Source organism: Lolium perenne, chromosome 5 (assembly GCF_019359855.2).
Source record: "Lolium perenne isolate Kyuss_39 chromosome 5, Kyuss_2.0, whole genome shotgun sequence".
Lineage (NCBI taxonomy): Eukaryota > Viridiplantae > Streptophyta > Magnoliopsida > Poales > Poaceae > Lolium > Lolium perenne.
The window spans coordinates 236,249,666-236,321,754 of record NC_067248.2 but is presented as its reverse complement, the minus strand read 5'-3'; the positions used below and the strand labels follow the sequence as shown (position 1 = coordinate 236,321,754).

At 47.3% G+C, this 72,089-nt stretch overlaps 1 pseudogene; it reads right to left on the bottom strand.

Annotated features, from left to right (window-relative positions):
• Positions 1–54,556: 54,556 nt before the first annotated feature.
• On the bottom strand, positions 54,557–56,660 carry LOC139831382 (protein ALP1-like; annotated as a pseudogene).
• Positions 56,661–72,089: the final 15,429 nt, after the last annotated feature.

The window sequence follows — 72,089 nt, the reverse complement described above, 5'->3', positions numbered from 1 at the left end:
AGTAGAGGGTAAGTAGATCTCGAAGGTTTCAGCCGAAAAGTACTCGACGATTGTGAAAACTAGGATTTGCAGACAATGATTCGATCGACTCCTTGTCCCTCGACTCCCCCTTATATATGAGGTGGAGCCGAGGGATCCGTGCTATACAAGTTTACATAGTCCGGGACGGTTTCTAACTCATCCCGCCAGATCACAAACAACACTTCCTATTACAACTCTATCTTTCCTTAGTAAATCTTGGGCTCCCGAATCTTCTTATTCTTCGGGTATTGGGCTTCCAGTAAACCCCGGGTACCATCTTCGGCAGGCCCATTTGGGATGCCTATGTCAGTAGCCCCCGAGATTTTGCTTGAATCGTAGAGTCAGGGAAAATCTCCATTGTTTATTTTTACTCGAAAGCTTTAACCTTTTATATTTCTTCACATAAAATTCTATATTGTACAGGGATACTGGTAATTGGGGCTAGTTCATCTGACGGATCAGGTACTAGTTAACTGCTCTAGTGGCAATCCGCAAAAACCTACTTCAAAATCACGTCCCCGGACATGATCTCGGGATACTGGTGTAAACGTCGACAGGTGCCGCTTAAGGTCTTACCATTCTGTCGAGTCCCAGTCAAATTTATCGGGTACCTAACGCGTCCGTTAGGATTTTTCTTCGTATCTGTTGATACGGATAAAAGTAGCAGAGCGCAGTCTTTGGCGATGCCACGCCCAGCAGAACGGATCTGGGGTCTTACCTTCGCAAATTTGCGGCATTCAGAAATTGATCGCAACTTCGGCGTTCTGAGAATATATTGTCGAGTGCTTTTCCGGCTGTTGGAATGGCACATTTTATCGAGTCATATATGACTTATATTGTTCTCCCGATGGGAGTATATGTAGAGTTAATTATAACTCGAAATATACTCTCTTGTTTTTCTATTTTTGTTAATTTCATCGGGCACGCGAGCAGCGTTCCCGATGGGAGTAGCCCCCGAGGCTACAACCAAGAACTTGTGCTTGGTTGTAGGCTCAACATTTTAGTCCATCTTGTCGCTATATTTTCATTACTTCCCAATATGATCTCTTTCTTCTTCTCTCTTTTTTTTTATCTCTCGGGTGCGCGAACAGCGTTCTTGATGGGAGTAGCCCCCGAGGCTACAGCCAAGGACTTGTGCTTGGTTGTAGGCTCCCGCAATTTCTATATTTATCATACTCGAAAATTTACTTTTTTCTGAAGTAGCCCCCGAGCATTTGGGCAAAAACTTGTATTTGACCAAAGGTTCCCGAGGTATTGAATAATTCTTTCTGTCGCCGTTTTTCTTGTCGACATACTTCCCTTAATCAAATTTACTTCATCCTCCTCGAATAGTCGTGATTTTTCTGCCCTGTGGGTCCATTGCTTCGACTACGTTGACACGTCGTGCAAGTAGTGGACACACGTCCTCCGCTTTTCCTGGCGCACGTACGGTAACGCCTATTTCAGTTAAAATACTCTTTTGCCCTTGTGTCTAGAAGATCCATCCTCACCACACGATTTCTTCATCCAACGGCACACTGCTTCACCCGAATCTTATATAAACCCTTCTTCAACCTTCGTTCATCCCCTCACTTGCGCCGCTCACCTGTTCCTCTTCGCAAAACTTCCCCTGCGCCCAACTCTCTCCAATCTTCCGTACGCACATACATTGCTCTGCCCACTGCCGTTGATGCCACCACGCACGCGTCTGACTCGCCACAGCACGCCGGAATCCAAGATGGCCGCCGAGGATCTTGAGTGGGAGAGATCCAAAATCTCCAATCAAGACATCAACACGCTGAAGAGGCTCGGCCTCATGACGAAGGAGGACGCCATCCGCTTTCCTAGCGAAGAAAGCTACCCCAAGCCTCCAATGGAGTATCGGGTTAGTTTTGTTGATCACCTGATCCGCGGCCTTTCAACCCCAATCCACGATTTCCTCCGCGGCCTTCTTTTGTTTATGGGATTCAACTGCACCGCTTGACTCCCAATTCCATCCTTCACATTTCTATTTTTATCACACTTTGCGAATGCTTCCTCGGAATCACTCCCAATTGGGCTCTGTGGAAGCGCATTTTCTGCCTCCGCCGTAATGGCTCCCACAACGTCACTTATAACATAGGTGGCGTTGTTATCTGTGTTCGAACTGATGTCGATTATTTCGACGTCAAGTTTCCTGATTCTGTCCAAGGATGGCGCAAAAGTGGCTCTACATCCACGAAGAAAGCGCCAATTCTGTGGAACACAAACATAGTTCCTTTCGACGGAAGTGCCGTGATTCAGCGTCGCCGTTCCTGGGATGCCGAAGCTTCGAAGAAGAGAAAAAGCGACGAGGCGCTCATGGCTCGTATCCGTCATCTTCAAAACACTCGAGGCAAAGAGCTATCTGGTGTTCAAATTATCTGCCTACTTCCTTAGGATTAGAGTGCAGCCTCTTCGAGGCTCGCAAAATCCCCTTTGGACGTATTCTCGGTGAAAACGACGCCAATAGAATCTCCGACGATCTTTACGCAAAGGACTTGGAGAAGTTGATCCGAAGAGTTTCCCGCTTGGCAAAAAGGATCCTATTCCTTCCGCTTGTCGCGTGGAACCATACAGCTCCGCCCAATCCTCTCCCCGAGGTATTTTGCCTTCTCGAGTTTCTATCTTGTTCCGAATTTGCCCCGTATCTCATTGTATTTGTGTCACTCTAATTTTTCTTTTGTCGCTGTTTTCTTGCAGAACCATCCTACTATGACTTCCCCTTCCTCCTCGTCCTGAGGATGGAGAAGTCGAAGAACGGGGCATCGTTGCCGAAGATACCCCAGGTTCTTCTATTCCTGAAAGTGAAGTCGCGGGTTCCCACAAATCTGCGGCTTCCCATGAACAGGAAGTTGAATCTGAGGCCAGTGAATCGACGCAATCCCTTCCCTCCTGCTTTCCCCAAAGAACAAAAGGAAAAGGCATGATGCCGAGGATTACGGCACTTCTAAGGCTGAAGAAGCTGGTCCTTCTAATCCGAAGGCAGCTTACGATCCTTATGTTGAATCCCTCATCAGCTCGTAAGTCACCTATCTCGCTATATTTTTGTACTCGAAATATTTATCTTGTCGTGCTTTTATACTGCCGATTTTTTGATCAATCGCTGATGAGGAGGAAGAAGTACCGAGCATCGACGTGGCTCCTCGAACAAGCACGTCACGTACTGTACTTGCCTCAGACACACTAGTTGAAGGAGAAGAAACGTCGCCTCCTCAACAAGACGTCGTCACCACTACTCCGCCATCAAGCCCCCGAGTCCCTTCACCAAAAAGGGCAAGGGTTGAAAAGATTGTTGATCCTGCCCCTCGGTTGGGCGGTTAAATGCGACTCTGCTCTTAGATGATGTAAGTCTGTCGACATCTATATTTTCCTTATTTTATTTTTTCCACCTTTTCTCTTTTTCATGCCGATGTTTCTTTTATCGTGTTCACGCTGAACAGCCTATGATCAAGGATCTTCTCCGCATCGGGTCCCAATTTATTGGGTACCGTGAATATGCCGCCGTAGCCGAAGGTAACGACTTTTATACTCGCTATTTTGCACTGACTTTCTATTCCTGTTGCTTGTCGCTATTTTTTGATCTTTCTTTTCTTTCTTTTTCATATCTCGACAGAAAAACTCTCAGAGGCCAACGAACGTGTCGACGCACTTGCTCAAAAACTCGAGCAAAGTGAGGCGGCTCGCAAGAAAGCTGAACTTGCTGCTAGCAAAGCCAAGGCCGAGGTTGATGAAGCCAAGGTGAAAGCTGCTAGTGTCGAGGAACCTGCAGAGAAGGCTCAAAGATGCCGAATCTGCCTTAGATGAGCAGAAAACTGCACAAACTGTGCGTGAACAAGAGATCATCAAGCGTCTGAAGTCGCAAAGTCGGCGTACGCTGAGTAATATCATCAACCCCTTCTATTGTACTTCCTGTTTCTTGGTTTTTGACTAATGGTTTGTCTTGTGTGGCAGCCCAAACAAACCAAGATTTTGATCTGGAGAATCCCGTCAATGACCCTCTCCTTGATGCACTTTCTCTTACGGAGTTCCATGGGCGCGAAATTCGTGAAGGCGTGGCCAATGCCAATGCGAGTTTGTCGGCGTTGTTCCCCTTCTTCTTCCCGAAGAAAGAGGAACCTTCAACTTTCCTTGCCCTTGCCAAGCTTTTCAATTCGTCGGAAGACCTGGGATTGAAGATGCGTCAGGAGAATATGAAGGTTGCTGTCGAGAGTACTGTTGCCCTGGTTGCTGACAGCCAACAGACGCTTGATTGGATGAAGGTTGGCGACACCAGCCAGATAGAGCATTCGAGATGGAGGTCGCTGATCAAGGCAGCCAAGCCCAACACGAAGAAGATCTTGGCGTATCTCTGGGATCAAGCCAGCTTCGACTCCTAGCTCTCTCGAGGCCGGAGGTCTAATTGCATGCCTCCTTGTTTCCTTTTCTATTTCTTTTGCTTTTGTTGCCAAAGTAGTTGTTTTGGCGACATTCATTTCCTTAGCTCCACTGTAGTGCCCTTGTAATTATTCCAAGAAATTAATGAAAAACTCTTATCTGTCATTTGATGTTGTCTTGTCTAAATTTCAGTTGATATTTGATAACTATACTCCAACTTCCGCTCCTTCCAATGTATCGCCTTCTTCTCGTGCGAGGAGAGCTTTTGCTGATACCGCACTCCGTCGACGATACCTTGTCGCAAGAACTGGATGAACTTCGGCAAAGAACTTCAGTATGCGAAGAAGCAAACACTTGTGATGATGGAGCAATCTCGTAAGTCATCCGAAGCCGAAAAATTGCTCTTCAACAATCTCACGAAGCCGTGGCTGCTAAGGAAATTGCCGCTTCCGAGGCTGAAAAGGCAACTACTCGAGAAAATTTCATGCTCGAATTAATGAATGAAGCCAGTGCAGATATGTCGGGTATGCCTGTTTCACCCGCTGATATTCTTTATCTTCAAGCTATTGTTTCTTAGAGGTTTCCACTTCTTTGTTTTGATAGGTGCCTTTACTGATGCTGCTGCCGAGGAGGAGAGGGTAAATGCTAGGACAACCCTCCTTGTTAATCTTTCCCTGGACCATGGTTCTTTGTTTTGGGCTACCCCAGAGAGGACCCGCCAAATTGTCAGATTTCAAGATCGCGCCTCTCAAACTCGCGATTTCCTTGACTTCTGCACCAAGACTTTGTCCATGGTTTACAACTCCATGTTTCCTCGGAACGTCCAGCCAAAAACTCTTCCTGACTTGATGGAAAGGTTCAGGGATGCTCGCAGATCCATGATTTTGTCGTAGCTCAACCGGTAGCTGGCGCCGCATTTGCTCTTATCATGCTCCGTATCTGCCACTCGAAGCTTGACCTTACCCAGGTTGTCGAAAAGGTTCACCAAAAAGTAAAACGTCGGAGAGTTGGTGTTGACAGGATTAACACGAAGGTTACGCCTATAGCCGAAGAAATGATTGAGGACCTACTTCGGATGGATGCCGACTTTTTTGCCGATGGCCATTATGCCGATTTTCTTGGTGCTGCTCTGAGGAAACAGGTTACTCTTGATGACATATTGAATCAAGACTAGTTATTTTCTTCTTGTAGATATTTTTCCTTTGTAATCCATGACTATATTGTAAAGCAATCATTATATTTCTCCTTATGTTTAGCCCCCGAGTATTTCGGTGACTCTTTACTATATTTGTATACTTGCGAGGTTTTGAACCAAGGCATTTATATATTTAAGGCGAATATGAGCCCCCGAGCTTTTTATTGAGTACTATTTTGTATTTTTGTTGACTCACGAGGTATTTGAATACCAAGGCAAGTTTTTCCTTTTGTCGATGAACTATATTGAAATTCGTCGGAGTGAAGACTTTGGTCATGTCGATAAAGAAGAAAAAGTTATATTGTCACTATCTTTATTATATTGCAGCACCGCGAGCCCGCCTCATTAAAAACCTTCTCCGGCCCCACTCGGTGCCCCGAAAAAGGAAAAGAGTGCGTCTGAAAACTCGCGGGCGTTTCAGTACATTGAAGCTTTACAAAGACTATATTTTGACTCTAGGCGTAGAAACGCCTAAGTTGCGCCACGTTCCAGTGGGTTTGGCTCCTCCACCCCTGTCTTCTTGTCCTTTATTCTCGTATGCTCCTCCTCCAATTACTTCCGTGACAATGTAAGGGCCAAGCCATGGTGACTCGAGTTTTTCATGACTTTTTTGCGTGAGCCGAAGAACTAGGTCTCCCACCTGAAAAGATCTTGGCCGCAAACGTCGACTGTGGTAATTCTTCAAATCCTGTTGATATTTGGTTACCCGAGATAATACTTCATCTCGGGCTTCATCAAGTGCGTCGACGTCGTCTTCTAGCACTCTTCTCGACGTTTCTTCATCATATTCAGCGACACGTGGAGAGTTGTGCTCTATCTCGATTGGTAGTACTGCTTCTGCTCCATGAACCAGGAAAAACGGAGTTTCCTGCGTTCTTTGTGTTTGGTGTTGTTCGGATGCTCCACAACACGCTTGGTAGTTCTTCTGGCCATGTATGTCGAGCTTTTTCCAGTGGTCCTAATAAGCGCTTCTTGATACCATTGCAGATGATGCCATTGGCTTTCTCGACTTGCCCATTGGTTTGAGGATGTGCAACTGACGCAAAGTTCAGCTTAATACCCACCTCTTCGCAATAATCTTTGAATTCATGGGATGTGAAGTTGCTGCCGTTGTCTGTGACGATGCTGTGGGGCACTCCAAATCTGAAGACGAGGCCTTTTACGAATTTTACTGCGGATGCTCCATCTGGTGAATTTATCGGCTTCGCTTCTATCCACTTTGTAAACTTATCGACAGCTACTAGCATGTACTCCTTTCCTCCTGGCCAGGATTTGTGTAACTTACCCACCATATCAAGTCCCCATTGTGCAAAGGGCCATGACAATGGTATTGGGGCTAACTCTCGTCGCCGGAGAGTGAGGTTTTGCGGCGAACCTTTGACATGCGTCGCAAGTTCTTACTATGTCCTTGGCGTCCTCGATTGCTGTCAACCAGTAGAATCCTGCCCGAAAAACCTTGGCTGCGATAGCTCGACTACTTGCGTGGTGGCCACATATTCCTTCGTGTACATCCTTCAGGATTATTCTTCCTTCTTCGGGTGTAACGCACCTTTGCAAAACGCCTGAAATACTTCGCTTATACAATTCTCCCTTGACCACCGTAAAAGCTTTGGAGCGTCGAATTACTCGCCTTGCTTCAACTGGATCATCGGGTATTTCTTTCCTCATGATGTATGATATGTACGGCTGCATCCACGGTATTCGTATCACCATGACCAAGTCCTGATCCTCTTCTTCGTCCTCTTGCTTTTCCTTGGCAGCCCCCGAGGGTTTCTTCTCCTTCTTTTTGACTTTGTTGGCTTAGTGGATCTCTCTGTTATCTCTTCCCAGAATACACCTGGCGGGATTGGAAGGCACTGTGACCCGATGTTTGCAAGAACGTCGGCTTCGTCGTTGCTCAACCTGCTAATATGATTTACTTCGCATCCATCGAATAACTTTTCAAGCTCGTTGTACACCTCCTTGTATGCCATCATGCTATCATTGATTGCATCACATTGGTTCATAACTTGCTGAGCCACCAACTGTGAGTCGCCAAAGATTTTTAATCGAGTTGCTCCGCAGGCTTTCGCCATCTTCATCCCGTGTATGAGAGCCTCATATTCTGCTTCATTGTTAGATGCGTTAAGGAACGTCATCCGGAGGATGTACTTCAATTTGTCGCCTTCAGGTGATATGAGTACTACTCCTGCGCCAGCTCCTTTCTAGTCTCTTGGACCCATCAAAGTTCATGGTCCAAGTTCTCGATAAATCTGGTGGTCCCGTATTTTGCAACTCCATCCATTCTGCGATGAAGTCTGGCAGTATTTGCGACTTTATTGCTTTTCTTTTTTCATACGTGATGTCCCGAGGGGAAAGTTCTATTCCCCAAAGGGAGACACGACCCGTAGCTTCTGGGTTATTCAGTATATTTGACAAGGGAGCTTCATTGACCACTATGATCGGGTGTGCCGAAAAATAGTGGCGCAATTTTCGTGCTGTCGTGAACACTCCATATGCTAGCTTTTGGTACTGAGGGTACCTTTGTTTTGAAGGTGACAAGACTTCGCTCACGAAGTATACTTGCCGCACTCCATGGATTTTCCCTTCTTCCTCTCTTTCGACAACTAATACTGTGCTAACCACTTGGGGCGTGGCTGCAATATACAGCAGGAGAGGTTCCTTTTCCTTTGGAGCCACCAGGATTGGTGGTGTCGAGATTTTTCGCTTCAGATCCTCGAAAGCTCTGTCGGCCTCTTCGTTCCACTGGAATTTATCTCCTTGTTTTATCAGCGCATAAAATGGTAACGCTTTTTCTCCTAATCTGGCGACGAACCTGCTCAAAGCTGCGACTCGCCCAGTTAGCTGCTGTATTTCTTTCAACTTTGTTGGCTTTCTCATTGTTACTATGGCTTGTATTTTGTCGGGATTTGCTTCAATCCCTCTTGCCGAAACTAGAAACCCCAGAAGTTCTCTCGCTGGGACGCCAAAAGAACACTTCGTCGGGTTCAGTTTGAGGCAGAATTTGTCGAGGTTGTCAAAAGTTTCTTTGAGATCCTCGATCAATGTTGTCCCCTTTTTTGATGTTATGACGACATCATCGATGTATACTTGCACGTTTTTCCCGATCTGTGTTGCTAAACACTTCTGCATCATCCTCTGATATGTTGCTCCCGCATTTTTTAGACCAAAGGGCATTGTTTTGTAGCAAAACACGCCGTAAGGTGTAATAAACGCTGTCTTGGCTTCATCATCTTCTTTTAATCTGATCTGGTTATAACCAGAGTATGCATCCAAGAAGGAAAGACGTTCGCAACCTGCCGTGGAGTCGATAATTTGATCGATCCTTGGGAGGGGAAAGTGATCCTTAGGACAATGTTTATTGAGACACGTAAAGTCGACGCACATGCGAAGGACTGTCGTGTTTTTCTTCGGCACCATCACTGGGTTAGCTACCCATGTGGCTTCGTAGATATTTCTCTGATAAAACCAGCTTCTTCGAGTCGATTTATTTCTGAAAGCATGGCTTTGCGGTTTGGTTCCGAAACGCCGCAAAGGTTGTCTGATTGGTTTCATTTGTTGGATCCAAATTTAGGTGGTGCTCGGCAAGTTCCACAGGTACTCCTGGCATGTCACCTGGACACCATGCAAAGATTTTCCAGTTCTCACGGAGGAACTTGACGAGCGCGCTTTCCTATGCGATATCCATATCGTTTGCGATAGATGTCGTCTTTTTGGATCTGTCGGGTGAATCTGCACCTCCTTAGAATTTTTCTCTGTGTTGAAAGTTGATTCTTTATTTGGCCTTCCAACACCGGGGCAAGACGTCGTAATCAGTCATGCTTTTTGACGCCAAGTACTCGGCTTGCATCCCGAAAGTTTACGCCAACCCGTGAAAATCCTTGTCGCACTTATCGGCTAAGGCAAAGCTTCCCTTGACTGTGATTGGTCCTCTTGGTCCGGGCAACCTCCACAACAGGTATGTATAGTGTGGTACTGCCATAAATCTAGCATATGCTGGTCGTCCCAACAGAGCGTGGTATTGTGATGGAAAATCCACGACTTCAAATTCGAGCTTCTCGATTCTATAATTTTCTCGGGTCCCAAATTGAACATCGAGATTGATTTTTCCCAATGGATAACTTGGTTTCTCCGGTGTGATGCCGTGGAACCTTGTGTCTGTTGGTTTCAAGTTTGCTAAGGATATGTTCATCTTCCTCAATGTATCTGCATACATGAGGTTCAAGCTGCTGCCGCCGTCTATGAACACTCGAGAGACATCAAATCCTGCGATAACTGCTGGCAGAATAAGTGCTGACTGCCCTGGTCGAGGAACTTGCCGCGGATGATCTGCTATTGTGAAGCCGATATCTTGTCCCTGACCAATTAAGGTACTCAACTGTTGGTGGAGGCATTTTCTCTGCCATAAACACCTGTCGTGAGATTACTTTTTGAGCTCTATTGGACGGCCTTCCCTTCTCGAATCATCAACACCGCTCCGTTGGAATTAGGATCAACATAGGGTGGTGGTGCGGGTGCTGCCGCTATTCTTAGCTGGTGTCGATTGTCCTCTGTAATCGCGGGAGGTGGCGGGAGATGAACCTCGCTCCTAGGCTCCCGAGGGTTTCTCTGTGCTGCTCGAGCGTGAGCATTTTACGCGTATCCGAACATTGCACAGAAAATTTCGACGATCTTCTGCAGTGCCCTGACTGTCTTTTCCCGTTCTTTGTCGAGGAAGAAGTGCATCCGGCACGGTCCGTTCAGCATTTCCTCGGGGGACACGAAAGGTCTTGGAAACCTCGGCCCACTATTTTGCCTCGTTGCGTGAATCATCCCTATTATCACCTCGCTGTTCACCGCTTCTCTGGTAATCATCTCTCGTTGCCTCCTGTATTTGTCCGAAAACCTGCCGAAATTTGTCCTGGGGCGTCGTAGTTCTGGTACGTCCGAGGAAATCTTCGCCTCGGTTGATAGTTTCGACCACGGTCCTCCTCTGGCGACCTGTGTCGTTTGTTGTGGACAGCGTCTTCTCCATCTGCCCATTTATTTGCTATCTCCATTAACGCGGATACCGTCCTTGGATTGGTCCTTCCCAAATCTTCGACAAAGTCTCCACGCTTTGACTCCTGCGACAAACGCATCTATTGCTCTCTCGTCGGATATGTTTTCTCGCCGAGTTTTTGATGATATTCCACCTCTGGATGTACTTTCTCATTGGCTCATCGGCTTTTGTCGACACGCTCTCAACTCCTCTAACGATGCGGGTTTTTTGCACGTGGATCTGAAGTTCTTGACGAACACGTCCTCGAAACTTTCCCAGTGTCGATGGATCCTGGAGCGAGTTTCTTTATCCATGATCGTGCGGCACCACTCAGTGCACCTGGATGCTTTGCATGGCTGTTGCCCTAGTTCCTCCCTGTCGGCTTCACTGCCTCCGGATAGTCGACTAGCCAATCCTCTGGATCTTGAAGGCCGTCGAATTTCTTGAAATTATCGGGTAACTTGAATCCCGAGGGGACTCGCGTTTTTCGGACTCTCCTCGTGAAGCATGGTAAGCCGCACATATCTTCGTCGTTAAGTTACGGGGATTGCCGATGATCCCTTCGCTTTGCCGCGCTCTGTCGACTCTTGCTTGTGCTGCTGTGTCTCTTGCTCCACTTGGCCCTTCGAGTCTTTGCCCATTTATTCTTCTTGCGGGTCGCGGACTATTTTGCCTTGCCACTTCTTCGGGAGGCGTTGATATAAACGCTGTCCCCATAGCTCCAACTCCTGCTACCGCCATATTGTACAGTGTTTCCCTTGGGTCACCCGGAGGTGGTTTAGATGCAAGGATAAAAGCATGTGTCGCCATATACCCAGCCTCTGGTGTCTTAGGGATGATGTTTCCTCTTGTATCTATCGACATAAAGGACATGTCGAGGTTTTGAACCAAGTGTTCTCTTTCTGCCTCGGGTATGTGTTGCAGCCTTGATCTTGCTCTGTTCCGCGCCTCCCGATGGCTATCACCCGTAGTTCTAGATTGTCGACTTAAATCTGCCCTTCTCCTGCTGGATGCAGAAGCTGCCTCCTTTCTCCCGTTCAACTCAATTGTCTGTTTTTCCAATTCCCTGGCAGCTCGTGCGAGCCTATATTGATATGCTTGCAATTCTTCTGGTGTGGCTGTGGTAGCCATTGGTTATGTGCCGTTCATAGCTCTCGCAGCTCTGTCCCACGCTGCTTGTGAAAGTTGAACTCTATCTCGCGGCTCTGGCCCGACGTATTTGTTGCCCAAGCCTTGTCGCAGATTGGAGGGATCGACGTATGGATTTCCCAAACTGTCGAAAGCCTCAGATGTCTCCTCTTGATTTTCAATGGCGTAAATCTGATGATACCTTGTACTCAGATCTATGTTGGGTTTGGTGACATCATCGTTGAGATTGATGAAGACCTTGCCCACTGTCAAAGATTTGTCGATGAAGTCGTAACTGTCGACATTGCTTGAACCATCGCTTATATATGAATCCGCAGATGACTCAAACGACATGTCGTTGAAGATCTTGGCGAGTTTCTCTCTTGCTCTGATGCTGACGTAGCGTGTCGCCGAGGTTTCTTCTTCTCCTGATTCGTTTGACGATGTATAGCTTGAAAAATCGGAATCGGCCACTGATGATTCCGACGAAATCGGAATCTCGACACGATACGATCCTTCCTTCTCGACGCGAAAGTGGAACCTTCCGAACGTCATCTCCATGGGCTCCGCCAGATACGCATATGCATCCAAACGGGAGGGTGGGTGAGGAACAAAATCGACAAGACCAGTAGCGATCTGTTTACCTCGATCCATTGTGTTGCTTGCGGTTGACGATGTCGAAGATCTTGAGCGTGCCATCGAGATCAGCTCCTTACGCCTCTAATTCCCACAGACGGCGCCAATTGACAAGGGATTAACTTGTCAATGCCTATGGATTGTAGGCTAGGGTTTAGTTAGAAGTAGAGGGTAAGTAGATCTCGAAGGTTTCAGCCGAAAAGTACTCGACGATTGTGAAAACTAGGATTTGCAGACAATGATTCGATCGACTCCTTGTCCCTCGACTCCCCCTTATATATGAGGTGGAGCCGAGGGATCCGTGCTATACAAGTTTACATAGTCCGGGACGGTTTCTAACTCATCCCGCCAGATCACAAACAACACTTCCTATTACAACTCTATCTTTCCTTAGTAAATCTTGGGCTCCCGAATCTTCTTATTCTTCGGGTATTGGGCTTCCAGTAAACCCCGGGTACCATCTTCGGCAGGCCCATTTGGGATGCCTATGTCACTTTCCAAATACTTAATCCCATCTTTATAACCACCCATTTACGCAATGGCGTTTGATGTAATCAAAGTACCCTTCCGGTTTAAGTGATTTTACATGATCTCATGGTCGAAGGACTTAGGCAACTATGTATCGAAAGCTTATAGCAAATTGAACTTAATGACTTGATCTTATGCTATGCTTATTTGGGTGTGTCCATTACATCATTCATCTAATGACATAACCTTGTTATTAATAACATCCAATGTTCATGATCATGAAACTATGATCATCTATTAATCAACAAGCTAGTTATATACAAGAGGCTTACTAGGGACTCCTTGTTGTTTACATAACACACATGTATCAATGTTTCGGTTAATACAATTATAGCATGGGATGTAAACATTTATCATGAACACTAAGATATAACAATAACTAATTTATTATTGCCTCTTGGGCATATCTCCAACAGTCTCCCACTTGCACTAGAGTCAATAATCTAGTTTACATTTGTAAAGATATAACACCTTGGTCTTCTGGTGCTTATCATGTTTTGCTCACGGGAGAGGTTTTAGTCAACGGATCTGACACGCTCAGAAACGTATGTATTTTGCAATTCATTTGCGTCTCAACGCATCACTCATTTTCCAAATGAGTCGGCATTAATTATATATGCTTAGTCCTCTGGTGGAACCTTAATTCCGCGGTCTGAAATAAGTCACTAACATTGTCACACACAATATAGCTTCAAAGTTCTGACTCTATCAGAACTACACCAAGTTCTCAAAGAACTCCTCGACTTAACATCCTCAGTCATTGTCAAAACAATGACATACTCTGCCTTCGTTTGTAGAATCCGTCATAATATTTAGAACTGATCTAAATCTAGCATAGACTTCTTCTAGCTCATTGTGCTACCTTTTAAACAACACTTAGCCTAATTGAGATTTGAAATTCATTTTTATATGTGATCAAACTAATATCGGTGCAACACCTTACAGCGATTTGTTTGTCATCACCCCATATAAAACTATATATATCCTTGGTTCTTCTTAAGCACTTAGGTATATTCTTACTGTTTTCCAATGATCATCACATGAATCATTCTGGTATATGCTCCTAACATTTTAGAGCACAGGACATCTGATTTTGTACATATTATTCGTGATCTAAAATCACTCAAGTGTTTTTACTCATCGAGTGTCAAATACACTCAAGTCTTGTTAAACCTTCACATGAAAAGAACACCTTCTTAATATTTCTATATTGAACTACTTCAATATCCATTTTATGTACTTTGACATAAACTTATTATGTGTTTCAATCTATCTTCATAGATCTTGAAACTAAGTATGTTTCAGTCTATATCCTTTCATTGAAGTTAATTCTCAATGAAACCTTTTATTCACATCAAGTATTACATCATTTATAATCAACGATATGTCATCTACATAAAGTATTATAAATATGTCTCAGCGCTCCCACTTAATTTCTTGCAAATGCAAGCATCTTCATCGTTTCTGATGAAATCAAAAACTCTTTGACTATTTCATCCGGTGAAGATTCCAACTCCGTGATACTTACTTCATCCATTTGAAGTTCGTATACCTATCTACTATTCCACGGACAAGCAAAACTCTTGGTTGTATCTTGTATACACCTTTAATACACACTTCTGTTAAGTAATGTATTTTGTCATCCTACTAGCATATCTCATAAAAGAAATATGTAGCGATTACTAGAATAATCCACATAGACTATAAGTATTGCTACGGAAGATCTAATCTTATTGTAGTCAACTCTTTGAACTTTGTCGTAAACAACTTTTCGATAAGTCAAGCTTCTTTAAGGATATTCCATCCAAGTCCATCAATTTTATAGGTATATTTACTTTCAAAAAGTAATCACCTATCTTGGATTTCATGGCGCATAGCCATTTTAACGGAGTCAGGGCCCATCATAACTTCTTTGTATGTAGTTGGTTTATCATTATTCAAAAACAATCCTTTATCCACAAATCATTTATTTGATCACAAAGTAAACCATACCTACAAGGTTCAATATGTACTTCGATCTCCATGGCTAAAACACTTTGTAGTCATGGGAGCCATGATCCGTGGCCGCTTCCGAAACCAATTCCGATGCTGCGCTACTCTGATCATTATGCTCAGGTTCATAAACCTTATCAAGTTCTATTGTCCTCCCACTCAAATACTTCGCTAGAAAACAATTTCTTGGAAATAAGCAAGTAACATTAACAAACACTTTTGTCTTTTACTTCATAGTGGGAAGAATTCCCAATCCATTCTCTTGGGATAACCAACAAAGATACTCATTCGGTTTTGGTTGTAAACTCATTTACTTAATACAAAATTTTAAGAAAGGACTATTATGGTTTATACCCATTCCATAACTTGTATGGTGTCATTTCAACGGATCATGATGATGCTCTATTCAGTGTAAAAGCGGTAGTCTCTAAAGCATAATCCAAAAAAATATAATGGCTTAATTTTATTTTATCTCATCATTAATCCAACAAGGTTTGGATATGTCTCTCGGATACTCCATCATCACTATGATACTCCATGACACGTGAGTTGTAGAACAATTTCATAACTCTCTTAGATGTTTGCTAAAACTCGTAATTCAAATATTTCCACCATGATCCAACCATAGATATTTGACTTTTCTATTATGATGATTTCCACTTCATGCTGAAATTTATTTGAATCCATTCAAATGTTTCAAACTTCTTCCTTATCGAATATATCCACATATATATACTCAATTCATTGTTGGAAGTTTTCATGAAGTAGAAGAATCTCCAGCACACAACTATGCCCAGTGAACCACTGTTATCACCAGAATTTGACCGAGTCAGAGGTGGGCCGCGATCAAGATGGGCTTGAAGAATATACATGGAAAAAATACGTGAATCGGCCTTATATGCAAAGTTTGGGCTAGTTTGCCCGTGTATCTGTAATATAGTAGGATACGTGTCGGTTAGATAGAGTTTGGCTCGTGCCCGGTTGGGATTATTCCCACGATTAGAAAGTCTACGGACTATAAATATGTATCTAGGGTTTATGAAATAAACAACAATCACGTTCACCACAAACCAATCTAGGCGCATCGCCAACTCCCTTGTCTCGAGGGTTTCTTCCGAGTAAGCATCATGCTGCCTAGATCGCATCCTGCGATCTAGGCAGTACACGTTTATTCGCTGTTCATGTGTTGCTCGTACTGACGCCTTTTTGATGGCGAGCAACGTAGTTATCTTAGACGTGTTAGGGTTAGCATTGTTCATCGTATCATATGCTGTCGTTGTGCAACCCTGAGACATCTAGCCGCCCTTACACCTATCTTAGGTGTAAGGGCGGCACCCCGCTTGATCATTATTTAGTAGATCCGATCCGTTATGGTTGCTCCTTGTTCTCCAAGGATTAGTTTAATATCTGCATAGTTAGGCCTTACAAACGGGTTGAAGGATCCAGTGGCGCGTAGGGTGTAGTTTGCTAGCCCTAGACAGGATGTTCCGGGGATCAACTTCGTGTTGGTTTTTAGGCCTTGTCTAGGGTCGGTTTACGATCACCGTGCGTGGCCGCCAGGCTCAATCACGAGTAGGATGTTCCGATTATGTGGTGAAAACCCTAAATCGTAGTAGGTCGTTTTAGCTTTATTCTGATCAAGCAGGACCACCATATATTCATACACCCCGTACGGATCATGGGTGGAGCCGATCCACAGGACAACCTGAGAGCCGATCGAGGCTCGTATTTAATGTTTACGTGTATGCCATGCAGGAAACTAAGCGAGGCACATCCATCACCTTCCTGACCAGGTATAGGTCAGGTGACACGCCCTTGCACCAGCATCGGACGTGCGTGCCGAGTCTTTGCGGGCCGTCGCTCGGAGGGACCAGGGCCAGCCGCAGTCCTGGGAGCCTCCCGGCTCTACTGTGTTGCCCGTCGCTGCTCGCCGATGGGTTTCTGACCGCAACACATTCTGGCACGCCCGGTGGGACAATCTTCGACATCAACCGCATCGCCATCTACATCTGAGATGGCGGAAGGCACTCCAGTCACGTACGAGGATTTGACCGAGGAGCTCAAGAAGAAGTATGACGAGGTCAAAGCAATCCTCGAAGCCGACTTCATCGGCTCTTTTCACAGAACCCGCTCACATGGCATCAGGTGGAAAGGGTTCTCACCTGAAGGCGCGCTCGATGGAGTGGACCTGTCCGCCCCGTCAGAAGAACGCACCAGGTCCCTGCGTCAGGAGATTAACTTCATGATAGCTCACTCGCTGCACCGCCATTCTGAGAGCCTGGTGAACACTTTGGAGCGTGTCGCTCTTCGGGTGATCCAGGAAATCATGAGGCATCAGTACTCTCCGTCAGGACCAGCTCTCGGGACTTACCAAGGAGAGATGCCACTCCAGTCCCGTCCACCGCTGCCATTCGCGTTGACAGCACCAGAAGTGCCGAATTCACCGGCATACGTCATCTACAAGATCGGTGGTGACCCTAGTGACTACCAGTTCTTGCATGAGGCGCCTAAGGAGATCCCTCACGGATACACGTGCACATACGTGCCAGACTGCAACAGCAGGGACTGCTGGAACAACAGGAGAAACTTCGGGAACAGATCTTGAGAAGCAGACGTGGCTAGCTAAATATGCCACTCCGACAAACCTCCAGAGCTCAGCTCCTGCAGTTGGCTCAGAGCTGGAAAAGCAAGCATGGCTGGCTAAGTATGCCACTCCGGCGAATCTTCAGAGTTCGACTCCTACAGCCAGCACCGCGGATCAGATCAGTACAATCCTGAGAGACCAGTTCGGCATGGTGCCGAAAAGGAGGACAATCGGCTATTCCAAGCCGTACCCCAACGAGTACGAGTTGATCCCGCTACCACCCAAATATCGGCTCCCTGATTTCTCCAAGTTTAATGGATCAGATGGCTCCAGCTCCATCGAGCATGTGAGCCGATATTTGGCACAGCTGGGCACGATCTCAGCATCAGATGAGCTGCGTGTGAGGTTCTTCGCACAGTCCCTCATAGGATCGGCTTTCGGATGGTACACATCGCTGCCACCAGACTCAATCCGGACTTGGAAGCAGTTGGAAGAGCAGTTCCACATGCAGTATCACTCAGAGGCTTCCGAGGCTGGCATTGCCGATTTAGCACAAGTACGTCAGAAGCGCGGAGAAACAGTGTCAGAGTACATCCAGCGCTTCAGGACCGTGAGAAACCGATGTTATTCGGCTCGTTTGACCGAAAAGGAAGCAGTCGAGTTGGCGGTGGTGGGTCTCGCATCACCGATCAAGGATATGGCTTCCCAAGCAGACTACCCTTCACTGGCGCACATGGTTCAGAAACTGTCATTATATGAGCAGCGCCACCCAGAGCTGTACCAGGACAAATTCAAGCGTGCGGTAGTCCTGGTTGAGACAGAAGAAGATGAAGGGTCTGCGGGAGATCAAGAGGTAGCAGTGGCTGAATGGACTCGGGGGGCAACCCCCGTATCCTGCAAATGGGTTAAGCCACCAGGTCCGCCCAGAGGGTTTGATTTTGACGTAACTAAAACTGAGCAAATTTTAGACCTCTTACTTAAGGAGAAGCAGCTGAAGTTACCCGAAGGCCTCAAAATCCCCACGGTACAGGAGCTGAACGGAAAGCCATACTGTAAATGGCATAACTCGTTCTCCCATACCACCAACGACTGCAGGGTGTGGCGTCAGCAGATCCAAATGGCGATAGAACAAGGACGTCTAATTTTCAACCAGTACGCCATGAAAGTCGACACTCACCCCTTCCCCGCCGTTAACATGGTGGAGTGCACTTACCCTGGAGGGTGCCAGCCAGGATTCTCGTTCAACATCAACATGGTAGGACCTGGACACCACTCTGGTAAGGACGGAGACGAGGGCAGCTGCTCTCGTAGCAAGGACACAGAGGAAGCTGTTCCACGCGATCGGCTCCGTCACGATGGCAAGCGCTACATCACAGAGGGAGAAGTAAGGAATGTGAGATATCAGCGACCTCTCTCTGATCACCTCCTCAACAAGTATGTGAGTCAATATGACCAACGCCGACGACCCAACGACGATGGTGAAAGAGATCGTCTGGCTAGGGACGCCAGGAGACATCGTCGGCATGATCGCGATGAGGAGAAGTACGAGCGCCGTGCCAAGGAAAAGTCAAGGGAGCAAGACGACGAGGATAGGCACTGGGACTGTCCCTTCTTCAGACACTGCTGGGATTCAGGAATGAGCCGATTGCCTACAATCGGCAATTGCCCAGAATGTAGACAGAAGAGGAAGGATACAACTAACGTGTCCGTGTTCAAACGTCTAGGGCCTCTCCCGCCTCGGAACAAGCACGCTGAGTCCCCTCGGGTGGAAGATCTCGAGGATTTGGAAGACGATGATGAAGAAGAAGAAGATAAGTACCACCGGCCAAGGTGGTGCCCTGATGGACTCAGCCGTTCCCAAAAGCGTAGGGTTCAGCGACTACGTGGTTTGGAGGAAGCCGAAAGGTTATACCTGCACACGTTGAGGAAGGCGCGGCCTGATCTGGCCGCTAAAATTCAGCGAACCCTGGACGAAGAAGGTCGGCCACAAAGGAAAGAGTGGCGCCCTAGACAAAAGAAAGCCGATGATGAAACATCGGCTGGCACAAACATGGTGTTCATCCTTCCGACAGAGTTTAGTGCTCCAGGATTAGACGAAGCACATGTGGCACAACTTGACTGCGGCCCACGGCCAGTTATCTTTGAGAAGCCACGAGAAAGAAGCTACAGACATCTGAAGGCCCTGTACTTGCGAGGTTATATCAATGGGCAGCCTGTCAACAAGATGCTGGTGGACACCGGAGCGGCAGTCAACATTATGCCATACTCCATGCTACGTCGGTTGGGACGCTCTAGCTCGGATCTGATCAAGACCAACGTGACACTGAGCGATTTCAACGGCCAAGCGTCTGACGCACAAGGTGTTCTGAACGTGGATCTGACCGTAGGAAGGAAAACCATCCCTACGACGTTCTTTATTGTCGATAGCAAGAGCACCTATGCTGTCCTGCTAGGAAGAGCTTGGATAAACGCCAACTATTGCATTCCATCCACGATGCACCAATGTGTAATACAGTGGGATGGAGATGAGGTAGAGGTCGTCCATGCAGATGACTCAGCCAAGATTTCAACGGCTGGCATGAACGCTTGGGAGACAACAGGCCAAGAGCCACTCCCAGGCATCAATTTGGACGACAGCGAGCGCATCGACGTGACAAAGGATGGGGTTAGGCTGGTCTTATCCACCGGCCTGACCGTATAGCAAGAACAAACCTATGGGCAAACGTGGCGAGGCCGATCCTTGGGGTCGGCCCCAAAGATCTATGAAGGAACATTGCAAAACCTTCATTGAGCGATTCAATCAACATAGAAGCCGATTCCAGCAATCGGCCAAAATTATCCTCACCATACGTTCTGCCTGTGTTCGACATCGATCTAATGGGCAGCGGTTTTACGTCGGCTGATGAGAGTCAACATTAGTCCTAACGGAGCCGACGTTCAAATACAGTGCCTTGGCTAACTACAGAGCCGATATCCGCAGTTACCTGGCAGATTCGGCTCGGGGGGCACCTAATCAGACGAACATGTGCGATACATGTGCAGTGAAATATTGGGGGCCAATAGAAAATCGGCCAGTAAAAAAAAATTCTCATGGTATACAGCCGATGCACGGACATCGACTTTAGAGCTAAGAAACAAAGCCGATGCACAGCCATCGACTCTAGCACAATCACACAGGATCTACCCGCTGCGTGTTCAAGACGCGGATTTTCACCAAGTCGGTCTTCAGTTCAGCTGTGAGGCCTTCTGCTTCCTCGAGGAAGTGAACAATGAGAGCTTCCTCAGCTGCAATGAGCCAATTTTGGTGCCCGAACCTTCTCTTCGAGGACTTCCAACCCTTTGCGCCAGTTCAGCAGTACTGTCAGAAGTTAGTTTTGGCATGCAAGGCAACCTTTTGCTCATTAAGCCGTTAGTGTTTCGTCTACAATATCGGCTTGCAGCGGAAGAAAAGGCGATCGATGGGGGCAAGTTTGGCTGACTCTGTATGGTGGCTGTCTCAGAATTACCTGAGTTCAAAGCCCTTTGTCTGATCTGTGCATCCTCACCGCTATTCTCGCCTTGACTGAGGCTCGGGGATCAGCTGGCCTGGTAGATGCTCTGTTTTTAAAAGCCGATTGGGGTGTCATCGGCTGACCCTGCATCATAACCTTCTTCGAAAGCGGTGAGTTGTTGCGGAAGAAGACTACTAGAGCGGCGGAAAGGAGCCTGAAAGGGAGACCGTCATCATCATCTACAGGGTCAGGGCCGTTTCTGTTGCTGCGAAAAGATAGAGCAAGGCGCTATGTTCAGACAGCAAGGGCAGTTAAAGATCACCTTCAGGCTGGAAACTATAGCGTGGGCATTGGATGGTGTTTAAGGATCCATTGCAGTTGCGAACCTACGCGGTTGACATTTGAGGTTCATATGGCCGTGGGTTGGATCCGTTCAAGCGGCGTTTTGGGGATTTGGGTTTTGCTCTTGCGGTCAAGTCACAGATTACCACTTGGATGGACAATAGAGTTGGCTTTGTTCGCGTTTCATGGCAAGGTCCGATGCGCTGCCATCGGCTCTTAATTAGTTGACTTATTTTAGCAATCGGCAAATTTGGTAAAAGGACAGAATCAGCTGAGGAATTTCTTCTCCATTAATAAGAGGGGTTTTTTTACAATGAAGAGCCGATTGCTCAAGAAAAGAAGAACAAAAGAAGAGCCGATTGCTCAGGGACTACTAGTCCTACATTACTAATCCTCGCTGGCCTCGTCATCGGCATCGTGGCTGCCGTCGGCGCTGCTTCCAGAGAGCTCCTCGTCGCTGCTGCCCCAGCCCTCGGCCGGAGCCTCTTCTTCCTCGTCATCATCATCATCCTCGCTGTCCGCCCAAGCGGAAGCGCTTCGCCGGCGGATACCCAGTGGAGGAGGAGGAATCATCCTCCTCCTCTTCCTCTTCTTCCTCTGCTTCTTCTTCTTCCTCCTCCTCGTCGGAGGAGGTGGAGTTCGCCCAGGAGTGGAGGTCGTCTTCGCTCTCGCTCTTCAGTTCCCCTTCGAGGAGGAACTCGAGGTCGTCCTCCCCATCGGTCAGAAGTAAGTCACCATCTGACCCGACGAGTGCTTCGGGTGGGCCATCTGGCACGTGATCAAAGTTCCACTCCTGCTCGCTCGAGGAGGAAGATTGGAGAGAGAAGCCTGAGGAGATGGAGGAAGAGGAAGACATTGCTACAGGGAAAGAGGGTTTTTTAGATGCCGATGGCCGGAACAGAGCGAGGGGATGAAGTGGCGAACCGTTCGGCACAGTTAAATAAAGGGGTGTAGTGGAGATTCAATGCCACAGCAGTTTCCGAGGAGATGGTGCCCGACAGAAAAATTTGCCAGATCACGCGGAGAAGTTGAGAAGGCAAGGCATCATGATGAAGGATACTGCGACGGTTCTGCCACGACATGACCCGACGAAGAAAGAGCGGAGTGATTTTTGAATTATCAATTCCAAAACCAGGGGGGCATGTGTTATCACCAGAATTTGACCGAGTCAGAGGTGGGCCGCGATCAAGATGGGCTTGAAGAATATACATGGAAGAAATACGTGAATCGGCCTTATATGCAAAGTTTGGGCTAGTTTGCCCGTGTATCTGTAATATAGTAGGATACGTGTCGGTTAGATAGAGTTTGGCTCGTGCCCGGTTGGGATTATTCCCACGATTAGAAAGTCTACGGACTATAAATATGTATCTAGGGTTTATGAAATAAACAACAATCACGTTCACCACAAACCAATCTAGGCGCATCGCCAACTCCCTTGTCTCGAGGGTTTCTTCCGGGTAAGCAACATGCTGCCTAGATCGCATCCTGCGATCTAGGCAGTACACGTTTATTCGTTGTTCATGCGTTGCTCGTACTGAAGCCTTTTTGATGGCGAGCAACGTAGTTATCTTAGACGTGTTAGGGTTAGCATTGTTCATCGTATCATATGCTGTCGTTGTGCAACCCTGAGACGTCTAGCCGCCCTTACACCTATCTTAGGTGTAAGGGCGGCACCCCGCTTGATCATTATTTAGTAGATCCGATCCGTTATGGTTGTTCCTTGTTCTCCAAGGATTAGTTTAATATCTGCATAGTTAGGCCTTACAAACGGGTTGAAGGATCCAGTGGCGCGTAGGGTGTAGTTTGCTAGCCCTAGACAGGATGTTCCGGGGATCAACTTCGTGTTGGTTTTTAGGCCTTGTCTAGGGTCGGTTTACGATCACCGTGCGTGGCCGCCAGGCTCAATCACGAGTAGGATGTTCCGATTATGTGGTGAAAACCCTAAATCGTAGTAGGTCGTTTTAGCTTTATTCTGATCAAGCAGGACCACCATATATTCGTACACCCCGTACGGATCATGGGTGGATCGGCTCTTCGAGCCGATCCACAGGACAACCTGAGAGCCGATCGAGGCTCGTATTTAATGTTTACGTGTATGCCATGCAGGAAACTAAGCGAGGCACATCCATCACCTTCCTGACCAGGTATAGGTCAGGTGGCACGCCCTTGCACCAGCATCGGACGTGCGTGCCGAGTCTTTGCGGGTCGTCGCTCGGAGGGACCAGGGCCAGCCGCAGTCCTGGGAGCCTCCCGGCTCTACTGTGTTGCCCGTCGCTGCTCGCCGGTGGGTTTCTGACCGCAACAACCACATACATCATCATGTATGTTTTCACTAAGTTAGTTGCCCGTTCAACTCTTGGCCTATAAACGGCATTCCAGTCATTCTCTTTAGAAAAGATTTGCAAGTGCCAAACGATTCAAAAATCAAATGACTCCAAAAATCCATTTGCATGGAGTTCCTTCGTGCGTTCCTTTCTAACATGACATAAATGGTGGTTCCACAAATAAGTGGAATTCAAATCATTTGCCTTATGGCATTTTAGCGTCAGTGTTATGTATGTGTGTTTCACCATTAAGATTTATAATAACTTTATCCATCGTAACAGAGACTTCTGTCCCCCGAATCTTGGCTTCGCGATGGCGGCGGCTGTGTAACTTTTCTCATCCCGTGGCTTATTCTCCTCGAAGTTTTAGGTCACGAAGGCTTATATGGGCGAAGAGGCGGAGTCGGAGGGGCCCTGGGGCAGCCAGACCATAGGGGGGCGCCCCCCCTTGGCCGCGCCGCCTTGTGGGGTGGGGCCCTCCTGGCTCCCCTCTGGCCCCTCTTCGGTGCTCTGGAAGCTTCCGGGGAAAATAAGATACTGGGCGTTGATTTCGTCCAATTCTGAGAATATTTCCTTTGTAGGATTTCTGAAACCAAAAACAGCACAAAACAGGAACTGGCACTTCGGCATCTCGTTAATAGGTTAGTTCCGGAAAATGCATCAAAACGATATAAAGTGTGAACAAAACATGTAGGTATTGTCATAAAACTAGCATGGAACATAAGAAATTATAGATACGGTGGAGACGTATCAGCCGACTAAAACTACGACCGCGGGATCAACAGCTTGGCGGCCTGCACATTGGCCACTTCCGCAACCTCTACTTCAATTCGATTTCTTCACTGGGCCCGACAAACTTCACTGACTCCGACCATCAGATCGGAATAAAGTTGTGGCCACTTCACCGCGTACAGTCGACACAGTCGACACACTCGGGTGCTCACCCGTCGCGGAAGCGCCACGCGACTACAAATACTTCATCGACTGCGTCCGTCGCACGACCTGCTTCAACGTCGGCTTCGTCGCACCCGATAAAGCTAAGTATTCATCTTCCAAGAGTCTTATTATTTACTTTCATTGCACCACTGCCCGACACTCGGGGGTTGCTGGGGGTTGCGCCTTTGCATAATTAAGCAAATAATCCCGACATTCGGGGTTGCGCTATTACATCATTATCACAAATATACCTGATTACTCGGGTAGTGCGAAGTAAAATATCAAGATGATGGGATTTACGCCTCAATATATATCTTCGACTTCGATCGTCTGACACCTCACACGCGACCTGAGTAGCTGCCGATCCTCGTCCGATCCTTGAAAACTCCAACCCAGTTGCATCCCAACTGTGAGGTTGGTAGGGCATTGAGACTTTGGGCGGTAGGCTAACGAAAAGGCTCGACATATGGTGACCACGCAATGGTTCCTATGATCGCCATCAACATTGTAAGTCGCAACATCATTATAAGTCGCAAAGACAATATTTCTTAAGTTCACATCTCTTCACATTGTTTGGAGTTTACAAGGTGGGTCGAGTACTTCCCCGCGTCACCCGATAGAAAATTCCAACATTGGATAAGCAACGATCCGAAAACTTCAGCTACTCGTCAGCTAAATAAGGCACTCGATAGTTCAGGTGAACACATATATGTTTAGTTAATTCTTTATTCAAACAAAGCTTCGAGTTCGTTTTGCAAATTCAACATTCTTCGACTGATCAAGACACTTGGAGACTATATTCATAATGCTTGAGTCTCTACGCAAGTCTTCGACTTCCTTAGACACTCGAGGGTTACTGGCGTGGGCATTACCTTTCGTATGGAGGTGGACTAGCACAAGGACTCGATAAGCTGGACCCGCATATAGTATCGACTAAGAAAAGCTGAAAGAAGGAAACTTCAATATGTAATAAACTGGGACTCTTGTAAACCCCAGCCTGGTTGCATATATAAAGCCAGGTAGGGGCACCCCTTAGAAATAACGCCGCATAGACACAATATCATACTAGTAGATTAGAACTAGATTATATACAATCCGCCCATGGCAACACCCTGTACACATATATTCATATGCCGGATTGCTAGCAGGACATCGCGATCCTCCGCCACGGGGACGTGAACCTGGATATGTCGTGCCTACTCTCGCTCCCAGACTCTCCATCGTCGCCTTCCGCTAATCATAAGCCCCTCATAGTGGGCATTACCGGGGAGCCACCTTGGCAACGGTGTCTATTGCAAGCAGGAGGCGCGACGACGACGGTGGCGATGGCGATCTAGAAGGGTGGGAGTCGGCTCGGGCGTGGGTGGGAGGTGGGGGAAAGCGGTGTGTCTGCCTTCCAGGCAGAGCCCACGTGCGGTTTCTGACGTGCCGCGAAGCGCCGGCGCGCGCGATCCGCGCCCTTTGCGAAGGGCCCGCACGGGGTTACCGGCGCTTCTATTGGGCTCGAAAACGGGCCGGCGCTTTTCATGGCGCGTCAGTGTGAGTCTATTTTATCCACCGGTCCCCAAAACCTATCGAGACCGCTATGAAGAGCCCCGGTGGAGATACTCTAAGTCGATGAAGGTCAAAAGCCACTGAGCGAGGTCAAGAAAACTGTGTGTGGAGAGTTGCAGGCCATCTTCTTCCTGAGAAAGAACATGTCATGGTAAAAGAATTGTTCATTCTAGCGGTCGTGGTCGCAGCCGTAACTTCGTCGAACTATGACAGCGTGTTTGGCAACATAACGGAGGGGGAATGGGAGTCACTACAGGAATGGCGCGCTGCGCCGACGGCCGTGGCGTACGCCGACGGCCAAATGTCGGGGCCGTCGGCGTACGTCCGGTCCAGGGCAGCGGCCCAACGAGCCCCTCGGCGTAGACATCCCCTCGGCGTAGAGAAGGATACGCCGACGGCCACCCTCGGCGTACCCAAGGCCGTCGGCGTAGCACGAGCATCTGCTCCGATCCCGCTCCGGCCGTGACGGCCCGGTCACGGCGTCAGCGAGGCGCCGAGGGCCACCCTCGGCATAGGGCATCACCCGCCTATGCCGACGGCCACCCTCGGCATACATTTTTTTTTTCTTTTTTTCTTTTTGGTCATTAACTTTATATTATGTTTGTTTTATTTATGTAGTAGTATGAATTATGTAAAAATAGTTACTTTTTTAAAGAAAAAAATGGTAGATGGCTTATGTAGATCCCACGAGTGACGCTCTTCGTAGACGGGTCGACGGGATCCAAAGAGGGCCCAACATCTGCTATCGATGTACAGATGTCCTAACACAAAGGAAAAAAGTCCATTGCTAACCCTAACTCTCACCCTAACCCTAACCCTAGGGGTAGATTTGCGGGGTCCCCGCCCCCTAGGGTTTCCCTAGATACAAACCACCGGAGCGTCCGAATCGCTGGAAACTCCTGCTACGGCTCATCCGGGGCCTATTTCATTCCAAACCTATGGTTTCCATGTGCATATGTCCTAAACAAAGCAAAGAAATTAAAAAAATCCATTGGTGAACCCTCGCACGAAAAAAGCTATAGGGGTAGATCTGCAAGGTCCCCGGCCTAGGGTTTCCCAAGATACAGATCACCGGAGCGTCGGAATCGCTTGAAAACTTGCATTTGTCCCTAACATATGTGTACAAGTGTGATGTAAGGTTTGTCTAACCTTGCATGTACCCCGCGTTGACGATTTCCGCATACATGGGCCGACACTTGGTAAAATCCAGGATTTGTATGTGGAAACTCCTGCTACGGCTCATCCTGGGCCTATTTCATTCCAAACCTATGGTTTCCATGTGCATATGTCCTAAACAAAGCAAAGCAAATAAAAAAATCCATTGGTAAACCCTCGCACGGAGAAAGCTATAGGGGTAGATCTGCAGGGTCCCCGCCCTAGGGTTTCCCAAGATACAGATCACCGGAGCGTCGGAATCGCTTGAAAACTTGCATTTGTCCCTAACATATGTGTACAAGTGTGATGTAAGGTTTGTCTAACCTTGCATGTACCCCGCGTTGACGATTTCCGCATACATGGGCCGACACTTGGTAAAATCCAGGATTTGTATGTGGAAACTCCTGCTACGGCTCATCCGGGGCCTATTTCATTCCAAACCTATGGTTTCCATGTGCATATGTCCTAAACAAAGCAAAGAACAAAAAAAAATCCATAGGAAAACCCTCGCACGGAGAAAGCGAGAGGGGTAGATCTGCAGGTCCCCGCCCTAGGGTTTCCCAAGATACGAATCACCGGAGCGTCGGAATCGCTTGAAAACTTGCATTTGTCCCTAACATATGTGTACAAGTGTGATGTAAGGTTTGTCTAACCTTGCATGTACCCGGCGTTGACGATTTCCGCATACATGGGCCCACACTTGGTAAAATCCAGGATATGTATGTGGAAACTCCTGCTACGGCCCGTTTCACCACATAGTTTGTCGGAACGGGGCCATATTTGGCACGTGCGTGGGCCTTAGGATGGGAAGCAAGGCCCCGGTCGCGGATTTCCAATCCGAACCACGGGCGACGGTTTTTCCATTTTCGGGGTGCCGGAAGGGCTTTTTTTGTGAAGCAGCTACATGGCGCGCATTTCAGTATCGCGCGGGACCTCCGCGCGGCGGTAGGATACCTCCTACGCACCACCTATCACATGCCATATGCGCGCGGAAGCCATCTGGGAATCCCACCCGCTTCCTCGCGGTGCCCCGCCGAATCCGCCGGAACCGTCCGGATTTGAACCGGCGACGCTTTCCTTCGCTCAATAAATGGAGGGAAAAATGTTTTTAGGTCTAGGACGCGTCATTTTATGTGCTAAATGTTTTCCGTTTCGCGCGTTGCCGGACGGGTGCACGCGCGCGCCCGGTACGGCCATACCGCATGTCCCGGCGGCCCCGTTTTGCGCAGTTGGCAAAGCAAACGGAGCCAAAAAATCGAGCGGAGCCGCGTGGCGTCATTTTATGTGTCCTAGTGACCACTGCAAAAGACGGAACTGGGATACGGCAATTATCTTGGAGAACCCTTCACGAACAGGGCTATCTCGTCCGGAGTTCTATGGCTTTTAGGGGAAATGAGTAGGAAACGGCCCGTTTCACCACATAGTTTGTCGGAACGAGGCCAAATTTGGCACGTGCGTGGGCCTTAGGATGGGAAGCAAGGCCCCGGTCGCGGATTTCCAATCCGAACCACGGGCGACGGTTTTTCCATTTTCGGGGTGCCGGAAGGGCTTTTTTTTGTGAAGCAGCTACATGGCGCGCATTTCAGTATCGCGCGGGACCTCCGCGCGGCGGTAGGATACCTCCTACGCACCACCTATCACATGCCATATGCGCGCGGAAGCCATCTGGGAATCCCACCCGCTTCCTGCGGTGCCCCGCCGAATCCGCTGGAAACTGTCCGGATTTGAACTGGGGCGACGCTTTCCTTCGCTCAATAAATGGAGGGAAAAATGTTTTTAGGTCTAGGACGCATCATTTTATGTGCTAAATGTTTTCCGTTTCGCGCGTTGCCGGACGGGTGCACGCGCGCGCCCGGTACGGCCATACCGCATGTCCCGGCGGCCCCGTTTTGCGCAGTTGGCAAAGCAAACGGAGCCAAAAAATCGAGCGGAGCCGCGTGGCGTCATTTTATGTGTCCTAGTGACCACTGCAAAAGACGGAACTGATACGGCAATTATCTTGGAGAACCCTTCACGAACAGGGCTATCTCGTCCGGAGTTCTATGGCTTTTAGGGGAAATGAGTAGGAAACGGCCCGTTTCACCACATAGTTTGTCGGAACGAGGCCATATTTGGCACGTGCGTGGGCCTTAGGATGGGAAGCAAGGCCCCGGTCGCGGATTTCCAATCCGAACCACGGGCGACGGTTTTTCCATTTTCGGGGTGCCGGAAGGGCTTTTTTTTGTGAAGCAGCTACATGGCGCGCATTTCAGTATCGCGCGGGACCTCCGCGCGGCGGTAGGATACCTCCTACGCACCACCTATCACATGCCATATGCGCGCGGAAGCCATCTGGGAATCCCACCCGCTTCCTGCGGTGCCCCGCCGAATCCGCTGGAAACTGTCCGGATTTGAACTGGGGCGACGCTTTCCTTCGCTCAATAAATGGAGGGAAAAATGTTTTTAGGTCTAGGACGCGTCATTTTATGTGCTAAATGTTTTCCGTTTCGCGCGTTGCCGGACGGGTGCACGCGCGCGCCCGGTACGGCCATACCGCATGTCCCGGCGGCCCCGTTTTGCGCGATTGGCAAAGCAAACGGAGCCAAAAATCGAGCGGAGCCGCGTGGCGTCATTTTATGTGTCCTAGTGACCACCGCAAAAGACGGAACTAGGATACGGCAATTATCTTGGAGAACCCTTCACGAACAGGGGCTATCTCGTCCGGAGTTCTATGGCTTTTAGGGGAAATGAGTAGGAAACGGCCCGTTTCACCACATAGTTTGTCGGAACGAGGCCATATTTGGCACGTGCGTGGGCCTTAGGATGGGAAGCAAGGCCCCGGTCGCGGATTTCCAATCCGAACCACGGGCGACGGTTTTTCCATTTTCGGGGTGCCGGAAGGGCTTTTTTTTGTGAAGCAGCTACATGGCGCGCATTTCAAGTATCGCGCGGGACCTCCGCGCGGCGGTAGGATACCTCCTACGCACCACCTATCACATGCCATATGCGCGCGGAAGCCATCTGGGAATCCCACCCGCTTCTGCGGTGCCCCGCCGAATCCGCCGGAAACCGTCCGGATTTGAACCGCGACGCTTTCCTTCGCTCAATAAATGGAGGGAAAAATGTTTTTAGGTCTAGGACGCGTCATTTTATGTGCTAAATGTTTTCCGTTTCGCGCGTTGCCGGACGGGTGCACGCGCGCGCCCGGTACGGCCATACCGCATGTCCCGGCGGCCCCGTTTTTGCGCTTGGCAAAGCAAACGGAGCCAAAAAATCGAGCGGAGCCGCGTGGCGTCATTTTATGTGTCCTAGTGACCACTGCAAAAGACGGAACTAGGATACGGCAATTATCTTGGAGAACCCTTCACGAACAGGGCTATCTCGTCCGGAGTTCTATGGCTTTTAGGGGAAATGAGTAGGAAACGGCCCGTTTCACCACATAGTTTGTCGGAACGAGGCCATATTTGGCACGTGCGTGGGCCTTAGGATGGGAAGCAAGGTCCCGGTCGCGGATTTCCAATCCGAATCACGGGCGACGGTTTTTCCATTTTCGGGGTGCCGGAAGGGCTTTTTTTTGTGAAGCAGCTACATGGCGCGCATTTCAGTATCGCGCGGGACCTCCGCGCGGCGGTAGGATACCTCCTACGCACCACCTATCACATGCCATATGTGCGCGGAAGCCATCTGGGAATCCCACCCGCTTCCTGCGGTGCCCCGCCGAATCCGCCGAAACTGTCCGGATTTGAACCAGCGACGCTTTCCTTCGCTCAATAAATGGAGGGAAAAATGTTTTTAGGTCTAGGACGCGTCATTTTATGTGCTAAATGTTTTCCGTTTCGCGCGTTGTCGGACGGGTGCACGCGCGCCCGTGCGGCCATACCGCATGTCCCGGCGGCCCCGTTTTGCGCAGTTGGCAAAGCAAACGGAGCCAAAAAATCGAGCGGAGCCGCGTGGCGTCATTTTATGTGTCCTAGTGACCACTGCAAAAGACGGAACTAGGATACGGCAATTATCTTGGAGAACCCTTCACGAACAGGGCTATCTCGTCCGGAGTTCTATGGCTTTTAGGGGAAATGAGTAGGAAACGGCCCGTTTCACCACATAGTTTGTCGGAACGAGGCCATATTTGGCACGTGCGTGGGCCTTAGGATGGGAAGCAAGGCCCCGGTCGCGGATTTCCAATCCGAACCACGGGCGACGGTTTTTCCATTTTCGGGGTGCCGGAAGGGCTTTTTTTTGTGAAGCAGCTACATGGCGCGCATTTAGATCGCGCGGGACCTCGCGCGGCGGTAGGATACCTCCTACGCACCACCTATCACATGCCATATGCGCGCGGAAGCCATCTGGGAATCCCACCCGCTTCCTGCGGTGCCCCGCCGAATCCGCTGGAAACTGTCCGGATTTGAACTGGGGCGACGCTTTCCTTCGCTCAATAAATGGAGGGAAAAATGTTTTTAGGTCTAGGACGCGTCATTTTATGTGCTAAATGTTTTCCGTTTCGCGCGTTGCCGGACGGGTGCACGCGCGCGCCCGGTACGGCCATACCGCATGTCCCGGCGGCCCCGTTTTGCGCAGTTGGCAAAGCAAACGGAGCCAAAAAATCGAGCGGAGCCGCGTGGCGTCATTTTATGTGTCCTAGTAACCACTGCAAAAGACGGAACTAGGATACAATGGATTCGGTCAAAGGGGTAGACCGCCAGATCTAAAGGGTAGACCGCGCACTTTTTCCCACAGCTGCAGGAAGCATGAATTGCTGCGCGTTCATTAGCTTTTGAATCACACAAATGGGGGAGGTCTAACGGCCGGCGGTAATTAAATCACCTCACTGTAGTCTGTACTACTAGTACTCAGCGCATACATAGCTACCAACCAAAAACCTCGACTAGTCGTGCCTAATTGTGCGACTAGTCCATGGGCCGGTACCATAGCGACTCATCGAGGCCGAAACCAAGATAGTACCACCAGCGCAGTTGCTGCTCAGTGAACTCGCCGCCACTGCCTGCCCTATCATATTTGGTGGACGCACATTCTCGTAGATGATTATCCGGCCAAATGCATTTCTTTTAAAACAACAAGATAGTACTAGAAAACAATCTTGGTTCAACCATCATAGTGCAAGCAATTAAATAAAATCAATGACCATTAAATAGATAACTTTAAGATCATTAATTTTCAGTCTAAAAATTTTTAAAAAAAAACATTATGCCGAGGGGGCCCCTCGGCGTATCATCACCCTCGGGGTAATCAAACCCTAGCCGCGCGGGTCGAAAACCCACCTGGTCGGCCGCCTTGGGTCCACCTCGATGGGTAACCCGAGGGTGGCCCTCGGGGTATCACCTGGTCGGAATCCCGTTTTCCCCAAATCGAGTTGGACGCCCGCCGCCCCCAAATCGTTTTCCCCCCCGCGCGCCCTCTTTTCCCTGTCGTCCCGCCGCCGCCTCCTACCCGCCGCCGCCGCCTCCTACCCGCCGCCGCCGCCGCCTCCTCCTCGCCCCGGCCTCCTCCTCCTACCCGCCGCCGCCGCCTCCTCCTCGCCCCGGCCTCCTCCTCCTACCCGCCGCCGCCGCCGCCTCCTCCTCGCCCCGGCCTCCTCCTCCTACCCGCCGCCTCCTACCCGCCGCCGCCTCCTGACCCGCCGCCGCCCCCGCTCCTCCTCACCCCGGCCTCCTCCTCGCCCCGGCCTCCTCCTCCTCGCCCCGGCCTCCTCCTCGCCCCGCCCCCGCTCCTCCTCGCCCCGGCCTCCTCCTCCTGGCAAATGGTACGATCATAATTTGGGCATTTTTCCGATGATTCTTGTTGTATACAGTGGTAACTAACTGTGGTCTGAGCCTGTCATTTACTGAGTTTTGTTCTCCTTAGCATCTCCATGTTGACACGAATATTGTTGATGTAGAACGAGTAATAAACATACGGTACTATGGTATTTGCATCAGACGTGTGTAGGGTGAAGTTGCTTGTGGTGGTGGACATCAATCTGCCACAGTTGTCACTTTCTTAAAGCAACGTTTTTCCCAATTCTTCAAAAACAGTCGTTTTGAGAGATGGTGCTGCGGGAACGCCTGCATGTTGTGCAGCAGCTACAAGTCTTTGCATATATATTCCTGCTTCTATGATTTAATAAATCTGGCTGTTTCCCTCAAAACAAGAAAAGAAAAAGAGAAGCAACCATCGACGTACATTATGTTCATGCATCTCTGACCTGTGATGGCGATGTCACGGGACGTAGCTCGATCGTGTCGACATGCTATTTTTTCTCTTTCAAACTCAGGCGCGGGAGTGTGAGATCAGCCTCGTCTTGAGTTGAAATAGAAATGTGTAGTTGAAATTGAAATGCTATGTTTAATAATGTAAATAGAAATGCAAATGTGAATTTCTTCTAATAATATGTATTTGTAATAGGCCAGGCCGTGACCGCCTCGTCTTGAGCACCCCGGCGTGACGATCCCGGATCTTGACGCGCTTCTCGACGGTCGCCGACATCGACACTCGGTTGTTCGACTACTTCCTCTACAGCCGAGGGTGAGCAAAATTTCCAACTTCTTCTCCGCATTTTATTTATGTCACTAGATTCATTTTCCAAGTCAAGTTGCGTCACCTAGGTGTCACTTCCCGTCCTCAAGCGTTACGCGGATAAATATGCATTAGTGGTCGGCATATTTTCAACCGTAACGCTTGCGGCATTTACGGGACAGTCGGCGGATCCGTAGTTGGGTACGTTCTCCATGCTCTGCTCCGGTCCGAGTCAGGATTTCGGCAGCGCCTCACCGTTGTTCTCCGGATGCACATCCTCTTGTCTTTTTGGCGAGACGTGTATCGGGAGAGCAGCGGGGAGGTGCTGCCGAAATTTTGACTCGGACCGGGGTAGAGCATGGAGAACGTACTCAATCTACGGATCCGGCGGCTGCTAGGAGCCCACCTAGTAGAGATGTAGGTTGATGCATTCGTTTTGCCTGTTAAAAAAATTAAAATATGATGCATTTTCCTATTTGATATAAATGCTATGCTTGTCGTTTGGCTTCCAATAGAGCAGAGGATGGCTGATAATGGATGGATGTACACCGGCCGTGTTAGTGCGACTAATAAAACAGATGAGTGGATAAGGAAGACTTGGCATTTAGTGAAGGAGTTGGCGCGTGGTACAAAACAGAAGGTTCAGCCACTTTGCCCGTGCAATCGTTGCTTGAAGCATCACCGTCGTGGAAAGGATGACATGTTTAAACACCTTCTGCAATATGGGTATATGCCTCGTTACGTCACGCAGATCGACTTTGATGAGCACGAACGTGACGGAGGTGAGGTGATGCGGCAGCGGCTCAATGGCAATGAGTACGATGGGGTTAGAGACTTTCTAGATGATCTTGTCGATGCCCACATGCCGTAGTCGCCACCTTCACGGGAGGAACCGCCGTAACCGGAGGAACCTCCGTAACCGGAGGAACCAGAGCCACCGCGAAGGCCTTCTATGATATGATAGCCGCTGCTAAGACGCCTCTGTACGATGGCGCCGAGATTTCTCAGCTCGATGCCATCTCCCAATGTCTAGCCGACAAGACCCGGTACAACACCACCCGTGACGGCTTCGAAGCAAGTCTGAAAACAATGGTAACATGTTGCCCAAAGGGCATTGTCTGCCTAAAAGCCCGCACGAGACGAGGCAACTCATGTCGGCGCTCAACATGGATTATCAAAGGATAGACTGTTGTGAAAATGGCTGTGTTCTCTTCTCGGAAACAGTTTGCGGAGGACAAGTACTGTCCCATTTGTAAGGCCTCTAGGTATGAAGAGGTAACGGGAAAGGATGGTCGGGTGAGGCGGTCAAAGATCGCAAAGTCGATTCTTCGGTATCTCCCATTCATAAAAAGAATCCAGCGGCTTTAGTTGACTGAGGAGAAAGCCAATCAGATGACGTGGCACAATATGGGGACGCGAATAAAGGACAATCTGGGGCGGACGAAGATGGGACATCCAACTGATGGCAATGCATGGAAGAACTTTGATAGAAAATACCCCCATATGGCAGCAGATGCTCGGAATGTCGAGAATTGCGATAGCTACGGATGGCTTCAATCCATATGGTATGTCGAATTCCAATTACGCTTGTTGGCCCGTGTTTGTAATTCCGCTCAATCTCCCTCCCGGAGTCCTAATGACGAGGAAGACCATGTTTCGTCGCTGATCATTCCAGGGCCCCATTACCCGGGGAAGAACTTGAGTGTCTACATGCAGCCGATTGTGGAAGATTTGAACCTCTCTTGGCACCACGGGACGTTGACGTACGACCGAGCATCGAAGACAAACTTCTGCATGAAAGTTTGGTTGCAGTATACCATGCATGACATGCCCGGGTACGCCCTAACATGCGGATGGTGTACAGCTGGTAAATGGCCATGCCCAGTGTGCAGGCATCGACTTGAGTTCCTTTGGCTAAATAAGGGTCGCAAGTATGTTGCGTTTGACACGAATCGGCAGTACCTCAAACGGAGGCATCCGTTCAGAGAAGACAAAAAGAACTTCAAGAAAGGCAAAGTTGTGCATGAAGTAACAGAGGTGCCAAAGTTCGATGGTATAGCTGTTGATGCCGAGCTACGTGCTCTCGTGCCAGCGGCATCGGAAGCTGGCCATCAATTTGAGGGATATGGTGTAACGCACAACTGGACTCACGAGGCAGCCTTAACGAAGCTCGAGTATTACAAGGACCTCGAACTTCCCCATAACATCGATGTGATGCACACCGTAAAGAATGTCGCGGAGTCCTTATTTCACACGTGCCTAAACATTCCCGGGAAGTCAAAGGATAATGTCAAGGCTAGAGTCGATGTTGAGAAGCTCTGTGATAGGAAGAAATTACACATGCAACGTCCTACTGGCCGTCGAAAGAATTGGTTCAAGCCGCACGCCGACTTCTGCCTTGATTCCATCCAAAAGAAGGAGGCATTCAAGTGGCTAAAATACGTTGTGATGTTCCCTGATGGTTATTGTTCGAATATGAGCAAGGGAGTCAATCTTTCGACGGGAAAAGTCACCGGGCTCAAGAGTCACGACTATCATATATGGATTGAGCGGCTGATGCCGGTGATGCTTCGAGGGTATCTCCCCGAGAAAATATGGCGAGTGCTCGCGGAGTTGAGCCATTTCTTCCGCACGCTCTGTGCTAAGCAGATATGTCCTAAGGTTATTGAGAAGCTGCAAGTTCAAGTGCCGGAGTTGCTATGCAATTTGGAGATGATCTTTCCGCCAGGCTTCTTTACTCCGATGGCACATCTCATTGTGCACCTCGCAAACGAGGCACTATTGGGTGGCCCAAAGGTGCTTCGGTGGCAGTTTTGTATTGAGAGTGAGTTCAATTATTTTCTGAAGTTAACTGGATACATAGACTAGATTGAAGCATGCATAGGTGAGGAAACGTTCCTTCTGGAGATGGCAGATGCCGCAACAACGTACTATCCCGATGAAGTTCCCACTCGCATAACCCGGTCTCTCGTTACAATGTCGACGTGCCCATGGATGACCCCAAGCTTCAACTATTCCAATGTCCCGGTGGCAAGGCTGGTAAAGGACAAAAATATAGATTGGAGAGGGAAGAGAAGGATTGCATAATGCTCTATGTGCTTATGAACATGAAGGAAGTGGTGGGGGGACGACGACGATGGCGGTCACGATTTCATTAGGTAACATGGTGTAATGCTTATTGTATCTAGTTTCGATCACCTACACTCAACTCGGTCTAATGCTTATTGTATCCTTTCAGCGAATTCACGGATGAACAGTGGTGGCTTCCGCGCGATCCCACGGGCGCGGAGTTGGAGACTCTCTTGAAAGAGGGTGCTCCGAAGTAAAAATAAACTTTGTGTCTTGGTTCATGAAAAAAGTAATGTCTAAGCTGTCCCTCTTACCTACCAATATGTGACTTGTCCCTGTTATTCCACGTAACTAATGCACACAACAAATTTGAACCGTGCTTGTAGGGAGCTGATGCAAACGGTGAGCTGACCGATGAGTTGAGATGTGTTTCCCAAGGTTGTAACCGTGACGTCATGAAGTATGAGAAGTATGACGTGAATGGGTTTCGATTCCATACGAGAGACACACCGGAAGGGCCGGGCGAATCCAAAAACGATAAATACCGGTGTCTTCACTAAAGGATCCGATACATTTGATTACTACGGGAGGTTAGAGAATGTATACGAGCTGACCTTCAACCGTACAAACAAACAACTCAATCTCGTTGTGTTCAAGTGTCATTGGTTCGACCCAAGAGGTGGACAGAGAATTACCAAGTCCATTGGGTTAGTTGAAGTTAAGCCTTCCACCACCTATACCGGAGCCGATGTCTATATTGTTGCTCACCAAGCCAAGCAAGTTTATTATTTGCCGTACCCATGCCGAAAGCGGCCCTCAACGGCTGGGAAGTCGTGTTCCAGGTATCGCCACATGGTAACCTACCGATTCCCTCCGAGGACGATTACAACAACATTGACCCCTGTAACATACGAGGGAATTTTCTATCAAGAGGAAGAGGACTTCGGGCACTTTGAGTTAGAATGTGTTCTTGAAGAGGACCTCGGGAACGATGCGAAACTCGTGGTGAGTCGGTGGTGGATCTAAAGGACATAGATATGCTCGAGAAGTTACAAGTGGAAGATGATAGCGATGATGAGCCTCCACCCGTCTATCAAAATCCAACTTACTACTCAAAAGATAGTGATAGTGATAGTGGCAAGGAGAAACAAAATGAGATTGACGATGAGATTGATGACGGCTGGTGAGGGTCTTTTATGTGTTTTATATTTCAACATGCTTCTTTATTGTTTAGTATCTTTATGCTTAGTATTTATATATTTTTGAACATGCTTCTTAATTGTTTAGTGTCTTTATGCTTACTATTTATATATTTTTCAACATGCTTCTTAATTGTTTTCTCTTTCTCAATGCAGGTGATTGAACAATATGAGCGGCGGCAAGGAGGACTCGTCGAGCTTGCTTAAGAAGATGCAACAACGCAAGAACAATGTTAGAAGGGAGTGAGAGGGAACCGCGTCGCAATCCGCGTTACGAGGACTTTGCGGTAGGAGGAGGAGGGACGAGGACGAGGACGAGGACGGGGACGAGTTGGTGGAGCTGGAGGTGGATTGGGTGGAGGTGGAGGGGGAGGTGTTGGTGGAGGTGGTGGTGGAGGTGGCTGGGGAGGACCGGACTTTGAGCCACCACCCTCGGCTTCAGGCGACGTTGCTTCCGGGTTCTTTTTGGAGGGGACGTCTATAGAGGAGGCGGAGACGGAGTCTAGAGCCGAGGAGGACTCTAGCCGCGGGTTTGAGACTCCGGAGGAGGATGGGCGGCCGAAGGCACGGAAGATTCGTGGGGACGCGAGAGTCCCCGACGAGCGGAAGCAGACAAAGACCCAAGAGCCGAAGACCCTTATAATTCCTGCCGGCACCGAGTAAGTGTACTAATTTGGCAATTTCGATTTTCATGTACTAATGTTTGATATTCATGTACTAATGATTGATATTCAAGTGCTAATGTTTGATTTTCATGTGCAGCAATTGGATATTTCCTCCGGGGTCAAGGGGCGCCGCCTAGCAAAGCATGATTGGAGCTTTGCTTAGGAAGTTCTCGGCCGGGCAAGTACTATCCCCTCGGCACTGTCCCACTGGCGAGATGAAGCTAGCCACTACTTGGACGGACTACGAGAGTGCCCCCGGCGTAGGCTTCCGACGGCTGCCGAGGCCGTGATGAGAAAGTTTTGGGTAAGACATATTTTCTCGAGCTTCGTTCATATTTGATGACCCCAATGTTCTAACTCATGAATCTCACAATTGTTTTTTGCATGATTGAAGTGTTTTTATCGTGTGGCGCCCGAGGTTGAGGAGGCGGCCGCGAACAGGACTTTGCGGGCGACTTGTGAGAGGTTGACACCGCAGTGTGGTACAACCAAATGATCTCGTCCGCGGGTCACTTCTGGGCAGAGAGAGGCGAGAGGGTCCATAAGCCGGACATTGTCGGTAAGAATGCTAAGGCCGAGTACGAGATGACGGTGGAGGACTACATGTCGGTGAGTAAAATGTCAATGAGATTCTACATTGCTACTAAGTTGCGATTGCATTAGATTGAGTTGAGTATTGCATTTTCAGGTTATCCCCGATTGGGCCGAGCCGCATGCCGAGGCATGGGAGGAGATGGTTAGGACGAGGTGGCTCAAGATGGACGAGGACTTTGCAGCCGTGGCGCGGCGGAACACGGAGACCCGAGGCGACGGGGGCACACCGTGTGGGGGAAACCTCGGCTACGAGCGCTACAAGGGGAAGACGGTATGTATACATTTCATTTTCCTTCAGGTTCAAAGTTGGTACTCACAACATTTCCTTTCGCGATGCGAGAGGGCCGCGTTAGGACCCGAGGAGGAGATGTCGACCTCGAGATATACAACAAGATGCGGCTTAAGAAGCCCGATCTCTCGCAGCCTCAGCCCTCGCTCCCGAGTACTTCGGCACCTACGCCGAGGACGTCGAGAACTACTGCGAGATGGTGAGGCATCGTCACCCGGAGGTGGATGACCCCATGAGCGCGGAGGTCGACGAGGGAGTCGTTGGTCCTGTCGTCCGGAGGGTTGCCGCATGGCCGTCTCGCCATGCTGAACAAGGCCGTCAAGCATACCCTCACCACGACCTTCACGCGTCTCAAGGCGGGACTCACCAAGGACAGCCCCCCTCTCCCGCCTCGTCGCCGGGCTCGGCAACAACCCGCATACGACGTAAGTTTCCTCATTTCCATCCTCTTTCCGACTTTCATTCATACATTGCTAAGTGCTAACGAGACATGAATTTGTGAAATTGTAGCACGACTTCGAGGCCGCCTACGTGGCCGCTCATCAAGAATATCAGGTGGCCTTCAACCAGCACCAGCAGCACTTCATGGAGTACATGGCATATATACATGTAAGTTCCAACCTTTGTTTTCGCAAATGATGACAAGTCCCACTTTCCCTAGTTTGATGCTTCATTTCTGCAAAGACCGACATGTAATCTATCTTGCTGGAGTCGATGGTGGCCAATCAAATCGGACAGACAAAGGATTTAGGGCCGATGCCTCCCTTTCCGGGGCCGGCGCCAAACATGCCATCGAAGGAAAATTTCGCTGCGGAGTACTATGGGAGAACAACGGTAAGTTCTTCGCCAAACCGAATACTACGGCTTTCCTTTGCCTCGCAAATTGCTAACATCTCGGGAACATGTGTGTAGGGAACGGGATGTTCCGGAAACCAGGGTGGTGGGAGGGAGATCACACCGGTTCATCATGGTGGTCCTTCTCCCGGTGCTACACCCGGTACTTCTCCCGGTACTTCTCCCGGTCCTTCTCCCGGTGGTTCTTCCGCAGCTTCTACCGGAAGGAATCGGCCGGTGTTTAGCGGCGACGAGCTCCTCTAGTAGTCCCATGTATCTTATGCACACTATGGCACCATGCATGTATGCACACTATGGCACTATGTATGCATCCTATGTCACTATGACACTATGTATGCAACCTATGGCACTATGACACTATGTATGCACTTGATGTTATATGTATTTGCACTTCATGCCTATGAATTTCATGTGAATTATATGTGCTTGTGTATCCTGCCAAATCTGGAAAACGCGCGAAACAGCAAAAAACGAAAAAAATGTACCAAATGGTACCCTCTACGCCGACGGGTTCCCCCTCGGGGTAGCTCCCAGGATCACCCAGGGCGCGCCACGCGTCCAGTAATGGACCAAATGGTCGAGCCTACGCCGACGGGGAGGCCCTCGGGGTAGCGGCCGTCGCCCGGGGACGCCCGAGGCCGCGCCACGCGTCCAAGTACGCCGACGGGGAGGCGCTCGGCGTACCGGCGCCAGGATCGCCCAGGCTGCGCCACGTGTGGCGGTACGCCGACGGTGAGGCCCTCGGCGTATCGGGAGGTAGGAGCGACCAGGCGGCGCCACGCGTCCAACTACGCCGACGGGGAGGCCCTCGGCGTATCGACCGCCAAGGTCGACCAGGGCTCGCCACGCGTCACCGTACGCCGACGGTGCGGCGCTCGGCGTAGCCGTAACGGCCGTCACCTTGACGGTGCCGGTTAGCGACCTGCGCCGACGGCCACTACGCCGAGGGGTGGAGCCAGCCGTCGGGCCACTTCGTCTACGCCGACGGGCGGAGCTACGCCGAGGGTCAAGTGGCATGCGCCGAGGCCCACCTTCCCCGAGGAGCTACGCCGAGGGGCCCCGTCGGCGTAGTGTACGCCGAGGGCGAGGCGGTGATACGCCGAGGGCTGGAGGCCGTCGGCATCTTGGCAGATTCCTGTAGTGAGTTTTAAAGTGGGAGTTGGCTGATGGGTTATAGATGGGAAATAGACTTTTAGTCTCATTCCATTGTTTGGTGTGCGTTGAGACTTACCGTGGGGAATTGAGAAATCAGTAGCATTGCTGCCGCTGAACACATCTGTATTCTTTTTGGTTACTTTTGCTATTATCTGCAAAGACAAAATAATTAAACAAATCGATATGTGAACTAGTGATGGAGAAAAGGGAATTAGAAAGTGAATAATTCTGTTGATCTCGTGATGAGAAAAGCTAGACAAATCAGAATTGTTGGTACGGTCAGATGAGATGGATACAAAAGAAATAAGCAGGCAAGATTTGTATGTAAATTTCTAGAATACGGGACAAGAGGAAGAGCAGGCCTACCTCCCTACCTGAGCTGATCTCTTCGCCTGGTATCGTCTCTGTAGATCAGGAGTTCAGGATGCGGTTATTTCAAGAGGTTCCTTCAATCGCGGATGGCACAATGAACGCACGGAATTTTTTTTCTTTGTTAATTCCCAGTCTCGGTTCAATTACCAGGGGTCCCCTAGGGAAGAGTTACGAGGGAATTCGCCTCCATAATTCCCTTTCCCCTTCCGTGGTCAATTCCCAATCCCTCAAACCATACTAGGGATTTTTCGTGCCATAACCCTTTACTTCCCATTCCCTAGTTCTAACTCCCTCTAACCAAACAGGCAGTGACTCAGGGTAGGTGCAACGGTTGGAGCACATGCGGTAGAGCCGGAGGAGCAGCGAAACATTTTCCGGTTCTTCCATGGCCAAATTCTAGTTGATTTTTTTTTTCATTTTTCACGGGGAATGTTGCGCTGCTCCGTATCATATCATAGAAGTCTTTGCAGGAATGGCCCCACTTGAATGCCTTAGGGCATCTCCAGCGGTGCGACGCAAATCGGTGTCCGCGAGCGTCCATTTGCGTCGCGCGACGAACGCGAGAAAGACCGTTTTTGTCCGCGCGTCCGTTTGCGCCTGGGGGTGCCTTCAGCGGCCCGACGCATTTCTGCGTCGGCATGAAATATGAAGTTTGAAAACAACAATATAAAGAGATTGAACGAAGTCATAGTCCTTATTACATCCAAATTTAAAAAAGTCTACATGAAAATAAGATGGTATTCCTCTAGGCATGGTCTTCATGGTCAGCCAATGCCCACTGATGCTCAATCAAATCCGTCAGCAGCCGTTTGCAGACGTTCTTGTCAGTGATTTCTACATTCATATATGCACATAGTTCTCCCAAGATAAAGCCCCAGGGAGTGGCGCAACTAGCTCACCTTGGAAGTCCTAATGGTTTTCATTGCGACCATCAGGACGCTCGTTCTCAACGATCATGTTGTGCATGATCACGAAGCATGTCATCACCTCATGCATGGTCTTCAGCGACCATGTTCTTGCCGGGTGACGGACAATTGCCCACCGAGCTTGGAGCACACCAAATCCACGCTTCACATCTTTCCTGCAAGCCTCTTGCATCTTGGCAAACCTCCTCGTCTTCTCGGAGTTTGGATTACGGACAGTCTTTACCAGTGTGGCCCAGTCAGGGTAGATGCCATCAGCAAGATAATATGGCTTGTCATATTCATTTCCATTGATCTCATAGCTCACCCGGAGAGCTTTGCCTTGCATGAGCCGGTTGAAAATCGGTGATCGGTGCAACACATTGATGTCATTATTGGAACCGGCCATGCCAAAGAATGAATGCCAAATCCATAAATCTTGAGATAAAACAGCTTCAAGAATGACAGTCCGTCCCTCCGCATGCCCGCTGTACTGACCCTGCCATCCAAATGGACAGTTCTTCCACTCCCAGTGCATGCAATCTATGCTGCCAATCATTTCTGGGAACCCTCTAGACTCGTTGATAGACAACAGCCGCCTTGTATCCACAACAGTTGGCTCCCTACAGTAATGTTGTCCGAACACGGCAATCACGGCTCGACAAAACCGGTACATGGACTCAAGGCAGGTGCTCTCACTCATTCGAAGATACTCATCGAATATATCAGCAGCCATTCCATATGATACCATGCGAATAGTGGCGGAGCATTTTTGGTAGGAGGTGAACCCTAGCACACCTGTTGCATCGGGTCTGCATTGGAAGTAGGGGTCGTAGTTTCTGACGCCCCGGAGAATGACCAAGAACAGGTCTCTTGACATCCTGTACCGGCGCCGGAACATTTTTCCTTGAACAACGGATCGGTGAGGTGGAAGTAGTCCTTGTGGAGCCGGAGCTGCCCCTGCACTCTGTTGCGCGGCAGGTTTTTTGAGCGGCCCTTGACAGATCCCGATGCATCGGCCCCTCATTTGAAGTGAACTCGTGGATCATGGAGGCCGCAATAGTTGCCAATATCTGCGTCGACTGATCGGACTCCTCGTCGGAAGAGGAGTCACCGACCTCGGCGTGGAACTTCTGCAGCATCTGCCACATGTCCATCTGTGTGGGTACGAAATGTGGATCAATGGCCGCGCACAATTGCGCCGAAAACAGGAGAAGAAACCTACCGGCGCAATTGACCGAACAGGTCGTGGGCGGCGCGGAAGGGCGGCGCAACCGATAACGTTTGGCCCCAAAACAGCAGGCAGGTACGCGCCGGAGCCAATCCCGAGTACGATCCTGCTCTCCCACGAAGCGACAATCGAGCCGGAAGGCGAGTACTGCGGCGCTGCGAGGGACGACGGCGGCTGGGGTTGGGTGGTGGCATCGCACTATGGCAGCAAAGAAGGGGAAAAGAAGCAAATCGAAGCGGTTGATTTCGCTGTCTCTGACTTGCGGGACCGGTAGGGAAAGGAGGATGCTCGGCGCGACCGCGCAGCGTTCGCGGAGACGCAAACCAGACGCATATTTGGGTCAGGTTTACGTCGCCGCAGACGATCCGTTCACTTTCCGTCGCTCCGCTGGAGGTAGTGCTAGATTTTAGATCCGGACGGACGCAAATTGTCACCGCCCGTTTCCGTCGCGCAGCTGGAGATGCCCTTAGTGCTTTGATTTTACTCTTCTGAGTTCTGACGATCGGTGCTCAGCCTTCTTTGACATGACTTATCCTGTGCGAGACTGCGAGTACACACACTGTATTACTGTAACCTTCTTTACATTCTTTCTCTGATCTGTACTCACACGGTATGATCGATTCACAGTACTTGTCTTTGTTTTCTAGATGGTCCTTATGAGCATTTAATTGGATATTTTTTTGAATATCTGACACGCCGTAAACTTTAGTTTTTCTTTCTCTGACACTTTGGAGGCCGTTTCAGCATGTTGAAAACCAATAGTGGTTCATAAAAAATGGACTTCGATAAAACATAACTGTACATTTGATCCCGTGGAAAACTAACAGTGTAGTGGAATTCTTGTTCTGAAAATGCTTATTTTTTCACGGGGAATGTTGCGATCCGGGTTTCACGCGTGTCTTATCAGTCAAGTCATTAGAGGAGTGGCCACGCTTGAATTCCTCTCTGAACTTCTGAAGTGCATCGATTTACTCTTCTTTATTTCTGATGACGATCAGTGCTCAGCCTTCTTTGAAATGACCCTTCATCCACCTGTCCAAACTGTAAGTCTGTAACCTTGCACGTTTTTGTCCATCTGTGTTTGCCCCTTTATCTTTTGTGTGACCTATTTTTTTTGAACCATCATATATAATATATAACAGCACGCAAGCCGTCTCATCAAAAACCTTCTAGTTCCCTTCGGTACCCTGGTAAGGAAAAAAGTGCGTAAAAAACTTGCTGCTCCAGATCAGAGTATGGCTACATCATCAGCTATTACATCCGTGATCTATAAATAAAACGTGTTTAGTAGACTGGGTGTTCTTTGGCTCGTACGACTCAACAATTTTTGATCTGATTAATTGTGTGGGTTTCAGGATGGGAATGGGCCGAGCCGGCCCCACCTTAGCCCTGGCCCATGTAGCCCCAAGGCCAATTTGAGGAGCCATGGGCCGACCCAATTAAAAAATCTCAGTGGTCTGGCTGGCCCGATGGATATCTGGGGCCAACCCGAATTCTAACTTTGATATAATTTTTTATTTCGTGCTTACACTGAGAACATTCGGCAAGATTTGACAATAAACAACAAAAGTCCTCTTGATTCGCCCAAAAAGAGTGACAGAATTTTTGATTTTTATGTATGTAGTAATTTCAGCTATACGTTAGAGCATATAAATTACGTCACATATGTTCATAACGATTACATGACCAAACTGACCATCAGTCCATCACTTCTCCCGCAATATGCACGTATGCAACTTCTGCAAGCATTTTTTTTCAAAATGGGGATTAAGCCCCGGCTTATGCATCATGATAATGCACACGGCATTTTATTAAGAAGTTACGAGTACAAGGTTTTAAACATCTCACGCATCGCCTAGAATTCTGCAAGCATTCTTGTCAACGGAAAGACCAAGGACTCGTGACAGCAGTTTAAGTAGCATTCATTTTTGGCAGTTGCAGTTGCAGATTTTGAGTGCCGCTCTTACGCGAGGTCACCCATTAATCTTGACATTGCTTCAGCGCGTAAGCAATGGAAGGAGCCGTCGGAGACACACCATGCACCGTGAACAGGTTGGGGACAGCGATTCAGGCATAATTAGTACCTGATGTGGCTACGATTTGGGTTGACCCGGCTGGCCCGATGGGTCAAACGATGCCGGCCCCATTGGCCCAAATTTTATTTAGGGGCGACCCACGTGATCCAGTGGCCCTGATTTTTTTGGGTCGGGTCAGCGACCCTCTGGGTCGACCCGGCCTAGTCCCATCCTGACGTGGGTTCACTTGCGTTGTTACATCGTACGGGTTTTAAAGCACTCTCGGGATATGCCCCGGGTGTTCCTAGCGGGACTATCCCATTCTCGCACTCCTTAGCCCAACATATACAACATTTGCAGATGCTCTTGGTTAGGGTCACTGGTTAGGCTCACTCTCCCTTACATTCTTACACTAAGTTACACACCCTTTTTCAAATTAACACAAATATATTTTGAGTTAAAATAAGTTGTACACGAAAAAGATGTGTATCGATGATATGAATCAATTCCAACAATCGGTTTCAAGTTTCATGAGTTGTAAATCATCAATTTCGTGTATGAAGTTTTAAGCGAATTTTGCCAAATTCATCGCACACACTCAATTGTTTGAAATTTCCTTTGAGGAGTAGGTTCACCTCACCATTCCGCATGACTTTCATGTTGACAGGTTATTGTTTCGGTGTACATACACGAATAGATAAATAACTCGCTAGTAATGTGTACGTATGTGTGAGTATAGTTTGAAGTACTCTTGCTCAACTTCTCGCTTGTCATCTTCATGGATGTCGACGTGGTGATGATGTGTGAGAAGTGAGAGGTGATAATCTATGGTGGCAGCGGCTTGGTGGTGTTCGTCTTCGTGGTCGGCGATGTGGTGATGCTTGTGACCGGCGTGACCGACGGTGTCATGGTAGTATTCAGCTTCGTCGTCGGTGACATGGTTATACTTGTGACGAGCATCAACGGCGGTGTCATGGTGGTGTTTGTCTTCGTGGTTGGCGACGTGGTGATACTTGTGATCGACGGTGTCATGGTGGTATTCACCTTCAATGTTGGCGACATGGTTATGCTTGTGACGAGCGTGAACGGCGGTATCATGGTGTTGTTTGTCTTCCTGGTCGGTGAGGGGGTGATGCTTGTGAACGGCGTGACCGATGGTGTCCTGGTGGTCTTCGTCTTCGTGGTCGACGACATGGTGATGCTTGTAACGGGCGTGAACAGCAGTGTTATGGTGGTGTTCGTCTTCGTGGTCGGCAATGTGGTGATGCTTGTGACGTGTTGTAGGCTTCCATGCCAAACCTAATCTCCTCCGATGCGCTCTTAACCCTCATCGATGATGCCTACGCAGACATGGTACTTGAGGAGGACATGGAAAATGAAGCGCTTGAGACGCGCGCCAGCGGCCAGCATGGCATGGTACTCGGGCTGACCCTGTCGATGGTACTGTGTGGAGGCATTGTGGAGGAACGCCAGGCTAGCCCGGAGGAGCGCCGGGGCGGCTGGCTGCAACACCGGCGCCTTGCTCCTCGTTGGTTGCAAGCAGCTGCCGGAGCGGAGCTCGCGCGGGTAGTACCGCTGCAGAGCCATGTTGCTTTTGGCCATGGGCAGGCCCGTAGGCTTTGCGTAGAGGAGCGCGGCTAGGGCGGGTGGCTGCAGCGTGGTCGTCTGGTCATGGTAAGAGTAAGATCCTATCCGATGACAGTACATGGCATTAAACGTGTGAGCTAGGGAAGGTGAAAAAGAAAATTCGAACCGATCGATTCATTTAGCGGTGGCCTAACTGTAAATAGTTTGTGAGAGGACCCCGGTCCGGTATTTTACCTATATTCGCTTTTTTATGTAGCAAGAGATTTTTGAAGAGACAAAGGAACTACCAGCGAACACGTTTAGACGGACGAAGCACGTTTTTCTCGACGTACCAGGAAAACTTGATCGGTTTTCCTACCAACAGTCCAACATCACCGATTACAATTTAATAATAAAGATTAAAGGGAAAACCTAGGTTCATAGGAAATTTCCATGTGATCCTTAGGCCTATCTTCGGTCCAATCCATATTAATCGTTCGATCCATCCAATACTACACCCTAAAATATGTAGTATGATCTATGCACCATAAACTCTCTCAATTTTTTTTACTTGATACACATAAAACTTTTAGAAACGTCCAATTATTTCACAACATGGCATGCGTCGTAATTAGCTATGCACATAAAAAATTTATGGTGGTCTTGGTAGATTACTATTGTATGTCCAGTGAGGCAGTGAATTTGGTATTTTCACTGTAACGGGAACAACCATGCGGACTTGGGATATTTCACACGACTTGGACGTCGATTTAAATAAAATCGACAAGATTTGCCGCTCTTCACGTCGTACACACAATAGCTGGGAGTGCCATTATGATATTGTTCGTGGTCACTCCAGTGAGGAATCCACTGGTAGTTGGCGGCCTGGCACCTTGACCATGCCAATTCACAGCCGAGAAGGAACACACGACTACCTTGGAATTGCATGTCCGCTGAACCATCGGCCACGAGTGCCCTGGAGCCGGTCCGGCCAACAAAGAGGGCTTGGTTTCCCAGGTCCTTTACCTCCGATGACCACTCTCCTTTCTCCAAGTTGGCCTCAAACACCTGGAGATCCAATGTCCGGTGATCAATCTCGAGCCAATCCCTCTTGGGAGGGTGTTTCCACCGCACCATCAGTAGCTTTTTCTTGTCAGCTGAGGTGACCAGATAGTGGTTGTCGTAATTCGTGGACCCAACAGGCCGTTCCTTGATTACATGCTCGACGCGGATCTGTTCGCCGGATTCAGAAAAATCATGCATGAAGAGGTTCTCTGTCGAGCTGACCGCGAAGAACTTGCCATGGTGGAATGCTATGCTCTTGTACAACAAGTCGCCAGGATGATGCTGATGACCACCTGCAGGTAGTGTATGTTTTTTCATCGTGATGCCCGGTCCAAGACATGTTATGCTGGATACACCCTCGCTGTGTAAGTAGATGACGACGAGGAGATGAGATGAGCAGACGAGGATATCATAAAACGGATTGTGCCATGTTGTAAGCGGATCAGTATCAGCTATGGCACGCCCCCAGTTGCGAAGGTTGATGAACGGGACGTCGATGGTGGGCGTGGCTTTGGAGAATGGGTCACGGAGGAAGCATCGGTGGGACCGCTTGTGTTCGTACATGAGCCACCCGCCGAACGACGCTCCGGCGTGGCAGCCCTTCGGCTTGGCGAAGCGGCGCCAAGCCTTGCCATTGCCATTGCCATCGGCAGCGAGGTTGTGGTAGAAGCCGCGGCCAAGGTTGATCCACGGCATGGCTGGCGGCATCAACGCGCGCTGGTGCTGTGCCGCGAAGCGCCAGTCGCGGCAGACGGCGCCTAAACTGATGCGGTCTATCTGGCAGAACAGCCGGGAGAGGATGAGGCCAGCGACCTCGGGCGGGAGGTCCGGCCATGGCGACCATGAAGACGAAGTAGCCGTGCTGACTGCTGAGGCAGAGACCCATGGGATTGATCGATTGATCCAAAAATGCTTGCCCCCCCCCCCCTTTAATATTACAGATCGGGACGAGCTGCCTAGCTTTCCGTTGATTCTCTTCAAATTAAAGGTTCACGTACGTGTACGTCCACAATTTATGCAACTCTCTGTTGTATCAATCGGTCGAGCTCGAATCGGACACCACTTGGACTCAACTAATTAGCATATGACACAATTCCGTGTCGGATCAGGATTTGGACTCTCGCTCGGATCCAACTCGCGACTAATTTACTTGTATACCTACTGCCGTACTGGCCGTAGAAAACAAGGAAATATATCATCCATTGACTTTTAGAGTATTTCGTAACAAAAGCTTCAACTACAGGTACTTTTCATCTATTTTTCATGTATACCATCCATAGAATGCATTTTTCGACAAAGAATGTCATCGGCAAAGTATGGGGAACGGTGCCAAGAACTTGTGGATTGAGTAAAGTAAACTCATGTGTTCCCAGCCGGAAAAATGACACGTGGATACGACACGTACGCAAAATAGGTGAGGTGTTAGATTATGAAAATTTGATGTTAGAAAATAATGACGGTTTTAACTTAGATCATCGTAATTTTATGGGTTTTTCATCCTCCAAACAGCTTACGACGATCTGGTGCAAAATCGTCATAGATCTATGACGATTTCATCAATTGTCACTACCAGAAGGTCACAAATCAACATATTTTTTTGTAGTGTAAAAAAGACAAATTTTGGTGCTAAAATAAGGCATTTCCCGAGACATTTTTTGTCCTTTTTACACATGGCACAAAAAAATGTCGATTTTCAGCGGAACTTTTGATGCGCACATAGAATGTGTACATATACATGCTACAAAGTCTAAAAAGCTCTCTGATTTTTGTAACGATTCAAAATTTATTTTTACATAAAGAAAGCATATGCACTTCAGATCAGATTTGCCAATTTCTGTCCCCAATCTTTATACTGTATGTTGAATAGTAGAGGACCAATAAATAGATCAAGTGAGAGGTTGGGCAGGCTACTAATGGGCAGTACTTGTATTGTGGCCCAAATATAGATTAAGGCGTCTCTTTGTTATTTGGGCTCGTGGTGGGCGATTCCTATTCACCGCTTATTGCGGGAGCTAACTGGCGCTCCGCTCAGGGCGGTGAAGGTTGGGCCGGCCCATTAGCACGGCAGTCTTTTTTTTTGTTCAGGTTTCTGCCTATGTTTTTTCTCGGTTTTCGATGGGTTTTTATGACGGTTTTCGTCGGTTTTGCATGTCAACTTTTCCTGAACTTTTTTGAAGAAATTGAACATTTCGAATTTGAACATTTTTTGAATTTGATCTTTTTTGTTTTGAACAAATTTTTTTGAAGAAGTTTCAATTTCAACATTTATTGTGTTTCATTTTTTTCCAAATATTGAACATTTTTTAATATGAAATATTTGATTTTGGACCATTTTTTATTTATGATCTTTTTAGTTCAATCTTTTGAAATTTGAAATTTGTTCAATTTGAAAATTGTTCGTTTATAAAAATCGTTCGATTTTGAATTTTGAGAATGAAGACAGACTAAATGGGCATAGCCCAGTGGGGTTTGTTTGAGCGGAGTTGTTCCTCGCTCCCGCTTAAAGCGGTGAATAGGCGCGCCCCTCGTGGTGTGTTGTACCCTAGCAGCTGCCCCTTGTACCGTTTTGTTAGGGAGAGGCCTAATTTGTGCTTAATCTGATGTTTAACCCGTGATAATGTGCAATTAGTTGGGAACTATCTAAGACTTTATTGAACTCTGGCACTCTTAATTACCAAACCGTTTACAATAAAATCTGAAAGGTTCCCCTAACCAGATTCTGCAAACTTTATTCACGCGGCCAGAATTCACTAACTTATGCGCCACCTCATTACATGCTCGACACACGTGCCCTACTCCGGCTTCCTCAAACTCCTAGAGTAAAACCTTGATCTCTTCCATGAGAGGTCCACGGATAGATCGGTCCTTGTGTGTTCCCTTCATTTTAGCAATTGTATTTGCGCAATCTGTCTCCAAAAACACCCTACGAAGACCCATTTCTTGTGCCAGCTTCAACGCTTGGCGACATATCAGTAGCTCTACCCGTTCCGGGTCCAATACCGGTGAGAAAAATGGCATGCTCCACCGATGAAGCCACCATGGTGGTCTCTTAGGACCACACTGCCACCACCAATATCAGAATCCTTAGAGAAAGTGCCATCGGACAGTCCAGCCCTGCGTTGGAGGGAGCCAATGCTCCACCGGCATGTGCCTGATGTTTGATGATGGAGTTTAGAGAGCAACCCACTCCTCGACGAGGAAGAACGATTGCCTCGCAGTACACGCAGGGTAGCCAAAGCTGGTAAAAGGTCATTAACATAAAACACAACTCCTAGACTAGGATATCCAGAAGCCATACCTGCAGATGCCTCTCATCCTTGACACATCCACGAGGCTCTAGGAGTTGTAGACCCGTCTGTTCATCTAGGAGCTCCTAGGTATGTGCAGAGTGTCACTACGGGAAACACAAAAGGTGTCGATGGGCGCTAGCCGTCGGCACGACTGGGGATGCTGTCGGCACATGCCCATTGCCGTCGGTACAGGCTGACCGTCGACAAAGCATCCTGACTCGATTTTTTTCAAAAAAAAACTATTTTTTCTATTTTTTAATCTCTCACATAGATCATTTTAACTCTAACTACACTTAATCTTAGGTCAAATTAAGTTTCTTCCGATTAAGCTTTCATGAAAGAAACCAAACCTTGTTGATAATACTACCATATCAATCCTATTAACCCTTAGACTATGGTATCACAACTATTAATTATTTTAAATTTTAAACAATTATTTAAATAAACATTAATGATTAAGTAATTATAATATTTATGCAAATTCAATTATTATTATTTTTTTTAATGAAAAATAAATAATATCTGGCAAAACATTCCTGCTTCTATATTTCCCTTTGGAATTTTGACGAACTTAAAAATTTGCGAACGGTCGAAGGCGGTTGAAATCGGTTGTAATTTTTTGAGATGATCATTTTGATAGATTATATATTTTATTCCTGACGTCGTATGCAAAAGATAATGCCATTTTATAGAGAAAAAAACTTTTTTGCAAAAAAAAGTCAAAATTCAAATTTGTTAATTTCTCCTAATAATAGGTTGGGTAACATACATGAACCTCAAAAGATTTTATTTTTTATTTTTTTATCATTTTCTGCCATTCATTGGAAACTTTAAAAGGCGATCCACAAGGGGTGCGTGGAGGGAAAAAAAGCTTAGGGATTGCCATCGACACAGCTCTGACACCGTCCCCCCGCCGCCGCGACGCAGCTCTCAAGCCCATGCGCATGCCTTTGTGCTGATGGGGTATGTTGTGCCGATGGTAGCCATCGGCACAGTAAGCACACAGAATGATCCACGTTGTGCCGACGGCGGGCGTTGGCATAGAACTCACTGTGCCGATGGCCAAGGGGGCCGACGGTCCGTCCGACGGGCTAGTGGGAAGATCACCTGTGCCGATGGCCCCGATTAAATACTGTCAGCACATCACAAATTTCCTGTAGTGTGTGGGCAAGACCAGAATCTATGGAGCATCGTCTCGTCTCTATTGGGACTATATAATCGTTGCTTTCGCTTAATGTCGGGTCATACTAGCACTATTTAGGATGTGTTCGGTTTGGGAATGAAGTGGAATGGAATGTCATGGTTTCATTCAACTAGAATGAGTTGGTTCCATTCTCATGTTGAGTTGGGAGAAAAAAAGTGGTGGGATGGTTCCATCCATTGTTCGGTTGGGACAAATATGTGTAATGTAATGGCTAGATTTTGGTTCATGTCACCTCTTTCATATGAATGGTGAGATTACCGCCGGCACATGCAATTATAGTGTAATGAAATTGTAGCACAATATAATCAAAATTTCAGCATCATTTCACATGTATTTTCAGCAACAAGCATTATAAAAAATTAAGTACCGATCATGCCAAATTTATGATATCAAACATAGCACATATTCAATTCATAGAACCATACAAGTCATCAAAATAGTCGGAAATACATTACAATCTATTCAAATATGTCTAGATGATGGTATATTATCCATCCAAAAGCACAACTAGTCCAAGTTCATTACAGACCACTGAAGCATGTCAAGTTTATAGCCAAGTTCTTCTCCACATACCTAGTCACTTCAAATTGTAGACCACTCCAAAGATCTTCTTCACATACCTACCCACCCACCCAAACCAACTCAAATTCTTGTATCATCATCCCATAGTGCTCCACTCAAATTCTTCAAATGGACAATCCTCCCCCAAATATTACTCCACTTCTAAAGGTGGTTGCTAACATGATCTCCTTTAAAGCCTTAGCACATTGGTTATGATGCACACTCTTGAACCCATTGAAGTTCTAGCACCACTAGCTACAAGGTCTACCAAAAATCCTATCAACTTGGTGGACATGGAATTGGTCCACACAATCGGCTCACTGTTGTCAGTGTTCTCACTTGCACCGCTGACTTCAACACTGTCCATTTCTATCCAGAAAACAAAAGGTTGCAAAACAAAGTAATTAGAGCTTAACGTACATGGTACACAAACCTGAGCCATTTTCGTCCAACCATCAAAGGTTACAAAACATATGATAGAGTGCATCACAAACATGGTTTCAATACATAAAAGTGACTCATTTTCGTCCAGCCATTAATAGGTTAAAAAACATATGATAGAGTGCATCACAAACATGGTGTCAATACATAAAAGTGACTCATTTTCATCCAGCCATTAATAGGTTACAAAACATATGGTAGAGTGGATCATAAACATGGTTTCAATACATAAAAGTGACTCATTTTCATCTAGCCATCAATAGGTTACAAAACATATGATAGAGTGCATCACAAACATGGTTTCAATACATAAAGTGACTCATTTTCGTCCAGCCATTAATAGGATACAAAACATATGGTAGAGTGCATCACAAATATGGTTTCAATACATAAAAATGACTCGTTTTATTCCATCCATCAATTTACATACATGGCCTGCATATCTGCCCACATTTGCTTAGCAATTTCTTGCCTACGGTCTAACGGCGTGGCCCTATGGTCTGCTGGTTGTTGTCTTTGTGTCCTGATTGGTTGGGTGGTCCAAGCCGCATCCGGTATGATAAATTCATCAAAATGCAACAAGTTAAAACAATGTCAACTTGTACAAAAAATGGAGAGATTGGTTTGGCATCATCCAAAATTTTGAACCTCCTCTTGAGGGATCCAAAAGCTTGCTCTATTGTCACCCGTATAGATGAGTGCCTAAGGTTAAATAGCTCATTTGCATTTTGGACTGGGTTGCTGCCCCACTCGTTCAAATGGTATCTTGTTTGCCGAAAAAGGTGGCAAAAAAAACGGACTTGGCTCCATATCTGGCATCAACTAGGTAAAACTTTCCTAAAAAAAGAAAATTCGATGACAAAGGTTTGCACAAGTTATGGACAATTCTATCTAAGGCCATTTCTTACCTAGTGGTACTTGTAAGCCTCTCTCACGCTCTATTGCATCAGCCAAAACGAGTGCATCATGTGCTATCCCCTCCCAGCCAGCCAACACATATGTGAACCGAAGGTCGAAATCTACCGCTGCCATCACATTTTAAGTAGAAAAATCTTTCCTACCACGAAAAGAATGTTCCACATCTTTGGTAACAGATGCTCGCACATGTGTGCCATCGATAGCTCCAATACAGTCCTATATTGCGAACAATATTAAATGACATGAACTATATTCTAAATAGCTAAGGAATAATACAAGAAAATACCTTAAAATATGGGTCTCCATTGATGGTGGCTTGATATATTCATTACATAGCTAACCTATGGCGTGCAACACACGTCTAAAATATATGCTAATTGTGCCAAATGATCTGCAAAATTTGTTGCCACAACCAAGGTTATGTCCAACGGTATGTAAGAACATCACCACTTGTTGCTCCACACACATATGTGGACTATTTTATAGCAATTCACGCTCTCTCAATATGCCACATAGCCAAAAGAAAGGAGCTCTTTCAAATCTCAACATATTTCTACAAGTCACGTCACATTGCCAAATTTTACTATTTAGGTAGTCAATTCTCTGCTAATCTCTTTCACGCATCGGGCCATAAGTTATGCATGGTCTTATCTTCCTTACAATGGACCGGACAAGTACAACAACCGCAACAAGAGCCACAAAAACAACAGCTCCCCTAATCATCCTTTTCCTTTTATCCTTTCTTCTGCCCATCTACAATGCACTAGTGACACATATTAACAATACAACTTCATGCTAATGAAGAAGGCGGGAAAATATGGCATGGATGTGATTAACAAAAAATAAATAGCTAGAAACAACAACATAACCACAAGCCCTATTTTCTAATGTGACATATACCTGTGTGCATCGAAAATCATCGTATCATATTGCATCGCGTATGTTGTGGGTTCTGGCAAGTAGCATATCACCTAATATTAAAATATGAAATTGTGCGGGATTGCTTATCTCTTATCCCGGTTCCATTTAATTTTGCGTAGCGCACCCATATCATGTTTATTCCATGCTTAACAACATTTAATTTGCACGGTGGAAAAATAACTAGAACCTAATAATTGCATGTCCGGACCCCGGTTCTGCTTAATTTGGATAAGTTACATCGTATCATCATTGTCATGCCATGCATATCATGTCTTGATCATGCCGATTCTTTTGCCGTATTAGTAAGTTCTGCATCTGTTGCTTGTTGTAGCGCTTTGCTTCTTCCCGGATAGGCCATTGAGTTGATGCGAGCTCCGACAAGATCTTCGGCCGTTCTTCGACGATCCTTAACAGGCAAGTATTTCCACACTCCTGTCTCTGCAGGAGCCTCTCACCTATTTTGCTCTGCCTTCTCTCTTATGCTAGGCTTGAGTTACGTTCTTGTCACGTGTCCTATCCATATGTTTACCTCAAGCAACCCATATTGCCTCCACATCTCTCCTATAGCTATTGTTTGGTTTCGGGTCTGCCCTGCGAGTCGTAGTGCATGCTTAGTACCATGTTATATCGCGTTACCGTTATCTCTATCGTTATCGAGTTATCTGTTGGAGGTACCATGGTTACTTTACTTGTTAATAATTGATAAGCGGAGGCGTCGGTGGGTATATATTGCAATAGAGAGAGAAAATTTAGTCCAAGATTGATTTTTCCTCACCAAATCAGAATGGACATAGTCAATATAGACAGATATCACAGGATCTCACCTTGCAAAGCACCGATCTGCAGCCCTTGCTTGGTCTACCGCTGCCGTATGCTTGCTCCGTTGCCGCCAGCTTGGTCTGCTACCCTCGCCTGCTTGGTCTGCTGCCCCTCCCGCCTGCTTGCTCCGCCGCCCCTGCATGCTTGGTCTGCCGCCGCCACCGCCTGCTTGCTCAACCGATGATGCGCGATTTCTTCAGCTACTCCAAAAACGAGAGGAGCCAGGGAGAGGAAGGAGAGGCACGAGAGGGAATAGGGCTCGGATCGGCTGGGTGAGCGGATGCCTTTTTCTTTATTTCAAGGGTTAGCGAGAGAGAGAGAGAAGCGGTGAGTGAACGAGCAGATTCCACCTAATAGGTAGAACGGCCTAATTTCACATCTTGAGCGAATATTCGGTTTCCAGGAACCAGTCCATCCCATTCAAATTCCAAACCGAACATGAGGATTGATGGTAGGTGCAGAACCGTTACATTACAAGGAGAACTGGTCTGAGTTTGGTTTATACAGCTCGTGAGAACTGAAGATTGCCTGGCACTTGCCGACTTGTCGCCATGAAGCCGCTCTTTATTTTATCCTGACAAAAAAATATAAACTGATGAGCACTTGTGTGTGCTTGACTTTTGCCGTTGATGGTGCCTGTTCTACACGTAGACCACGGTCACAACACTGACTTTTCAGAGCCTTCCTCAGTCCTATTATTACTTTTCTATCCTACTTATTGTTTAAAATCTAAAGAAAATCATACCTATATACCAAGTCCATCCGACGGCAAAGTCATTGGAGATGCTGCAATCATGAGACACAAATGTCTATATGTTTTTTTTTTGGGTGTGTTTCCATTTTCATGACTTCCATTTTGAACAGATTAGTTTTTACACACGAGGTCAATCACATGCACACTAGTCACCACGTACTTGCGTTGAAGATTATATACATTTATACTTGTATGCCTCACCGAGCCATTTCCTCGCAGTTTGATCCTAGATGATCTAGTCTAATGTTGTCCAGCAGGTTGCTCATCTATCTATTATATACTAAAAGCAATATTGCGTCACATTTAAGCAAGTTTTTTTTAACGTCCAAGTGTGAGTTGTCGTACTATGCTAACACCGGACAAGTTGTCGGGTGTAAATTTTCTAAAACCACACGGGCATAGAAATATGGTAATGTCTCTAGACTAAGACGTGAAAGATAATAAAATCAGAATTCAGTTTTTTTTAGTAAAATCATGCCCGCCGGAGCAAAACGAGAGTGCCGGCTTGGACGACGTGTTGTGCCAGCTGCTACCGTTGTCCGGTTGTCGAACACGGCAGGCCAAAAAATGATGGTACACATTACGTTAAATAGTGTGAAGCGATTTATACTATTGATGAATTCATTATATTTAAACAAGTGAAAGAAAAAATATACGCCCCTCTCTAAGATTTGTCTAAATTTAGATCTATCTTTACTCTAAATATTGCATAGATTCATTTAAATTTAGAAACATTTACGCGCCGGAGCAAAACGAGAGTGCCGGCTTGAACGACGTGTTGTGCCAGCTGCTACCGTTGTCCTGTTGTCGAACACGGCAGCCCAGAAGATGATGGTACACATTACGTTAAATAGTGTGAGGCGATCTATACTATTGATGAATTCATTATATTTAAACAAGTGGAAGAAAAAATATAAGCCCTTCTCTAAGATTTGTCTAAATTTAGATCTATCTTTACACTAAATATTGCATAGATTCATTTAAATTTAGAAACATTTGCGACATCTTTTTGGGTGAAGGTAGTACAAAGTAGAGTACATCTATTTACGATATACAAAAAATGCATAAATATTGAGGTCGAATCTTGCTCCACATTATTTAGCTTGAAGCGATACTAACTCTTTCTCCATAACTTTTAGCTTCAGCAGCAGGTAATACGATTGTCATTGCCCTAAGCACACATACACATGGTGACCACATGTTAACGTGCGTTCGTCACACATACATGCCATCTGGAGGTCTATCACAACTCATTCTTAATTAGTTATCATGAGCAAAGGGTGTAATTGTTTCCAAAAGGTGAATAACCCCATGTTAGACAAATTATATTTGATAGAGTGCAACGATTCAAAGAAACATGTTAGAAAAAAGCTCTATAAATGATTACAAATACTTTATTATATAATTTTGTATTTAAAGTTCACTGCCATGTTTGGCTACATTTATTTATAAATTTATTCATATGGTAATTTGAAGTTAGACATGTCCCAGTTGTAATCTGGTCCAGAAAATTTATCGTTATATAGATTCAGACTCCGGGTGAGAGCGTGCGACACGGTAAAATAAACAAAAGTTATATTCATATTGCTAATTTATTATTATTTTAGTACTGTTTGCGTGAATTTAAGTTGTTTTATCAAAATTTCCACATTTACAAAGGATATAGAATCAGGACAAGATTGATCCATGTACCTTAACATTTAGTTTTAGAAAGATCATGTGACAACAATAATAGAGTTCTTATTTGGAATCAAACTCAGTGATACATAAGTAATCCGCTTACATACTTGGATGAAACAGAAAAGAGAGTAAGAACAATATGTACGCAGGGGTCTACCATGAGAGAGAACAATAATGTAAGTGTAAGAGTATCAATAATAATATGTTGGATTGTTATGATAAAAATCCACAAATGCAAGGTTACACCTTTGATATCGACTCAACAAATTAGTGGACATTTAGTAATCAAAAAATAGAACAAAAATTATAGAATATGTGACATGGTATTATTGGAAATGTCATAGTAACTATTCTTCACAAATCCAAATAATTCAAAAATAATATCAAAAATGTGATATTTTACCTCATATATTTTTGTGGGAGAATTTAAAATTTCTATTATATATAACACCATAAATTTTTATAACATTGATCAAAGATGATGCCCTTGCATTTGCGAGGGCCACCTTGCTAGTTATATACTAAAAGCACAATACATAGGTCTAAAGTAGAGACACTACGTTAATCTACATTATCATAATTTTTTTAAACTGGTAGATCTAAAATGTACGGTTAGGATTTGGCGAAAAATTACGTAACTATTTTGTTGCCTGGATTGTGTACGTGTCAAAGAGAGAAAAATTTGTCCGCACCTGGACAGTCCATACATGTGTGTGGATGATCTGATCAGAGATACACCAAAAAGAAAAAGAAAAACATACGCTAGCCAGGCACGTGTGCATTCCGATGGAGATATGCCAAGGAAAGCAACACGTGAGGGCACTACATGAAAAGAGTTAAATGAAAAAAATGTAGGATCAGACTAATTAATAAATTTGATCGCTGTATATTTTACCTACCGACATAAATATATCAATATAATGTTGTACCCAAAGCTTCAAATGTTGTACCAAAAAAACCTATATAAAAAAGTTATTGGCGGACTTAAATCATTATAGCTAACATAATAGTAGTTAAGCAATACTGTGATCTGCACTGATTACAACATTTTATAAATAGAAAAAGGTAAAAAGTCCGACCATCGATTTGATTGTCACTTTTCTAAAATGTATATTATACTGCTAGACTTTATAACTTTCTGAAAATTGTTATAAGACATTTAATTGATTAAATCTATGTACGCCTATCAAGTGCAATTAGCGCTGTATGCACATCCATTCAGGCCTAACCTTACCACATTGTATTGCGACTATCACCAAGAGAAAACTAGTCGGGCAACTATCCATCATTATTCCTCCCGCTGCCATGGGAAAATCAGTCTTCCACCGATAGAAAATCAACAAAAAAAATCAATCAGACAACGATCCATCAGTATTCCTCCTGCCGTTGTGAGAAAATCAGCCTAGCAATGAATACCCCATGAGCTATGGATCGATTACTCATATCATCCTAGCACGATTCAACCTTCAACTGGATGGTATAAGTTCATTCTATTCGTTAGGGATGCTCATCATAAGGCATTTTTTCCATTGCCTCTGTTACGAAAAAGGTAAAACATCCGACCATCGATTTGATGGTCACTTTTCTAAAATATATATTATACCGCTAGAATTTTATAAATTTTTGAAAATAGTTATAAGACATTTAATCGGTTAAATCTATTTACGCCTATCAAGTGCAATTTAGCGCTGTATGCACATCCATTCAGGCCTAACCTTACCACATTGTATTGCGACTATCACCAAGAGAAAATTAGTCGAGCAACTGTCCATCATTATTCCTCCCGCTGCCATGGGAAAATCATTTTGCCACCGATAGAAAATCAACAAAGAAAATCAATCAGACAACGATCCATCAGTATTCCTCCCGCCGTTGTGGAAAAATCAGCCTAGCAATGAATACCGCATGAGCTAGGGATCGATTACTCGTATCAGCCTAGCATAATTCAACCTTCAACCGGGCGGTAGAAGTTCATTCTATTCCGTTAGGGATGCTAATCATAAGGCATTATTCCTATTGACTCTGCTACCAAGGAAATTGAAAGGCGATGGCTTGATTATGCTATTGACGGACAAATAACTATTCACAGTAGTGAGGTGGCAAAGCAATCGGCATACGCTGAAAAACTTTTCACACTACATGTAAAGTTAATGTCTCCGGACACTGCATGGTTATAAAGAGCTGAAATTCGGTAGATTTAGAAATTATAAATTATGGCAAGAAAATTAAGATACATGTGTACCTTGACACAGTTCCATTTGAAGAGCTGAAGTTTGCGCGTACATGCAATATAATTGTTTTAGTTGAATATTAAGGTACATGTTTCAAATAGATAGACCTTTACGATTTAGATGCACAAAATAGATATACCGAGTTAATTAACTTTCCATGCTCACGTATTTGAAGCCACTTATTTCGGCCGGATGTAAGAAAAAATACATTTTTATTGCATATCAATACAAATCGTGATTCCAATATTCGGAAATTTAGCCCCCTGAAGTAACGACAGGAAGTTCACGTTGGGTAATGTATCTCAGTTAGCTTGGCTCAGTGATTTGTCTGATCATTCTTTTGTTTCTGTTTGAATTGGCTTCCTCCTCTTGTCTTTTGGTTATATCTTTTATGGATATTTCAGTTCTGAAAATTCGTTGAATATTGAATTAAGCAGTCTTTGATTTCTTTGGTTGTGAGCAAGAAACAATTTGATTGAGCATTGAGTATACCTCTAGATACATATACACTCTGATTTCTATTATATTCCAAAATACATCCCCACAAAGAGTAATGTCGAACATATCTATTTGGACTGCGTATTCAAAGATTTCTCGTTTCTTCAATAAAAAATGTGCATTAGGTCCATCACTCAAAATAATTTAAAAAAAATGTTGCTGTCAAAACCCACCGGCGGGCAGCGACGGGCAACACCGTAGAGCCGGGAACAACCTAGGGCTGCGGCTGGCCGAGGTCCCTCCGAGCGACGGCCCGCAAAGGCTTCTGGTCACACGTCCGATGCTGATTGCAAGGGCGTGCCACCTGACCTATACCTGGTCAGGAAGGTGATGGAGATGCCTCGCTTAGTTTCCTGCATGGCATACACGTAAACATTAAATACGAACCTCGATCGGCTCTCAGGTTATCCTGTGAATCGGCTCAAGGAGCCGATCCACCCATGATTCGTACGAGGTGCACGAATATATGGTGGTCCTGCTTGATCAAGATAAAGCTAATGAGATCTACGACGATTTAGGGTTTTCACCGCATAATCGGATCATCCTACTCACGATTGGGCCTCGCGGCCACGCACGGTGATCGTAAGCCGATCCTAGATAGGGCCTAAAAACCAACACGAGGTTGATCCCCGGAACATCATGTCTAGGACTAGCAAACGACACCCTACGTGCCGCTGGATCCTCCAATCCTTTGTAAGGCCTAACTATTGCAGATATTAAACTAATCCTTGATGAACAAGGAGCAACCGTAACGGATCAGATCTACTAAATAATGATCAAGCGGGGTGCCGCCCCTACACCTAAGATAGGTGTAAGGGCGGCTAGATATGCTAGGGTTGCACTACGACAGCATGTTTAAACGAAGAACAATGCTAACCCTAACACATCTATGATAACTACGTTGCTCGCCATCAAAAAGGCTTCAGTACGAGCAACGCATGAACAACATGAAGCTTGTGCTGCCTAGATCGCAAGATGCGATCTAGGCAGCATGTTGCTTACCGGTAGAAACCCTCGAGACGAAGGAGTTGGCGATGCGCCGAGATTGATTTGTTGGTTGAACGTTGGTTGTTGTTTATTCCATAAACCCTAGATACATATTTATAGTCCAGGGGACTTTCTAACGTGGGAATAATCCCCACCGTGCACGATACAAACTCTAACTTTTAATCTACGATGCAATCTACTATAATTAAAGATACACGGGCAATCTAGCCCAAACTCTTCGTGCAAGGCCGCTTCAGAGATCCTCCACGTGTAATCTTTCAAGCCCATCTCCCTTACGGCCCACCTCCTGATTTGGCCAAAATCTGGTGATAACACATGCCCCCCTGGTTTTGGCAATGATAATTTCAAAACCACTCTGTTTTTTTTTCTCCGAAGGGTCATGTCGTGGCAGAGCAGAACCGTTGCAGTGTCTGTCATCATTATGCCCTGTCTTCTCAGCTTCTCTGCAAAATTCGATAGCTCTGGCATCACCTCCTCAGAAACTGTAATGGCATTAAATCTCCACCAGATTTCTCATTATTTATCCGTGCCGATCGATTAGCCCTCTTCATCACCTTCCTCTGTTCTGGCCATCGGCACCCAAAAAACCCTCCTGCGCCACCATGTCTTCTTCCTCCTCTTCCTCTTCCGGTCTTTCCTATGGGTCTTCCTCCTCCCGCGAGACGCCACCGGACGTACGCGCACCAGAAGAATGGGACCAGGAGGATCACGCCTCCTCCGTCTGGTCCGAGGACGACAAGTCCCTGACCAGCGGGGATGAAGATCTCCAGTTCCTAGCCGATGGGGAACTGGAATCGGAAAGCGAGGATGACTTGTTCCCCTGGGATGGCTGCCCCTCTTCTGAAGAAGAGAAGGAGGAAGACGACGACGACTCCCTCGAGGGCTACCCACCGGCGAAACGCCTCCACATGTGGTGGGACGACGACGACAGCGATGATGAAGAGGAGGATGAAGCTCCCGTAGAGGGCTACGGGAGCAGCGACGAGGAGCCCACCGGCAGCAGTGCCGATGAGAGCTCCAAGGATGATGACGAGGGCAGCGACGGTCCGTAGATAGGATCTACTAGTGTAGGTCTAGTAGTAGCAGTTTGGTCAGCAAATCCCTCTTTTGTACCTCTCCCCTTGAGCAATCGACTCTTCCTTTGTAAGAAATATTGTCTATCAATGAAGAATTTCTCCAACTTGACTTTGCCGATTCCTTTTATGCTAATTTAGCCGATTGTCAACTCGATCCATGTTTAATGAGCCGATTGCCACGCATTGGTTCCTCATAATCCGCTCTTGGTCACTTTAAGAGAGCCCCAGAACCGCTGCTGAAACGTCTTGACGCTGAAGCCAATACCTCTGGACATTCAGATATTCAGTGACACTCTTCAAACCTGCCCAATCCCTTTGAAGAAGGTCCTGATGGAGGGTCAGCCGATGAAAATCTCAATCGGTTTCTTAAGAACAAAATATCTACGCAGTCCGTTGCCCCCCGAGCCTTCATCAAGGCGAGAACAGCAGTGAGCCCACCAAATGTGCCACTATCGGCTTCCGAGTCATGATGCAGAGCCAGCCGATTTCAACAAAATCGGCTCCCCAGAGCAGAGAACTTTCAGGGTGGGCTGCCCCCCGAGCTTTTCCAGTCCACTTCTTGCGCCTTGCTGATCAGATCGGCTCCTTTCCTTTTCCTGCAGCAACAGGACGGTCCAAACCCTGTAACGCCGACGGCTTCCCCCTCTGGCTCCTCCCCGTAGTTTTAGCAGTCTTCTTCAAACAACTCACTGCTTCTCGGAGAAGGTTATGATGCAGGGTCAGCCGATGCAACTCCAATCGGCTCCAAAAACAGAGTGTTTACCAGGTTAGTTGCCCCCCGAGCCTTAATCAAGGCGAGAATACCGGCGAGGATGTACAGGTCAAACCAAAGGCCTTGACCTTAGATAATCTGGTAATCCGAGATAACCACCCTGAAGAATCAGCCAAACTTGCCTCCATTGAATCAGCTTTCTTCCACTAAACGCTGGGTGTTGTGGACGCAAAGGGTTGTCGGCTTATTGCAGCTGTACTGAAAACCATCTTGGCGAAAATGTGAGCCCTGAGCACATAGCCAGTAGGTCTTGGTCTTGTGTAACTATACTAGAGTCGATGGTTTGCATCGGCTGTTTATTGATTTTTTTTTTACTGGCCGATTTTTCTAATCGGTTGCATAATGTTTCACTGCGCACATGTTTACACATGTTTATCTGCCTATATGTTCATCCGCCTATATGCCCCCCGAGCCGAATCTGCCAGGTGACTGCAGATATCGGCTTTGTGGTTAGCCAGGGCACTGCACTTGCACGTCGATTCCGCGAGGATTCGTGCTGACTTTCATCCGCCGACGTGGCCGCTGCCCAGTAGATCGATGTTGACCACAAGCAGATCATGTGGTGAAGATAATTTTGGCCGATTGCCGGGATCGGCCTCCATATTGATTGAGGCGCTGACTGAAGGTTCTGTAATGCCCCTTCATAGATTTTTGGGGCCGATCACAAGGATCAGCCTCGCCACGTTTTCTCATCGCTTTGTCCTTGCTACTCGGTCAGGCTCGTGGATAAAACCAGCCCAACCTCTGACTTTATGCGCTTGCTGTCGTCCATCTTGAGTGCATCGTGTAATCGTGGAGCACCAAGCTCCGTCGGAAGGACGAGTACCATGTTTGTGCCAGCCGATGTTTCATCATCGGCTTTCCTTTGCTTGGGGCGCCACTCCATTTTCCGTGGTCGACCCTCTTCGTCCAGAGTTCGCTGAACTTTCGCAGCCAGATCAGGTCTTGCCTTCCTTAACGTATGCAAGTATAACCTTTCAGCTTCCTCCAGGCCGCGCAATCGCTGAACCCTGCGCTTTTGGGAACGGCTGAGTCCATCAGGGCACCACCTTGGACGGTGGTACCTGTCTTCTTCTTCTTCTTGTCCCTCGTCTTCTGAATCCTCGAGATCTGCCCAACGAGGTGACTCAGCGCGTTTGCTTTGTGGCGGGAGAGGCCCTAGGCGCTTGAACACAGACACGTTGGCTGCCTCCTTCTTCTTCCGGTTGCATTCTGGGCAATTGCCGATTGTGGGCAATCGGCTCATTCCTGAATCCCAGCAGTGTCTGAAGAAGGGGCAGTCCCAGTGCCTATCGTTGTCATCTTGCTCCCTTGATTTTTCTTCGGCACGGCGCTCGTGCTCCTCCTCATCGCGATCATGCCGACGATGTCTTCTGGCTTCTCTAGCCAGACGATCTCTTTCATCATCATCGCTGGATCGTCGGCGTTGGTCATACTGACTCACATACTTGTTGAGGAGGTGATCAGAGAGGGGTCGCTGATATCTTATGTTCTTTACTTCTCCCTCTGTGACGTAGCGCTTGCCATCATGACGGAGCCGATCGCGTGGAGCGGCTTCCTCTGTGTCCTTGCTATGAGAGCAGCTGCCCTCGTCTCCATCCTTGCCAGCGTGGTGTCCAAGTCCTACCATGTTGATGCTGAACGAGGATCCTGGCTGGCAACCTTCAGGGTAAGTGCATCCCACCATGTTAACGGCGGGGAAGGGTTGGGTGTCGACCTTCATGGCGTACTGGTTGAAAATCAGACGTCCTTGTTCTATCGCCATTTGGATCTGCTGACGCCAAACCCTGCAGTCGTTGGTGGCATGGGAGAGCGAGTTATGCCATTTGCAGTATGGCTTTCCGTTCAGCTCCTGTACCGTGGGGAATTTGAGACCTTCGGGAATCGTCAACTGCTTCTCCTTGAGCAGGAGGTCGAAGATTTGCTCAGTTTTGGTCACGTTAAAATCAAACCCCCTGGGCGGGCCTGGTGGCTTTACCCATTTGCAGGACACGGGGGTTCCCCCCCGAGTCCATTCAGCCACTGCTACCTCTTGATCTCCCGCAGAAACTTCGTCTTCCTCTGCCTCAACCAGGACTACTGCACGCTTGAATTTATCCTGGTACAGGTCCGGGTGGCACTGTTCATATGCTGACAGTTTCTGAACCATGTGCGCCAGTGAGGGGTAGTCTGCTTGGGAGGCCATGTCCTTGAGTGGTGTTGCAAGGCCCGCTACTGCCAACTCGACTGCTTCCTTTTCAGTTATACGAACCGAATAACATCGGTTCCTAAGATTCCTGAAGCGCTGGATGTATTCTGTCACAGTTTCTCCACGCTTCTGACGTAGTTGTGCTAGATCGGCAATGCCGGACTCGGAAGCCTCTGAATGGTACTGCATATGGAACTGTTCTTCCAACTGCTTCCAAGTCCGGATGGAGTCTGGTGGCAACGAGGTGTACCACCCGAAAGCCGATCCCGTGAGGGACTGTGAGAAGAACCTCACGCGTAGTTGATCCGACACTGAAGCCGGTCCTAGCTGTGCCAAATATCGGCCTATGTGCTCGATGGAGCTGGAACCATCTGATCCGCTGAATTTGGAGAAATCAGGGAGCCGATATTTAGGTGGTAGCGGGATCAATTCGTAGTCGTCGGGGTACGGCTTGGAATAGCCGATTGCCCTCCTTTTCGGCACCATGCCGAACTGGTCTCTCAGTATGGTACTGATCTGATCCGCTATGCTGGCTGCAGGAGTTGAACTCTAAAGATTCGCCGGGGTGGCGTACTTAGCCAGCCATGTTTGCTTTTCCAGCTCTGAGCCAACTGCAGGAGCTGAGCTCTGGAGGTTCGTCGGGGTGGCGTACTTAGTCAGCCACATCTGCTTCTCAAGATCTGTCGCTGACGTTCCTCCTGTTTTCCCCGGAGTCCCTGATGTTGTGGCCTGGTTTGTGAGCGCCCAGTTACCGCAATCCGGCACATACGTGCACGTGTACCCGTGAGGGATCTCCTTAGGCGCCTCATGCAAGAACTGGTAGTCACTAGGGTCACCACCGATCTTGTAGACGACGAATGCCGGTGAATTCGGCACTTCTGGCGCTGCCCATGCAAATGGCAGCGGTGGACGGGACTGGAGTGGCAACTCTCCTTGATGCGTCCCGAGAGCTGGTCCTGACGGCGAATACTGGTGCCTCATGATCTCCTGGATCACGCGAAGAGCGACACGCTCCAACGTGTTTACCAGGTTCTCAGAGTGGCGGTGTAGCGAGTGAGCCACCAAGAAGTTGATCTCCTGCCGCAGGGACCTGGTGCGCTCTTCCGACGGGGCAGAGAGGTCTATCCCATCGAGTGCACCATTAGGCGAGAAACCCTTCCACCTGATGCCATGTGAACGGGTTCTGTGGAAAGAGCCGATGAGGTCGGCTTCGAGGATGACTTTGATCTCGTCATACTTCTTCTTGAGCTCGTCCGTCAGATCCTCGTACGTGACTGGCGTGCCGTCCGCCATCTCAGATGTAGATGGCGAGGTGGTTGATGTCGAAGCTGGTCCCACCGGGCGTGCCAGAATGTGTTGCTGTCAAAACCCACCGGCGGGCAGCGACGGGCAACACCGTAGAGCCGGGAACAACCTAGGGCTGCGGCTGGCCGAGGTCCCTCCGAGCGACGGCCCGCAAAGCCTTCTGGTCACACGTCCGATGCTGATTGCAAGGGCGTGCCACCTGACCTATACCTGGTCAGGAAGGTGATGGAGATGCCTCGCTTAGTTTCCTGCATGGCATACACGTAAACATTAAATACGAGCCTCGATCGGCTCTCAGGTTATCCTGTGAATCGGCTCAAGGAGCCGATCCACCCATGATTCGTACGAGGTGCACAAATATATGGTGGTCCTGCTTGATCAAGATAAAGCTAATGAGATCTACGACGATTTAGGGTTTTCACCGCATAATCGGATCATCCTACTCACGATTGGGCCTCGCGGCCACGCACGGTGATCGTAAACCGATCCTAGATAGGGCCTAAAAACCAACACGAGGTTGATCCCCGGAACATCCTGTCTAGGACTAGCAAACGACACCCTACGTGCCGCTGGATCCTCCAACCCTTTGTAAGGCCTAACTATTGCAGATATTAAACTAATCCTTGATGAACAAGGAGCAACCGTAACGGATCAGATCTACTAAATAATGATCAAGCGGGGTGCCGCCCTACACCTAAGATAGATGTAAGGGCGGCTAGATATGCTAGGGTTGCACTACGACAGCATGTTTAAACGAAGAACAATGCTAACCCTAACACATCTATGATAACTACGTTGCTCGCCATCAAAAAGGCTTCAGTACGAGCAACGCATGAACAACATGAAGCTTGTGCTGCCTAGATCGCAAGATCTAGGCAGCATGTTGCTTACCGGTAGAAACCCTCGAGACGAAGGAGTTGGCGATGCGCCGAGATTGATTTGTTGGTTGTTGTTTATTCCATAAACCCTAGATACATATTTATAGTCCAGGGGACTTTCTAACGTGGGAATAATCCCCACCGTGCACGATACAAACTCTAACTTTTAATCTACGATGCAATCTACTATAATTAAAGATACACGGGCAATCTAGCCCAAACTCTTCGTGCAAGGCCGCTTCAGAGATCCTCCACGTGTAATCTTTCAAGCCCATCTCCCTTACGGCCCACCTCCTGATTTGGCCAAAATCTGGTGATAACAAAAAATACATAATTATTTTCATATGCATAGTTGCAATTGTTTAAAATCTAAATGTCATCTATTTTTTAATGGAAAATTTCCCATTGGAAATATCAAAGTAAGGATGGCAAGATCTTGAGACGAGAATTAAAGAATCAATATCATGAGTTTTTGTTTTTTGAGCAATCAATATCATAAGATTTTTAGTTCAAATGATTTATAATTTTATTGTTTATTACTTAGTAATATAATCATATACACAACTGTAAAAAATTATCTTCAAAATATGTCCATATAGAATATGTTGCGTATTTTGTAATACTAAAGGTAATAGAAGAGGGAAATCAACATTTATAAATGAACAATAAATATTTTCACCTTAAAGATAGTACCCTCGATTTTGCGAGGGCCACCTTGCTAGTTTGCTACAAATGACGTGTTACATGGTACGTATATGTTTTGTTTTCTCTAAATTTTGAGGGGGGTCACACCGAATGCCAGAACACGGCTGGATGCTCTATTAGTAGCATATTATGACAATTAATCACTTTGGAAGACGGGCTCCAGTGAGCCCATTAATTTGTTTTAATTTAATAGTTTGAAATTTCAAATAATTTTGAAACTGATCCTAGACGTTGACAATGACATATACTCCCTCCGTCTCAGATTAACAGACACACACGCAGTTTAAGATAAACTTTGACCATAGATTTAATCAATAAAACATAAATTTTATGTCTACAAAATTTATATCACTATATTCGTATGCAAAAAAGCTTTTCAATGATATAATTTTTGTGGCATATAGTTCATATTTTATTGATTAAAATAATGGTCAAAGCAATTCTTAAACTATGTGCGTGTCTGCTAAACTGAGACAGAGGTAGTAACACGGTCCTGCAAAATCCCAGGGCAGAAAAATACTGATAAATTTGAAGGTTTTCGAATTTCGCACTATTGACTAACTCAAATCTAGAAATTTATCATTTTTTTTACACAGCCAAGAATATATAATATTTCACAATAGTTTTTGTTATCACCAGAATTTGACCGGATCAGAGGTGGGCCGCGATTAAGATAGGCTTGAAGAATATACACGGAAGATATACATGAATCGGCCTTGTATACAAAGCTTGGGCTAGTTTGCCCGTGTATCTGTAAATATAGTAGGATACGTGTCGGTTAGATAGAATTTGGCTCGTGCACGGTTGGGATTATTCCCACGTTAGAAAGTCTACGGACTATAAATATGTATCTAGGGTTATTGAGAAAGACAACAATCACGTTCATCACAAACCAATCTAGGCGCATCGCCAACCCCTTGTTTCGAGGGTTTCTTCCGGGTAAGCATCATGCTGCCTAGATCGCATCTTGCGATCTAGGCAGTATACGTTTATTCGTTGTTCATGCGTTGCTCGTGCTGAAGCTTTGTTGATGGCGAGCAACGTAGTTATCATAGATGTGTTAGGGTTAGCATTGTTTCATCGTGTCACATGCTTTTGTCCATGCAACCCTTAGATGTCTAGCCGCCCTTACACCTATCTTAGGTGTAAGGGCGGCACCTCGCTTGATCATTGTTTAGTAGATCCGATCCGTTATGATTGCTCCTTGTTCTTCAAGGATTAGTTTAATATCTGCATAGTTAGGCCTTGCAAACGGGTTGAAGGATCCAGTAGCACGTAGGGTGTAGTTTGCTGGCCCTAGATAAGATGTTCCGGGGATCAACTTCATGTTGGTTTTTAGGCCTTGTCTAGGGTTGGTTTATTATCACCGTGCGTGGCTGCCAGGCTCAATCACGCATAGGATGTTCCGATTATGTGGTGAAAACCCTAAATCGTCGTAGGTCGTTTTAGCTTTATATTGATCAAGCAGGACCACCATGTGATCGTAGACCTCATACGAATCATGGGTGGATCGACTCCTTGAGCCGATTCACAGGACAACCCGAGAGCCGATCGAGGCTCGTATTTAATGTTTACGTGTATGTCATGCAGGAAACTAAGCGAAGCAAATCCATCACCTTCCTGACCAGGTATAGGTCAGGTGGCACGCCCTTGCACCAGCATCGGACGTGCGTGCCGAGGCTTTGCGGGCCGTCGCTCGAGGGACCAGGGCCAGCCGCAGTTCTGGGAGCCTCCCGGCTCTTCGTGTTGTCAGCCGCTACTCGCCGGTGGGTTTCGGACGCCAACACATTCTGGCACGCCCGGTGGGACAGTCTTCGATATCAACTGCATCGCCATCTACATCTGAGATGGCGGAAGGTACTCCAGTCACGTACGAAGATCTGACTGAGGAGCTCAAGAAGAAGTATGACGAGGTCAAAGCTATCCTCGAAGCCGACCTCATCGGCTCTTTCCAGAGGACCCGCTCACACGGCATTAGGTGGAAAGGGTTCTCACCTGAAGGCGCGCTCGATGGAGTGGACCTGTCTACCCCTTCAGAAGAACGCACCAGGTCTCTGCGTCAGGAGATTAATTTCATGGTAGCTCATTCGCTGC